This window comes from Pleurodeles waltl, chromosome 1_2 (genome assembly GCF_031143425.1).
Source record: "Pleurodeles waltl isolate 20211129_DDA chromosome 1_2, aPleWal1.hap1.20221129, whole genome shotgun sequence".
In the NCBI taxonomy this organism is placed as follows: Eukaryota; Metazoa; Chordata; class Amphibia; order Caudata; family Salamandridae; genus Pleurodeles; species Pleurodeles waltl.
The window spans coordinates 231,060,728-231,132,816 of NC_090437.1; positions in this window are offsets into that span (position 1 = coordinate 231,060,728).

Consider the following 72,089-nt stretch of genomic DNA (forward strand, 5'->3'; position numbering starts at 1 on the left):
CCTGATTTGTGCGCAAGGAGGTCAAGGAAGCCAGGGTGTAGGTAGAAGTGTGGCTTCAACGAGGCATCCCTGCGCCAGTAAAGAGTTGTCCTTCCCAGAGGTAGCCGCAGGACCCTTGGGGCCCATGGAAAAATCATCTTACCTTTTGGTGAATCCTGTAAATACTGAGGGTCAGGGTGCCTGTGCTGAAACTGCTCCGACTGCACCAACCTCTTCATTGAGGACAGAGAGGTCAGTCAATATGGTTAGCTGCAGTAGGCAGCCTGATACGGATTCTGTGGCAGCTGGAGGGGGTGGCCAACTGCTGTCTGGAAATGACAATCTGAACCAGCCAACGGCCAGGCCGTCCCCGGCCTGTTTGGATCTCCCCCCTGCGTGTGCCCCTTATGTGGTAGTGCTGACGAATGTGCCTGCTCTTGTTTATGGGGCAACTGAGTCTACAAACCAACTCATAAATAAGGTTGGACATTGGCTGAGCAAAAATTGTGATTTTTCATGTAAGGACTTCAAGGATATCCTGTTTGCCAGAAGAATTGGGTGGGTCGGTCCTAAAAATAAGATGGGGAAGGGCGACTGTATTATTATAAATGTCAGATATCCCGCCCTGACTAAAAGACTTCTCTCTAGCCATCACTCTCCTGTCCCTAGTGCTGGGTCTATGGGTATGGTCCCCTTGGGCTATTTTTATGATCACATGCGAGTGTGTACTGGGGTCTCTTCTGGATCTGGTAGGAATCTCCCCCTGGGTCAATTCAGCCTGCAGGCATATAGTAGAAGAAAAAATAGCAACCTATCCCTGGAAGGGGTGGATTGACAATGTGCCAAGGCACTGGCTATACAAGACGAGGTGCCCCCACAGTGTAATTTTATTTCATGGAATATTGCGGGCTATGACGCTAAGCTATCTGATCAAGCATGGGTTGGGTGTGTGGCTAACTATGATGTTATCATGCTTCAGGAAACTTGGCCGGCGGGACTGGCTGTGTGGGATGGGTATGACAGATATGCAATTCCAGCTGTACAGTCTCTTGGTGGTCGCTCGAAAGGTGGCCTGGTCACTCTAATTCGCCTCTCTAAGATAGTGGGTGCTTTCCAAATTAACTGTAACCATCAAGGTATATTGCTGGTATGGGTACTCTTCTCCAATCATTTTAATGTATTATTGGCCAACTTTTATAATGCTGTGTGGGGTATGGGGTGCCAAATTGGGGCCCTGTTCTCCATTCTTAAGATTATGAAATATAGAATGGAGAAGGTGGGATTGGAATTTCGTGCCATCATCTCAGGGTAATTTAATTCCAAGAGGGGCCGGTCCAGTACTGTGGTTAATCCCTTCATCCGTGACTGTGAGGTCTATTCAGCGCAGGGTCCGCAGGACTCGAGAGGCAGAGATCTATTAAAGGAACTCGGGGAGATGGGCCTCTTGAATTTCTATGATATTGAAGCAGTAGGCACTCACCAACTTCCAACCTATGTAGGAAGAGGGTCTGGATCCACCATCGACTATATTTTTGTGTCCCCTCCTATGAGAGACTTGGTGATTGGGGGTAAAGTGTTAGGCGAGTGCTTTAGCGATCATAATCCCCTTATATTGTCCTTTAAACTCCCTGGGGCCCTATGCTCACTAGGACGAGGCATGCCTGTAACGGTGGTGACAAAGGACCAGGGTAGGCGGCTTGGGTGGAAGCAAGTAGACCCCCAAAAAGTTGTGGGAAGGGTTGTGGGGGATAACCTACATGTATTTAAGAAATACTCCTGACAGAAGCGCCAAATCCCACGACTGTTATAGATGCGATAACAGTAGTATATGCAGCAGTCAGAGACTGTCTCTTTTTAGTAGGCAACCACCCTAATAAACGTAAATGTGGCTGGTACGACAAAGCCTGCTATGATGCAAGGGCAAATTTAAAGATGGCTACCAAGACTCACCCTAGAGATTGGGTTCTCGTAAAAGAAGCCAGAATAAGGTATAAAAGGACCTTGAGGGATAGTAAGCTAAAATATAAAGATAAAGCCTGGGAAGAGCTAGAGCGTGCTACAGCTTTGAAAGACCCCGGCCTGTTTTGGAAGGTGGTGAATAGAGGTTCCTTTGAAACAGAAACCTCTGAGGGCCTTGGATGTAATATAGCCCAGGAGGCCTGGGTAACTCATTTCTGTAGTATATTTGAGGGTACCCCCCTAAGAAATATGCAGGAGAATGTGTATGATGTGGCTCCTAACCTAGCAATCAGATTCTCACTACAGGAGGTTATTGATGCAAAACAGAGTTGTGCGCATAATAAAGCACCGGGCCCGGACTCAATCCCGATGGACCTGTATAAAGCTAACCCTCAGTTATGGGCACCCATTCTCCTAAATGTTCTCAATGCAGCCGTTACTGTGGGCATTCCTGCCTCTTGGAGATTGGCATGCATAGTCCCAGTGTTTAAAAAGGGTGATCGAAATGATCCTAAGTCTTATCGCCCTATTTCACTGCTGGATTCCTCTGTGAAGATTCTGGGACGGATTATCTTAGGCCATCTGGAGGTCTGGATGATAGGAAATTATATTTTAAGTCGGGAACAGTATGGCTTCAGGGAAGGCCTCGGCACGCAAGAACAGTGTCTCAATTTACTGATGATAATCAACAAATACACGCAGGCCAGGAAAGGTACCCTTTATCTTGCTTTTATGGACCTTAGCTGTGCTTTTGATAAAGTGAACCGGTCTTTATTATGGGAGAGGCTAATTCAGTCAGGGTTGGACCCTATTATTGTAGAGCTTCTCCGATATCTCCACACAGGGACAGTTGCAAACGTGAGGATGGGCCCAAATGGGGAATGCTCGGAGGCTTTCAAGCTTTCAAGGGGTGTGCGCCAGGGGTGTGTCTTGGCCCCTACCTTGTTCCTTCTATACACAAATTGACTGTCAGATTTTCTGATCGAACACTGCAGGGATGTCCCGAAGGTGAAGGGTATTGATATCCCTGTGCTGACGTATGCGGATGACGCGGTCCTTATGGCCCGCACAATGAATGGTCTCCGAGAATTAGTTAGAGCTTATGTCATCTTTATGTCAGCTTTGGGACTGGAGGTCAATTTTAAGAAGTCACACTTTATGGTTTGTGGTAAACCTATGAGTAGGGTGGAGCTAAGGGTGGAGGATCAAATTATTAGCAGAGTCCATAAGTTCCCATACTTAGGGGTCATTTTTGATGAGAAAGGATCTTGGAAACCCTGTATTGCTAGAAGGATTGTGCTTTTTCATGCAACAGTTGGTGCAACCTTTGACTTTGCGGCTAGGGTAGGTAGCAAACCTATCAAACCCCTGCTTGAAATCTATAGGCGGAAATGCCTACCTGTCCATCTGTATGGTTCAGCACTTTGGGGGTTTAGGGATACCCGAGCCCATATGGTGGAAGAAAATCGTTTCTGTAGAAGGCTTCTGGGTGTTGGACAAAATATTCCTGGATTTTGCCTTCACCTGGAACTGGACCTTGAGTATGTACAGGACACTACCCAGCTGGCTCCCCTTTTGTTATGGATTTCAGTTTGGAGTAACGAACATGCCTCTCTTAATAGGGATATCCTAAGGGATTGTTTGGCCTGCGACAATGTAAAGCATATTCCCTGGCTGTCGCACATAAGGAAGATGGCACATGACCTGGGGCGGCCTGAATTGTTTGATTATCCCGAGGACCTGACTAGCTATGATAAGAAATGGGTTAAGGATAACTTTCAGAGAATCCAGGAGACCAAGAGGGAGGGGGAGGCTCTAAGGAAAAAATCGATCAGGGAATTTACTATGCTAAAAATGTGGGTGGGTCCTGAGCGATATCTCTCAGAAATCAAGGATGTGAGGGAAAGATCTCTCATAACTCGATTTCGCTTGGGGATCATCAGAAGTAATTTGTGCTTCCCCCTAGGTCAGTATGGGGTGAAATGTATTAGACCCTGCCCCTGTGATGGGGTGTCCCATCAGACCTTGATCCATTTTACACTGTTCTGTGTCTTTTATGCACCATTTAGAACCCGATTTCTACTACCGCTCCTGAGGCCCAAGGGTTTTGTGCAATACCGTCCTGCTTTCATGTGGCTGCAAATGGCCTCAGATGTACTGGTATGGAAGGGCCTGGGATCATTCCTGAAGGGAGCTACTACTTGGCGCAAAAATGTAGAATTTTTAGAATGATTTTACTTAATTTTTTCCAGTTTTTATGAATGAGGTTTTATCTTCTTCTGTTTTTTATTTTTATATATATATATATATATATATATATATATATATATATATATATATATATATATATATATATATATATATATATATATATATATATATGATTATATGTACTTGTTTTTATGATGGTTGCTTTTATTATACATGGTTTTTATTGGTATTTTTACAATGTTTTGGTGATTATGTGTTGTAATGGATGAATTTTTTCATACCGAATAAAGCTTCTTCTTCTACAGTTTCAATAACCCAATGGGACAGGCGGGGGCACGCCCTTGTAGTCAAACTTACTCCAAGGGTGCCATGCCAATAGCGGTACCTAAACCATCCCTGCCTTATTACATAACACAAGCAAGTAGGCCTAGTGTGTGTGTTCAATGTTAGGTGTTGTTTGTGTTTTACCATAACCTTGATTAAATAGGACTTGACTTGTATAGACAATTAATATAGGACATCTACACATAAGTCCTGACGAAAGCCCCTGACCCATTGTGGTCTAACCACATAGGGCTGAAACATGTTGTCTAGTGAGTAGGGTGTGACAATAGGTTACTATTTGCTTCAACATCCCCACCTTGTGTGTTTTTATATAAAATTATGCACTAAAATAAAAGCTTACCTTGGTGCCCTACAGGAATTGCTAGCTGTATCATAGTAGACCAAGGTAGGTTAAATATCAAAAGTGCTCACTGGAAAATGTTAGAGCCCATCCTGACTAAAAGGGAACCTAGATGAGACCTGATGGTGAAGCATGAAACTAGCAGGTGTGTGATGGCCAAAATAAACAATATATAGGGTCTCTGGTAAAGGAATCATAAAGTATTCAGAAAATTTATGAAAAAGCTGTTGGCAAAATACCTTGATGCTGGCAGTTCCAAATCAGCTCCTTTCCATATCTTTAAATTATCTGGGTGTTCCTTCTCATACAATAATTCAATAATTTGATCCATCACTTTTTTTAATGGTCCATTACCCATTTGGAAGGCATTTAAATAGGAAAAACTGTATTTAGAAAACATTTGGATCAGTTGTCATTTTAGCCATAATTTTTAAGATCAATATCCACACAGGAATGTTTCATTAACTCTCAGTGTTCATCTCGTCCCCAGTAAAATATAGTGCATTTTAGCTAGGAATGTATTTGACACATGAAATAACCCAGTGTTCATTGATCTCTGCGCATAAAAGCAATCTTCAGAAAAAAGTCAAGGTAATGGCCCCTGGGAAGGGCACTGTGAGTGTGCTCTTATCTCTGGCAACTATTCTTCCCACGGCAAAGTTGCCCTGGGTGCTGAATCATAATTGAGGCGCATGCAGAAAAAAATGACATTCTTAGAAGAACGTATACAGTTCTTCACATTAATCGGGAGAGGGTGGTTTATGTAAAAAAGGCAAGGATCTTAGATCTCCACAGCGTGGAGAGAGTGCCTTCGTAATAAGACATCAGTGGAAATGACGCCATGTTCTGAACCTGTGACTCCCCTCTGCCCATTCTTGAACATGCTTCTTGCGAGGGGATTTAGGGATAGGAGCTACTTTATATTGGTGAATATTCTACGACAGCAACTTATAAAATGTCGCTATAAATTCTGTCTTACTGTGCAGGAGTTTATTTTATACAGCATCTGTGAAGCACACCATCATACCCATTACTTTTTAATCAGCCTCGGGACAGTGTTTCAGAGTGGATGGCTGGAAGGGTGTTGGGTGCAGTATGTCCCAGCAGGAAATTGGGGGAGGCAAGTGGGCGAGGTTCGGATTAATTCTTACAGCATCACGGACATATGCTCCAGCGCATAAACATGGAATGTTCCGGAGAGAGTGAGAATAACGGCATTTGCGCAGTAAGCGTTACCAATCTGTATAGAACAAGTGTTTTTTGTGATCATATAGAGGCTTTTAAACATATTTTTAATGATGTTTAATGTTATCTGCAAAAGGAGGTGATGAAACATAAATAAGCAGTTGTATCAAAGGCAATGTAAACATGCATATTCTGATGGACAAAATGATTGGCCCTTAAAAACATAGAGAATGCCTCAGGATACATAACTACAGGATAATTAACAAACATCTAAAAAAATTAATTGCTGCTTCTAAGAATATATTTCATTTACACTTTGTAAGTGATATCGACAGCTATGCTCGGCGGGATCTAATCACATTAATGTTATCCTAACAAATCGAAGATTGCTTTTAAACATTCATATTTTCCCACATTAAGTGATAGTGATAATTAGTTTTTGTACGTGATTTATGTTGCATTAACTTACAGTTGTGACTAGCTGAGATAAAAAACTTAAATGAGATTCGAAGCCCAACACAGGAAGTACTTACTGAAGCGTGGCCTGATAAAAAAATGTACCATTTAATACATTTTCAGATACATGTTTGTGGGTGCTTTCCAATCTTACTTATTATTTGAAATTATTCTTCTCGGTGAATTGGGTTAAAGCTGTCTTGATGCAGAGGTGTAACTTGTTTAGAAAACTGATAATTTGCCAGTAAATTGAAAACCTCATTAAAGAATCCCTGAAGATATTCAAGGTCAATACGCAAGCAACGCATAAAGTGATATTTCAGATTTCCGAAATAACCGCTGGAACAAATATGGCTGCGTTTTTCTAAAACACAGAGTAGCAATAAAGAATGTCAATGATCCAAACAGGAAGTTGCGCCCTCAAGTAGACAGGTTACACACCTAAATCTGGAGATTCTCTCGCTACTGGTAATGCAATCCCGTGTAAAAGCTGTCCTTCCTCTGCCGCAAAAGTTTCAAAAAATTACTGGACTAATGACTTTGAAGAGGAGTTTCACAGGACACCTCTGAACATTTTTGCGTGTACTCTAGACACCCGAATTCTAGAGTCCTTAATTATCCGTCTGTCAAAGTTAGGGACTACAGCCTCGTTTAAGAAAGCTCCGGCACCAACGTCATCCAGTGGCTGGCATTGTTTAGGCCCGGAATAAATTTAAATCACCCACGCGTAAGTTTCAGGATTATTACATTCCATTTAGTACAAGAAATTCCGGAAATTAAGCAATTATAGTGTAGGTGCTCCGGAAAACCGCAAACATGTAGAACACGTGGGCTTATGTTTTTTTTGTTTTTTTTGTGCTATTTGTTAGGCGTGAAATGCTCCCTCGCCTCAAAAGTTGATGTATTTTTTACTAAAATATAGTGTTAAATGACACATTTGTTTTTCACGTAATTATTCATAGGTTCACGTATTTTCCCAAACTTTTGCATAATTACACATAAGCAAATTACACACATTCTACACACACTCTCACTTATTTCCAAAAATCCACCCATCACCTTTTTTGTTTTTTTCACAGCAACTGCACCCATACTAAACGCTGATCACTGACAACAAGCCACAAGGCGTATTGTTTGAAAACTCAAGCAGTTACTTAATATTACAAAAAATATATACCAACTTGATAACGATACACCTTAACACAATCTGAATGAACTCAGTTGGGATCAAGAAAACATGTCTAATGCAGTTGCAAAACTATTTATATGGCCTGATTTAGAATATGGTGGATGGGTACTCTGTCACAAGTGTGACGGATACCCCATTCACCTTACTACAAGAGACACATATCATAATGTCATTGTAATTCCGAGGATGGGCTATCTGTCAGTTTTGTGAATGAGTCTCTGTCTGCTAAACTCTATGACAGGCCTATCATGTGTAAAGCTATAAACATAGTTGTAGACCTAAAATTATTATGGTCATAGATATAAGCATTAAAATACTTGTGAGGCACCGTGGGTGTCTGAGATAAATGCACCTCCTCTTACACTTCTCAACAGTTTTCTGGGTCTCATGCACATCTTGTTTTTTGAGAGATAATACTGCATATGATAGAGACAAGGGGCCAGATGTAGCAAGGTTCCAAATTGCGAGTTGCAATTTGCGAGTCCCAGCGACTCGCAAATTGCAACTCGCAATTTGGAATGCAGAAAGTTGTCTCAGACACCTTCTGCGAGTCGCTATGGGTTCGCAAAGACCCACCTCATTAATATTAATGAGGTGGGTCGCAATTTGCGACCGCATAGCGATTTAGGGCACTCACGGGGATGGTGGCCTGCTGGGGACAGCAGACCACCATGTCGGTGACTGCTTTTAAATAAAGCAGTCTTTTTTTTTCAAAGTGCAACCCGTTTTCCTTAAAGGAAAACGAGCTGCACTTTGAAAAAAACCCGAAACCTTTTGTTTCGGTATTTTTCAGGGCAGGTAGTGGTCCATTGGACCACTGCCTGCCCTGAAAAATTATAATTTTAGCCAGACACAAAGGAGAAGGGGTCCCATGGGGACCCCTTCCCGTTTGCGACTGGGTTACCATCCACTTCAAGTGGATGGTAACTGCGCTTTCATTTGCGACCGCAATTGCGGTCGCAAATGAAAATGCATAGCATTGCGACTCACAAATAGGAAGGGAACACCCCTTCCTATTTGCGAGTCGGAAATGCATTTTGCGAGTCGGTTCCGACTCGCAAAATGCATTTCAACATAGCAAAGACACATTTGCGACTCGCAAACGGCGATTTTCGCCGTTTGCGAGTCGCGAAGTCTTTGCTACATCTGGCCCTAAATGAGAATACAGCAGAGTCTGGTATTTAACAACTATGTTAATACCTCCCCACTCAGAAATCATAATTTCAAAATGTGGAATATTATGTTAAATAAATCATGTTTTTTTATCTTTCCAAGCTACAGGACTCAGGATGTGAGTGTTTTCAGCAAGGAAAAACTACGCTATCAACAGACCACTTGTAATCTCCATTTGGACACATACGCCAGTTTGCACACAAATCTAAATCCTGATACACATTAATCTTCAATGAAGAGCAGAGCCCTGCACTTTGCTGGCATATTGAGGAATTGCATATCAAAACATGCATATTGATCATCAAAGGTGTGTCCATCGGCAATTAAGGGAGGTAAAGTATTTACAAAGTTTGGGGTTATTCAGAGATGAGTTTGGCCATCTGTATAAAGGGTATTAGCAGGTAAACTTATAACACAGATATCCCATCCTCCTTATTACAATTGAATTATATCCTATGGTAAGGTAGGTGGGGTATTCGTCACATTAGTGACAGAGGAATCCACCCACCAAGCTTTAAATCAGGCCCTTAGAGCCTTATGTAGAGTTTGGTGTAGTGGATGCCATGCCAGTTTGGCAAGTTTATTTTATTTCATGAATTGGAACTCCTAAGAGGTCCACATGTTGAACCAATTCCTAACATGGCAAGAAACACCCTAAGAATATTCATTTAAAAATTCCACAGAAGAATCAAAGAATATCAAAGTTATACAAATACAATGCTCACATAATATATTGCAGAAGCGAATCTAAAATGTATCAATTTATTCAAATTATTCAAATTAGCCTCTTGGGGGTAAAACATTAATATTCAGGGGAATAAAGAGCCATAAAGTGTCTCAAACAGTGAAACATGGAACCCTAGGGAGACTTCTCATAGAGAACCCTCGCATACCATAACATTTGCTACAATAAAAAAGTTATGTAACATGAACTTCCAAACCAAAATAATAAAAAAGCAGTCAGTACAGTCCAGGACAATCGACCCTAATCAGTAAAAAAGCAAGTTAAGAGACACCAAGAAATCTTACCATAATTCTCCAACTGCCTTAAGGAATACATTTTAGACTTCATATTTATCACCAATACAAAGCACTCAAAAGAGATTTAGAAAAGACTGAAATAATTTAAAAATCCTAAAGCAATAAAATCCATTTGGAGGATTAAATAGAGCTTCCAGAGCTTCTCCTGCTGAGCGAATATTAAAATGCAGGTAAAGGGGTTTGAGCCATTTTTTCCTGGCTGGGGCTACAGCCGGACAAATGAATAATACATGCTTACAATTCTGCACATCCAGTTGACAGAGATCACAGTTATTATCAGATCCATCCCATTTAGAGGTAATAGCTCTAAGAGGCAATCTATCTAATCTCAGCAAAAGGTAGTTATTTTAACTAGTGGGGCTCCCATCCTTTCAAACTTTTAGCTCACCCACCCCACGTAAAGGTGGGTGAAGCACCAGATTTCCATTAGCAGAGCCTCAGCAGACTGTGTTGTCAGACACTTTTAAACAACAGTCCGTCTGCCACAGGGCCCTCAGTCAATGTATGTCAGAAGGACTTCTCTGATTAGAATGGTCCTTCCTGTGTATATTTTTCTTTTCTGGCTGCCAAGAAAATTCTGGTGATCTTAAACAGGAAAAAACAAAAATGCCCCCCCCCCCCATGCAGTGAGAGAAAGCCCACAGCAACTCATTTTTGTTTTTCAGAAACCTCGCCCTCCTTTTGTTTGTGGAACAGGGAGAAAAATGTATATTACTCTTTCAGCAAACTTTGGGGCATATTTATACTTGCTTTGCACCATTTTCCTGTCATATATTTTGATGCTAAAATGGTGCAAAGTTAACTCCATATTTATATTTGGATGCTAGACCAGTCTAGCGTCAAAATATAGGGCTTAGAGCCATATTGTGGGTGCGGCAAACTACCTCACGCTAATTAGATGCAAGGTAGGCGTTCCCGTCCACAATGTCAAGCTAACCCCATAACGCCTTATTTATACTCCAGTGCAAAAATGACACGCACGGAATAGGCGGACCCAAATAATGGTGCTAAGCCTGCTTAGCACCATTATTTAATGCTTGGGTCAGACCAGTGTTAGGGGACCTGTGGACCCATTTTCATGGCTAAACAGCATGGTTGGGCCCACAGGGGCCTACCCCAAGCCCCAGGAACACCCACACTAGAGGGATGCGATAGGATGGGGGACCCCATCTTGGGTAAGTAGAGGAAAGTACATTTTACATTTTCTTTCAGTGCTATTGAGGACCCCTTACATGGGGCCCCCTGCCTAGCACTGGGTATTATGGTCTTGCCAAGAGGACACTGGTCCCCTGGGCTGGCCATTGTCTTGGTGAGTACGACTCCTGTTGTTACTAAGACAGGGGTCATGTTTGGGTGGTAGTTCGTCAGGAAATAAAGGTAGGCTGGTTAGCTGCATATTTATTGCCGCTAACCTGCCTAGCGTCATTCCTGGCACACTAATGCCTTTTCCCCTCCCCCTATCCCCACACTGGCTAGCGTCTTTTCTGTAGATGCAAGCCTGTCCTATGTGCCACTGTGCACCAATCCATTAATATGGCACATAGCTGGTGCTCTGGAATGGCGCTACCAGGCGCTATGGTTTTTGACACAAGACTGTGCTAATGCAGTCTTGCGTCAAAATCCATAATTATGGGCCTATGTTACCTTCTGTGCAATTGCCACACCTGCAGGTGCACAGAGGACAATGAGATCCATAACGTCCTGGCAGTGGGGAGGGGATCTCATGATATGGTGAGAAGCCCTCTGTCAGGTGAGCCGAGTCGATTCCCACCACTAACCTGGCATGCTGTGGGCCACCTGACTATGTATAAAATACCCTAATTTGTACCAATTGTGTATTTGTAAGCATATTTGACCAATAACCTTGGTCAACAGTTGGATGGATTTTAAGTCCACAATAAAGAACTGCGACTGGTCATTCCTACAAGGACCTATCTATTCTATTTAGTAGCAAATGTTGATTTCTTAGTATATTTGACCAGAAACATTAGTCAAAACATGGTATCATTTAAAAAGTGCTCTACAATAGGACATGTTTCTATCAGTTCCAAATGGTTAATTTTGAAGAAAAAATATTCTAATAGTCTAAGACTTCATAGATATGGTTAGAGTTCCCTCCAATGGCTTATTGTTGATCAAAGAGATAAAGGACGCCCTTTAATGTAACATATTTGGCCAGGAAAACTGGTCAAATCATAATAAAATTCAGAGACTATTTTGCATAGAGTTGAAAGTTCTCTCCATAAGTAGTTTGCATTAGTATTACCAAGTATGCGATTCTAAACATATTAAATATGTTACGTCATCACTTCATTCAGATTTTTCAACACAATCACTAGCAGTGAAAAAGACACTCACTTTGCAAAAGCACTTAATATAAAAATAAACAAAAATGGAGTGGGGCCTGTACGTAAAGGTAAACTTAGATGTTTGGCCTAAATTTAGACCAAACGTCTAAGTTTACGACTGTGGGAATTCCCAAAGGGAATTTACGAGGTACTATCCTTAGGCCCGCACCCCGGGCAGGGAACCGTCCCAAGTGTGGGCCGAAAGATAGTATTCCTAAATGCCATTTTGTGAATTCACAAATTCATAATCTTAGTCATTTGGTCTAAGTTCAGACCAAACGTCTAAGTTTACCTTTGTGAACCGGGCTCAGTTTTTGTAATCTCTTATTTTTTAGTCTGACTTAGGTTAAAGATGGGTCTTTGGAGGAATCAATGACACAATTTTTCCAGAAGTTACAATATATTTTACCGTAATCTGAGACCCTAAAATGGGCAACAGAGGGTGGCTAAAAGGCTTTCACTCAGAAAATACTCTGGCCAGTCTGGCATGGTAGACAACATTGCTTGTTGAGGTTTTCTTAGGGCAATGTACAGCTAAAGGTGGTCCCCAGTTGCTAGTAGTATTTTTGTCATGAATACATAATTGACCTTTCCAAAAAAAGTGAAAAACAGATAATGTGTCTAGAAGACTAAAGAGCTTGTAAATGTTCCACTTACAAGGGGCAGGTTTGAGGGAAAAGGAAATGTTTCCTAGACTTTTATATAATGTATTAGTGAGCAACCTAAAAGGTTTCTCACATAAACCATTGAATTTCTATAAGGCTGCATCAGTGAAATAGAAGAGAAAAGATTGCTGAGCGGAAGAAGGTGCGTTGGGGTAGTCAAACAAGGCAACAAAGAATGTACATTATGGCCACTGCAAGGGCTGTACCAGTACATCTTTTTATATGGCAGGCTATCCCTGGTACATGAATTGTATCATGCAGGAAGATCAATGTAGGGGAGAAGAGCTAAATTACATAGTTCAATGGATTAATGGTATAAGCTGCTCATCCCAGTGTGGATTCACAGATCCTGATATAATGTATCATATTTCCATCAAGGACTACCTACCTCCTGTAGAAGGCTGGCTCTCTACATAGAAAATGAAAAAGATGTGCACTGTGAGGGTCTAAGCAACTGCATTTTGGTAACCAGAGGTAAAAAGCAAACCCCATAATGCTCTGTTTTTGATGTAGAGAAATTAGGCTGATCTTGGAGATATGCTAAGCATTTGTTGTACTCACAGTATCAATAAGCGTGGATACACACTCAAAATAATAACTTGTGACTAATTTAAGAAACATTCTTCATATTTTTATAAAATTTTAAAACAAAATCAGAAAAGTTATTTTTAAGTTATAATTTTTCAAAGTTTAGCAAAAAAAGTATTTTTGTACACAATTAAGCACCATGGGAATCAATAGGAGAAAACCTTAAAAATGCATAGAAAATCAGGCAAGGTACTCACAAGTGTCACCTTATGTTTTTTGGTCCAGGTCATTAAGATGTCCTGTGGGCCAGCTGGAGAAGTTTGGGTGGTTCCTGGTTCAAGCGGCAGCAGCGGCTGAAAGTCTTGGAGCTGGTGCAGGGCAAAGAAGGGAACCACTTGGAAACACACTGAACAGGTGGACTTGAAGATAAGTCCGGTGGATCCCCTTAGAGTGTAGAGGTCGCAAGGGGTTACGAACCTCTAGAGCAAGCTGGTTTTCAGATACAGGGGCCAGGGAGGCCGGGTGCAGTACAGATAGGTCAACCAAGGGTTGTGTGTAAAGGAGCATTTGGAGCCAGGTGCAGTTTACTGTGAGGGTGGTTTGCAGGTTGGCAGGACTACTGTGGGGATGGTTGTTGGGTGCACGGAAGTCCCGCGGCTGGCACTTGCTTCTGGTTCTCAGAGGGTCCAGAATAGACTATTCTTCTGGGTGTCCGACATTGGGGGTCCAGCATCCCAGGCTATGACACATCTCAGCCACTGGAGGTTGCAGTGCCACCAAACCTGGCACACTGGCAGGGTTTGTCCTCTGGGTATGTCAGGTGAAATTTGGTCAGGCTACTGTGTCCAGTGTTTTGGTTAGTGGCCGGTCAGTGAACTGGACTTCACTGGTTCATGCCTGCTGGGTGCAGGAAGTGATGCCTTCACTCTGGAAGGAGGTTCTTGGCAATTTTTCTAGAAGGTTGGAGGGCCTCTGGGGTTTCTTAGAGTCCATTCAATGTCTAGTCGACCCCTTGGCTCTGATTGTCGAGTCCTGGGTGCAGCAGGCAGGGTTTGGTGCCTTTTTCTTCTTGCAGCAGGGCTTCTGTTTTTCAACCTAGGGTCTTCTTTGTCGCTGGTCTTCTTGTGTCCATTGACTGTGATCTAAAGGTCTAGGGGTGCCCACTAAATACTGCATTCAGTGGGTTTTTAGGGGAGTACCTGGTAGTGACTAATGGGCCACCTACCTTAGGGTGGCTGCACCCACTATTTGACCACTTCCTGTGGGAAGAGGTCACATTCCTAACCCTGGTTGTCCATTTTACTGCCATCTAAGATTAAGGAAAATGAAATGGAGGGGACACCTCACCTGCCACACCTGGGGGGTGGTTCAGGCTGAGCGGGACCACTCCTCCTACTCTGACTAAGGTTTCCCACTGGTTTTCCCACTCAAAGTGGGGGAGAACTGTTGGGTGGCAGAGTCAGAGGTCAGATTTCAAAGGTGGTTAAGCCTTTAAAGCTGACATCTCGTCCTGGGTGCCCGCCTGGGGGAGGAGGTGTAACACCTCTACCCAGAAAAGTTTTGTGCTCTGGCTCCTGAGAGCATAAGCTGTCACCCCAGGAATCCAGATCTGTGTCTAGTGGGACAGGCTGGTAAAAAACAGTCAGTAACCATGCCAAGGTTGGTAGGTTCTGCACGGGGCACCTCTTATAATAAATCGGACACTGGCATCAGTGTGGGTTTAATATTCTGAGTTGTTTGATACCAATCAAAACAGCATTCAAACAGTCCATCATGTAGCTGGGGAACTCGTAATGACCAGTTTCCAGCACCTATATTTGCTACGGCTCCCCTGTACATTTACTATGTCTTAAGGTTTTGTAGAGACACAGTAGGGGCATATTTGCTCATGCAAACATATGCCCTCACATGCATTATAGTGCCCCTGCCTTAGGGCTGTACGCCTGCCAGATGGATGACTTACCCATAGTGCATGCAGTGTTAGTGGACAGGGCACGCTAGATGAGTGTCATATCTAGTTTGCAACTTTTAAATACACCTTGTCATGCACTTGCAATGGCAATCTTCACGAGACTGGTGTGGGGCATCTCCTAGTGGCACCATTGGTGCTTCAGCTCATGGGGACCTCCTTCAGCACCCATGCCCTCGATACCAGGGGTACCATTTACTAGAGATTTACAAGGGTCACTGAAGTTCCAATATATAGTACAGTTTTTGTGAAAGAATTCCAGCCCTCGAACCTGTCTAGCAGAGGGCCCAGGGCACTTAGAGTTTGAAGCCACATCATATTCCTGGTAAAAAGTGGGGGGTTACCATGTCAAAAGAGGCCCTTTATCAAGTCTCCAGGAATCAAAGGCTTGAGCTAAACTGATGAGTCATAGTCTCAAGGGGGGCCATGCCAATTACAAAGTAGTTTAAAACAATTTAAGTTAATGTGTGCCTCACTCAGTCCATGGTCTTCAAGAAATGCAAGTCCATTCTTCCCTTGTGTTTCTAGTTTCTAGAAATATTTGACTTTGGGTGATTTCTCGGAGTGGTGACGGAGCTGGACCCATATACTCCTGCTATCCACATAGCCAGAATGAGCCAATATGCAAGGCAAAAAGGTTGATGCGTTCTTAATGTGTTTTGGGACCTTTCTTGTTGCAAGCAACATGTCCAGCCATACAAGTAGGGTATATGTTTTATCAGAAGAAGTTTGGGAACAGACACTAGTAGAACACTAGTCATTATCAACTGAATTTCATTCCATTTCCGGCTCCCAAATGTAAGCCAGTAAACGAGGAAGCACACATTTAGTTTTGAATCACAATAGTATGGGTAACCCCAAATCAAGAGTTGAAAAAATAACCACTGCATATCAACTTATTATCTTGGACACATTTAGAAAGTTCTTAGGAATGCTTGAAATCCATTTTTAATCATTAGATTTGACTAGTTTCCTCAATTGCTGGCTCTTGATATTGTGTGTTTTAGCACACCCAAAAGTTCAACCCTATGCCCAAAACATTCTCATTGATGTAACAGTATATTACTTGTATTATTCATCCATTACAGAAAAAAAAAGAATACATGTAAGAGTTGCTATGTGTTCTATTTTGTTCCAGCATCTTTTCATACTTTTTGATTTCAACAATTAGTTTCTTTGAGAAAACCATGAACACTGTACACAAATGACCCCCTTGGGAATCTGAAATTTGTCTTCCTTTTAGAAATGTATAACTTTCTGGGCTCATCCATGGGTTTCACATCTCTTCCCACCACACACTACAAGTATATAGAGGCCACAAATTGGTAAAAATGACTAATACTTGGAGAAATGTAAAAATTAAAAAAGTGTTTTTTTCACAAATGTGCCTCTTCCTGAAAGCTGAGCAGATGATTAACTTAACACACCAAACCTTTGGTATATACCATTTTAAGGATAAAGGCATAAGAGATTTTGAACAGCACTTGTTTCCCATTTTTTCCCAAAAATCCAACTTGGTGATATTTTGGCTATTTTCTCAGTTTCACCCAGCATAATCCCCACACATTGGGCACATTTAGAATCACCAGCCTCTGAGAAAATAATGATCAAACTTTGACCTGGATGTCTTTTGTGGAAAAAGAGTTATGAATACTTCACCACGAAGTGCCTCAAAAATCAAAAAGGGCACAGCACTGGCAGGAAAATGCCTCATTAGTTGTGAGGTGAACTGGGAGGCCAGGGTTTGAGTATTATGGACATTTTGTGACCCAGGCTCCAGGTAACAAAAGGTTAATTGTGCCATGATCCAAGGGGATAGAATCAATTCTAAAAGGGCAGACATCAGTTTGAATAATGGGGACAATCGAGGTACATGCCCACAAGGATACTCAGTAGGACCACACAGGTTCTCTAAGCTTTTTGTATTCAGCAATTATGCAGAGCAATCAGGCAGAAGATCACTGCAATGCAAGTCATGGGCAGGGACCTCAAGTGTGGTTTCCAGACACCTCTTACAACATCCAGGCCACTTAGACTGTTGATGAACCAGTGCCTACACTACATATAGTGCAGTTGAATAAGTGTTAGTAAGGTGTGCAGTGGGAGGATGGTCAAACAAGTTGAAAATAAAGGCACAAGCACACATTTGCAAAAAGAGGTGAAGTGCTTTCCACCTGAACTTGAATGATGGTTCCTGAGATGCCCTGACCAAGCCTCTGATGAGAGCTCAAGGGGTTGTGTAGATTCCTCTGAGCTCCTTGTACTAGATGGTGTTTGGAGTCTTACAAATATGCTGTCTGTTGTATGGTCTGGTTTTCTTTTTTAATGTCAATTAAACAATTCTCAAGCTCCCACATCAATTGTTTCAGTTGTACTAAATCATTTGCCCTGGTAAGTGTAATACTTAATAACCATTCTTATTCTTAATTGGGAACCTACCAGGAGGAAAGAGTTTTATAATGTTTGAATTTTTTACAGTATTGCATAGAATGTTGCTGTAGTAAACTCTGTGAACACCAACAAACGTGAGCTTTTATTGACATTGATCAACTCCTGCCCAAGTCTTTACCTTCAGGTGTATAGTGAGTTTTACTCCATCAAAGGGCTGTAATAACTTTTATTCCTGAGTGGAATCACAATGAATCAAAAATCACATGACTCACTCAGTAGTAATTCTGGAAAGCCTAGCATGGAGCATATTTCTATTCCTACTATTGCTTAGTTTTATGCATACTAGACCATGAGAAATAGCACTTCCAACAGTGTAGATTAAGGCTGATATTGCAGAGATGCTCCATTGGGTTTCTCACCAATACGTCTCTAGGGATGCTCTTTTCACAAGTTTGGCTGAAGGGAGCTTTATCATGAGGTGTGCAGTAGTCGCACTTTAATTAATGGGAACATTTGCAACTTGTGGGCATGATTTAGATGGAGGTAATGGCCCCGCCGCCAACTTCTTGGCAGGAAAACCGCCCTCCAATGTGATGGCTTGCCCGCGCTATTCAGATGCCAGCGGGAGCAAAGGCAAAAGACCACCAATGCTCTGCATTAACACCAAGAATCTTTTCCTGTGTTGATGGTGCTATAGGCAAAAGCATCTGGTAGCAGTACGACAGACCCCTTTTACCGCCAAGCTAATCATGATATTCAGTCTCACCAACGCAGCTGTGTAGCAGAGGACACTGGGCTGGCTGAGTAGAGTAACAGTAACATTGTCTCCTTGCCTTAGCAGTCATGCCAATCCCTGTACTAGAGCTAGCAGATTGGCAGCTATATAGGCCTGAAACTCACCTTTTGAACGATTTCCACATATACTGTTGCCATGAACCCGCTGCTACCAGTCCTCCCATTGCTCCTGGGACAATCCAAGATGGAAATCAATCCGGTCACCACCGGAACCGAAAGTAACTCTCAGGTATTCCTGTTACCCTCAGACTTGCAGCTACATAGCAACACTGGACTTGTACATGCCTCAATGATTTGTATTCACATCATTATACTGTCACGCTACGCTGAAGTGTGTCATGTTGAAGCATGAAGATGTATCAGAACAGACTCCGATATATAAGTAGCAGTCACCAATTAGTGACGGACTGTCTACATGGCAATGAACACCTACAAAAAAGTCTCAGCAGTCACAAATAGAAATGTGTCCACAAAGGTGTATGCCAGAATGTACCAAAACATCAAAAGTAACAACTAAAAACTGTATCCCCAATTTTAACCCAACAAACCCATTCCAATGCAGCAATATCACTACAACCTACTCAGATTGCAACCCAATACTTACTTGTGAACAGCTAACATGTCCGAGATGTATGAATTTCACATGTCCTCTTGTTGTGTGCAACATTTTTACTAACATATCATCATAATCAATGTCAGGTCATCTGTGTAATGTATATGGTGTGGGGTGTCGTGTCCGTGGGGAGTGTGTGTGTGTGATTGTATAGTGGTGGGTTTACTGAATTAGGTCTGTGACTGTGGTGGTGGTAGTGGTGATGTGTGTGGCGTCCCATTGTTGAGAGTTTTCCACATGCTACAGACTATATTGTATTGTCCTTAGTCCTGCCCAGAGGGGAGGTGGATGATGGAGAGCAATGTGATCTTGAAATGGACATTTGCATGTGGAAGGTAACATCACATAGCTGTTGTGGTGCCCAATTTTGGGTAGACAATTTCCATTCTAAAATCTTACCCTTTTGGAGAAGGGAACAAAATTGAGCTCTGTACTGTAGTGGTTCAGAGATGTAGTCAGGCCTATGTGTTTACTCAAGCTGTTGGAGCCCTTTTCTATGGAGCAAACTACAAATCAATGAATGACATACATGATGTGGGAGCAGCGATGGAGGATAAGTTGTGGCTAATGTTGTGTGATGTACAGGGCAACAGAAGAGTGTGGCTATGTGTCAAAGAGAGCAAGGAGTTGTGAGTTGTTTGTACAAGTGTGAATTCTAATGGCACAGACTGGGATGGATGATGGTGAGCCACTGTCATCTGAAGTTGCTTCACCTAAAATAAGTCTACCTATATGTGATTCATGACAGGTTGAAATTATACAGAGCGAAATGATGCACAATATGTGCTGGACTCTGACGTGACAGTACAGCAGGCGACAACTCCAGACCCTCTACATTTTTAAAACAGCATCACTGTCGTGACAAGATTGGCTGTATGTTGTTGTTCATAAAACTGGTACACTGTCTACTGGCCAGTGTCAGTCAGTGGCCGGCAGTTTATGTGAGGAAATGGGATTTGTGTTTGACATAGGCACACATCACAGCTTCTACTGCCAGGTGATTTAGCATTGCCATTCAGACATTGGTCATAAAAATCTGTCCCAGATACATCATTGTTGGAAATGGGGTCTTTGGTTGGCAGTCCGGTTACCCCCTGTCCAAGAAAGGACCCTCACTCTAGTCAGGGTAAGTCACACACAATCCAAAATATCCTGTGCCCACCCTCTGGTAGCTTGGCAATGTGAAGTCAGGCTTAATTTAGAAGGCAATGTGTAAAGTATTTGTGCAATAAATCATGCAATAACACAGTAGAACACCACAAAAATACACCACACAGTGTTTAGAAAAATATATAATATTTATCTGGTAAGATGCAGGTCAAAATGATCAAGATTCAATAAGTATATGTTGAAATATCACTGTAAAAATATTATAAAGTGTCTTTAGTCTTTTTAAAAGCAACAAGTGTATCTTGCATGCTCAAAGTACCTGGTTTGCGTTCAAATTCTCCGCAAGGGACCGCAGAGGAGGAGATGCTTGGAAAACGGGGAGGTGTGCGTTGATTTTTTCCATCACACACAGACGATGCATTTTAGTTTTCACGCAGGGCATACTTTGCGTTGATTTCTGGTGCGGAGACTGGGATCCTCTTCGGGTTGCAGGGTTTTTGGATGCCCTGGGGACGATGCGTCGAAATCCTGGGTGTGCAGGACGAAGTCACAGGGGCTGCATCGATCCAATGGGCGATGCGTGGAAATTTCTGCTGCACGCAGGCGCTGCGTCGATTCCTCTCAGGAAGTCAGGCTGCGTCATTCTGGCTCGGCTTTGCATCGATCCAGTGGGCCATGTGTTGAATTTCCAGTCATAACACTGGCACTGCGTTGATCTTCTTGCAAATTCAGGCTGCATCGTTTCAGTTCAGCGTGCAGTGATTTTCTCACCGCGATGCAGGGCATGCGTTGCTTCCTGCAGGCTGTGCGGCAATTTCCGCCGCACAAGGAGTTCTTTTGCAGGAATTAAGCCTTTTTGGTCCTGAGACTTCAGGAAACAGGAGGCAAGCTCTATCCACTTCTCAGCACAGCCAGAGAGCAACAAGGCAGCAGGGCAACAGCAAGACAGCAGTCTTTCTCAGAAAAGCAGTCCATGTGAGTCTTTTGGGCAGCCAGGGGGTTCATCTTGGCAGGGTGCAGGTTCTGGTTCTGGGTGTCTTCTCCAGGAAGTGTCTGAGGTGGTAGGGTCAGAGACCCTGTTTGAATACCCAAATGTGCCTTTGAATTGGGGGAGACTTCAAAGAGTGGCTTAGAAGTGCACAAGGTCCCCTTTAAGTTCCATCCTTTCTGTCAGCGTCCCAGTAGGGTGTGTGGCAGCCCTTTGTGTGACGGCAGGCTACTGTCCTTTGACGTGTAAGTGTCAGGCCCTCCACCTTCCCAGCCCAGGAAGACACGTTCAATATGCAGATGTGTGCAAGTGTGACTGAGCATCCTGTGTTTGGGGTTGTCTGAGTGAATGCACAAGGGAGCTGTCAACTAAACCTAGCCAAACATGGATTGTAAGGCAGAGAAATGCTCACTTTCTAAAAGTGGCATTTCTAAAATGGTAATATTAAATCCAACTTCACCAGTCATCAGGATTTTGTATTACCATTCTGGCCATTCTAAATATGACCTTGTTACTCCTTTTAGATCAGAATCTACCACTCAAACGGTATATGAGGGTAGCCCTTATTATAATCTATGAAAGGAGCAGACCTCACCATAGTGTAAAAATGAATTTAGGAGTTTTACACTACCAGGACATATAAACTGCACAGCTACATGTCCTGCGTTTTAGCTACATAACACCCTGCCCAATGGGTTACCTCAGGCCTACAATATACGTCACTTATATGTAGAAAAAGGGGAGTTTAAGGCTTGAAAAGTACTTTTAAATTCCAATTCGAAGTGGCAGTGAAACTGCACACAAAGGCCTTGCAATAGCAGGCCCGAGGCTTGGTTAAGAGGCTACTTATGTGGGTGGCACAATCAGTGCTGCAGGTCCACTAGTAGCATTTAATCTACCGGCCCTGGGCACATGTAGTGCACTTTACTGGGGTCTCACAAGTAGATTAAATCAGCCAATTGCGTATGAACCTATGTCACCATGTTTTAAGGGAGAGAACTTATGCACTTAGCACTGGTTAGCAGTGAAAAAGGGAGCAGAGTCCTAAAACCAGCAGAACAGTGTCCGGAAAAGTGGAGGGAGACAGGAAAAAAGTTAGGGGTGACCACCCTAACGCTGTCAGGTCTAACAATCATTCTATCAACTCAAAGCACAGCAACTTTCACATTGCCAAAAAGGAAACAAATATTCTGTAAACCATTAAGAAAGAGGTTACTCAGTCAGATAATCCCCAATCAGACATGTACTTGTTTCTCTGGGGTTGTGTAGAGTTGGCTGTACAGGGACAGAACCTCCCTGGCAAGGACATCCATGTCCTCAGGGGGGAAGGCAGGAGTCCTTTCAACTGTGTTGCCTTGCATTCTGGCTCTCAGAGGTCTGTAATAGCAGCAAAAAGTGAGGAGGTCTTGATGGCTGAATAGTTAGGAGGCAGGTGATTTTATTTTACAAAATGAGGTATACAACTGCACAGCAGACATAGGGGGTCATTCTGACCCTGACGGTCCATGACCGCCATGGCGGAGGGCGGCGGAAGCACCGCCAACAGGCTGGCGGTGCTTCCTGGGCGATTCTGACCGCAGTGGTAAAGCCGCGGTCAGAAAAGGGGAGCCGGCTGTTTCCCGCCAGTTTCCCGCTGGCCCAGGGAATCCGCCATGGCGGCGCTGCTTGCAGCACCGCCATGGGGATTCCGACCGCCTTCCCGCCAGCCTGTTTCTGGCAGTGTCCACCGCCAGAACCAGGATGGCGGGAACGGGTGCCGTGGGGCCCCTGGGGGCCCCTGCACTGCCCATGCCACTTGCATGGGCAGTGCAGGGGCCCCCTAACAGGGCCCCACAAAGATTTTCACTGTCTGCTTTGCAGACAGTGAAAATCGCGACGGGTGCCACTGCACCCGTCGCACCCCTGCAACTCCGCCGGCTCCATTCCGAGCCGGCTTCATTGTTGAAGGGGCTTTCCCGCTGGGCCGGCCGGCGGTCTTCTGGCGGTCGCCGCCGGCCCAGCGGGAAAGCCGGAATGGCCGCCGCGGTCTTTTGACCGCGGAGCGGTCTTTCGGCGGGAACTGCTTGGCGGGCGGCGACCGCCGACCGCCGCGGTCAGAATGACCGCCATAATCTGTGACAAAGACGGACACAGCCTTTGTATTTCCTGAGTAGCAGTCACATACATTAGCCTATGGCAGTGCCCATTGTGGATGTTACCACCTACTAAGCGGTCAACTTCCACTGTCAGCAATTGACTTGATGGCAAGATCAGGCGGCTGCCAATTTAGAGTGTGCAGCTGCACATTTTCCAATTGTTTTTGCGTCACCAGTACTCAGAATGGAGGCAGTGAATTTCTAACAGTCAGATATGAATAACAATTTTCTGGGTAAAAAATGACATGAAAAACTGAGAACTATAACTGTTTGTCCACGATAGTGGGGTTGAGGAAGTGCTACCCCCGTTGACAGTATTTGAAAAAATAGGTGCAAACGTTACAGGTCAAATATATTATTAGCACATAATGATGAAAAAAAAAAAAATATGTGTCAGTTTACATCTTAGTGGGCCAAATATTTAATGTCACTGTGTGTACATGTATTACCCAATAAGATTACTACTGATACCCAAGAGTCAGATGTACTTTGACATTAGAAGTATGGTGTGACTATTTTATCTGACATTTTCGTTTCCATACTAACAGATGTCTGAACCCAGACATGGGCATGAGGCAACAGCCCAGGTGTTATGGCCCTTTCTAGACCCTGCCACCATGAAGGAAAGGGACATCATCAAGCAGTATTGCCTAAATAGACAAACTATCCTGGATTTGTGTCATCAATTGGAGCCTGATCTCCTGTCTCACAATCTGAATCCAACAGCTATAACACCAATAGTGAAACTCATGGCAGTACTGCATTTTGAAGCCACTGACACATTTTAGTACACTGTGGTAGTATCTAGGGGCATGTCCCAGACAACTTTCAATGGTGTGCGGCAAGAAGTCCCTGCTTCCCTAATTAGGAACATCAGCAGCTACATCCAATTCCCACGTCCACAGGATTTAGTCACCATGAAGGGGGAATTTTATGCTTTGTGTGCAATACCACATGTGATTGGTGCTCTAGAAGGCACTCATATTGCCTTGGTGCCACCACACAACAAAGAACAGGTCTACCTCAATCGGAAGAACTTCCATCCCATTAATGTGCAAGTTGTCTGCTTACCAGACTTATATATCTCAAATGTGTGTGCCCTCTTCCTTGGGTCACTCCTCCCTGGGTCCTCTTCCTTGGGTCACTCTTCCATGGGCCACTCTTCCCTAGGTATCCCTTCCTTGGGTCAACAATTCATTCATACTATGGAACAGCAATATACCCATGCAGATGTCACAACTTGAGAAGGCCTGGCTTGACTGTAAGTGCCATAGGACTTGTACATTTTTTACCTGAACCCTAGTTTAGGAAGGGACAATGGTTTGGTAATCTGTTGATATGTTGCTTCTGTGTAGGAGACACAGTGTATCTAACCGACCGTGGTTATTGGCACCACTGAGGAACCCAACAACTCCAGTGGAAGTCTGCTTCAATGAGGCCAGTGGAAGAACACAGAGGCCAGTGGAGTGGACTTTCAGGCTCCTGAGGACTAGAATTCGATGCATAGATAGGACCAGTGGAGCCTTTCTCTACTCACCCAATGAGGTTTGCCAATCATGGTTACCTGTTGCATTCTCCATAACATAGCCCTAAGAAGAGACATCCCTATAATTGCAGAGGAAGAAGACCATGATGTTGAAATGCCCGTTGAAGATGACAGTGGTGGAGAAGATGGGGTTGACTTACTTCAAGATGTGATTGCCTACTTCTTCATCTGAGTGTAAGTTTACAGTTACAAATGTAATGCTGACAATGTCAGCACAGCTTGTGCCATAAGGTACATATCTGTCTGCTATAGTATATTTTTTAGGAATGCTCAGTGCAGGAAAGTTCAAAGCAAAGATGGTAGTCGATCAAGATTTCTCTACACTGGGTCATGTGGACATCAAAATAGATGAAAGGTGCTTATGCTAAGTATGTGTGTCCTCATGACTTATCAACTGACTTACTTTTTTCTATGTGATAAAAATTATTTTTCCTTGTTATTCTTTTTCAGAGTCCTTCAACATGTCATCTTCATATTGACATTTGAACGTTGTGACATTTGCTGTGATATTTTGCTATTTGGAAGTACAAAGTGAACATGTATTGATCCGGGCTGAGACGCCCACTTGGGATGGACAAACCTTTTGCATTGACAACGTGTACTCTGATGACATGGAATTTCTGAAGATTGTATCTGACCTGTTTCCTGTGTGATGTTGCCATCAAGACAATATGATCCACTTGAGTTGCTCAAATCACATATGTATGAGAAGCCCTAGCATACTGTAATCCCTTCACATTAGCTACATCTTCAATTTTGTGGATAGTGGAGGTAGCTGTCGATGTGTTTTATCATTGGTGATATAACTTTTTGTTACCACACCACTGAATAATAAATGTGTCATTACACCATGTATTGCCATAGTGTTCTGCACTGGTTATCTGTCCTCAACGGTTGTCACTGCTATGATGTAGATTCTTGATGTTATTGGTATAGGATTCCTGTTGTGAGGGCATGATATATGGCTTCAACTGTGGTCATGCATCAGTGATAGCTTGCCTATTTAATCTGTTCTCATGTCATATTCCCTTCTCTCCATGATATTAAGTTAGTGGAGCGTATAGCCCTTAATGGCACAGATATTGTGGTTTGGACTGGGTTTTGTTGCCCAGGCTCTATTTCTACATGGACTTGTTTTCAAAATTGGTATGTTACACATACATTCTCAGAATAGTTTGCTAGCTTTGAATACATTTGTTGACGCTTCTCCTCTTTGTTCTTGTAACTTTCTTTTCTGACATGATTGTTCTACTGTATAATGTTCGCAACATGATTTTGGAAGCTGGACATGACAAAAGAAATGCCACAAATAATCAAACAAGTCTTGTACTCAATGTCCATTACATTTATTGTGAAACAAAACAAGTGAGGGGAATATTATGAATTGAATAAAAAAAGAGTTTATCATTGTGGATGGAAACATAGTAGTAGACCCCGATATAGTTTGAATTCCAATGTGCAAAATACTATAGTCCTCAGAACGAGTGCATGTGTCCATGTAACAGTCCACAGGGTGAATGGTGCATACACAAGGAAGAGATTAGGTTGGTGTCTCTTGGAGGTGGTGGTGTTGGTCTTGCCATCCTCTGCTGCTGGTCCAGATAACCATCCCCTTCGGGGAGAAGGGAGACACAGGTGCAGGGACTGGGGTGGTAGAAGCAGGCTCCTCCTGTGGCAGGGCCTCCCTATCTGTGGCTGGCAGAGTTGAGGTTTGCCCAGATGCTGAGGGGACACAGACAGGGACAGATGGATCAGGAAAAGCCTTGCACATGATCTGATAGATGTCGTACATCACTCCAGTCATGGAGCCCAAAATAGAATTTATGTTTTTCATCTCCTCATTGTTCTGACACGGGTACCTGCTTAATGTCCCGAGCTTGGTTAGGACCTGGCCCATCATGTCTTGGGACTGTTGGACTGATCCCAAGACTTGGTTGAGGGTGGTCCGGCTTACAAAAACCCAGTTGCCTCTTTCGGCTGGGGCACAGATTTCCTCCCATGGCCCCTGCCCCCAGTAGCCTGTGTCCTTGAAGTGTGCCCAAAATTACTGGATCCTGGCAGAAATGTTGGCTGAGTTGCTGGTGCCTCAACATGAGCCAGGACTGGCGGGCATTCGATAGGTGTGGTGACTTTCGGTACACAGGAAGTGGAGGATTCCTTGTGCTGAGGTCTTCTTGCAGCTGTGGTGGGAGGTGCAGCTGTGGGCTGGGTTTAACTTACTGGAGCCGTGTGGCCAGGCAGACCAGATGGGCCAGCTTGCTTCTCAACAACCGGTTTTGCAGCATTGAGACCCTCACTGAAGGCTTGCTCCTGGCATGGAACAGAGATCTCTTGGCTGTCAGATGGTAGTGCACTGGTCAGGGTGGTTGGACCTGTGAAGAATGCACAGGACATGTGATTAAAATATAGTTTGTGAATTTCATGTTTCTTTGTTTACATGAGGGACAACCTAGAACCGAGAAAGGGAGAGATTGACTGATTAGGCTTTTGTGTGATTTTCATTGTTTAACCCCTGTAGTCAGATTTGTACAGATGGAAATTCCAGTCCTGACCTTCTTTGAGATGTCCTGAATGCAAACGTGCAAATTCAGATTTGTAGGGTACATGTGACAGACATTGAGGCCAACATAGTGGTGGGTATACCGGAGTCCTGAACCTTCTCAAGGCCTAGCAGGCTGCAAGACATTGGATACACAATGGTTCATAATGCACATAATACTGTAATTGATGATCATATGACAGTGAAATTTCACTTGTGTGTAGCTACTAATTCTGTTCCAATGCAAAAAGAACAGATGATGGACAGAATGTTGAACAATGCAAACATTCAGTCCCAGTCATTAAAAATCTGGGTTTGATCCATTCTTTTTTTGCCCACCATGCCACCCCAGTTTGGCCCCAGCCATATGCAAATCAGTCTTGATCCTGCTCCCCGTGAGAACAGTCCAGCCCGAACTGCTGGACCAGGTCCTTCCTGGACCGGAAACAAGCATCCTCGGACCGGTTTCAGGCTATCACCCCTCTTCAGCCATACTAGCTTGAATCCAGTAGTGCAGTGAGCACAGGACTCACATCTTGGCATACGCTTGGCGCTTCAGGCAACAAAAGCAGAAAGAACAGATGTTGGATGGAATGTTGAACAATGCAAACATTCACCTCCAATCACAGAGATCTGTGTTTAATCTATATTTTTTAGGGCCCATCACCCCACCCCAGAAAGGACATGGCTTGGCCGTTCGGGCTGGACTGATCAAGACTAATTTGTATATAGCTGGGTCCAAACTGAGCCCCATGATCGTGGAACAGGAATAAATCCATAAGGCCACCAGGGAGATTATTTTTTGTGTTTGTTGGGGAGCAACCTCTAAGGCAATGGTCGTTCCCAAGGGGAGCAATGTTTCTTCATGTTTTGGACCCCTCTGGGGGTAGATCTGCTATTTCTTTTGCCAATCTGCCTCCCCCTGGGGCGTTGAAACCAAGGGCCCACCAGGGATATTTTAGTTAGGATAAAGTAAGGGAGTGACTCCTTAGGCAAGGGTCTCTCCCTGGGGGTCAATGTTTCTTCCATGTTCCGACCCTCCCCCCCAGGGGTAGATCAGCCATTTTTTCAGCCTATTTGTCCCCTCGGGGGTTGAATGTGTTTTTTGTGAATGGTGTAATAATAGCAGCATATTTTGCTTTATTGGGTGTGAAATTCTCCTTGGATTTGTGCATGATGTGTATTATGTTGTCTTGTGTGTAATTTTCTTTTGTTTTTTTCTTTCTTGTGGGACATCATTGATGCTTGTTGCGTGTAGGTGCTGGTGAGTCTAGCTGTCTCTGTCAAGTGAGTGGTATCGTTTCTGAGTATATAAGTCATTGTGATAAAGGCACACTTTGTTTATTACTTATTTTACATGGTGTTGGTTATTGTTGACTTATTTGTCAAGATACTTTTATTGGAAGCAGGTAGTTGGTATGTGTTTCCAATCTTCCTCTTACCATGAATATCACACTCACTCTGCATCTGAGACAGAGGAGGCAGTGCAAGATTCCAGCAATTAATTTTATATCCGAGGGGAATCATCTGATGAGGAAGCCACTCTATGTGAAGGGGAAGTGCCTGTTTTAGAGGAGGACACTGATGTGCCGATGGTGCAGCAAGAAGCATCTGGTTTGTAGTCTGGGGATGAAGGGCTTCCCATTGGAAGTACTGAAATCTGGGTAGCTCCAAACATGTTGCAGCCGGCGTTGCCTGCCTTTACTTGTTTTGCGGGTATAAAGTGAATACTAAAAATGTTTTGCCTATGAATTTCTTTCAGATTGTTCATGGACAATGTATTTTTGGATGAGATTTTTGACTAGACTAATTAGTATGCTGAACAGTATTTGAGTGACAACAGTGCCGGAATTAAGCCCCACTCTAGAGCTTGCTGGTGGACTCCTATAAATCTGAATGTGTTGAAGAAGTTCTTGGTTTTAACTTTTTTGACGGGCTTGACAAGGAAACCACTGTTGTCTTCATATTGGTTTACTAGCCCCTTGATGTCAATGGCTATATTTCCTGCAACCACGAGCAGTGATTAGTATTTGCTCTCCTTTGATGCTGCATTTTGTTGATGCTGCAGCTTTGCCATGAAATAACCCTGACTGTGAGCATTGTTTTAATATTCTTCCTGCCCTTGATGACTTTGTAGATCAGTTTTCAGAGATCTATGTTCCAGGGAAAGAAATAGCTGTGGATAAGTCTTTTATCTTGTTCAACGGCTGTTTGGTGTTTAGGCAGTACAATCCCAGCAAGAGAGCACATTATGGAATTAAGATGTATATGGTGTCTGAGAGTTGGACTGGATATGTCTATAATTTTAGGGTGTACACTGGTGGAGATTCCTGTACTGACCCACCTGGTTGTCCACCCACTTTCGAAGTTAGTGAGAAAATCATGTGGGAACTTGGTAGAGGATCTTTTAACAAAGGTAGCCAGTTATACGTAGATAACTTCTGAAATGGTATGCAATTGTTAAGGAAATTGGTCAAAGTGAACACTGTTGCTTGTGGCTCAATCCCTTCTAACCATAAAGGTTTCCCAAAAGAGCTTGTTTGTAAAAAAGAAATTGAGAGAGGACAGTGCAGTGCCTTGCATAGTGATGAACGTCTACCTGTGAAATTTGCATACAAGAAAGATGCATATATGCTGAATAACATCCATGATAACAGTACTTCACCTGTGACTATTTGGGTCAGGTTGCTGAAGTATGCAAATATGCTTGCATTTTACACTACATAAGCACATGGGTGGTGTAGATAGAGTAGTTCAGAGGTTAGAACCTTACACTGCTGTTCCTAAGGCTTAAATTTTTTATAAAAAGTTGACTATCCATTTATTCCACTTAGCAACCTTTGATGCTTTTGTTGTATTCAAGGATTGTTCTCCAGAGTCAAAGATAACATTTCTTCAGTTTCAGCAGTCAGTGATGGGAAGCCTTGTTGTTGTAGAACAGGCAAGTGTTCCTGGAGTTAGAGTGATGGAGTATGTGGCTAGATTGAAAGATTAACACTTTCATGTTCATATTCCTCCAATGCCCAAAAACACCTTTCCGTGTGTAGGAGGCTGGCCTGGCTTGTAGTGGGTACCAAGGGGTACTTACACCTTGCACCAGGTCCAGGTATCCCTTATTAGTGTAGAGGGGTGTCTAGCAGCTTAGGCTGATAGAAAAGGTAGGTTAGCAGAGCAGCTTAGGCTGAACTAGGAGACGTGTGAAGCTCCTACTATACCACTGGTGTCATATGCACAATATCATAGGAAAACACAATACACAGATATACTAAAAATAGAGGTACTTTATTTTTATGACAATATGCCAAAAGTATCTCAGTGAGTATCCTCAGTATGAGGATTGCAAATATACACAAGATATATGTACACAATACCAATAATATGCAGTAATAGCAATAGAAAACAGTGCAAGCAATGTATAGTCACAATAGGTTGCATTGAGAGCACATAGGTACAGGGGCAACACAAACCATATACTCTAGAAGTGGAATGCAAACCACGAATGGACCCCAAACCTATGTGACCTTGTAGAGGGTCGCTGGGACTGTGAGGAAACAGTGAGGGTTAGAAAGATAGCCCACCCCAAGACCCTGAAAAGTGGGTGCAAAGTGCACCTAAGTTCCCCAGAGAGCACAGAAGTCGTGATAGGGGAATTCTGCAAGGAAGACTAACACTAGCAATGCAACAACGATGGATTTCCTGACGAGAGTACCTGTGGAACAAGGGGACCAAGTCCAAGAGTCACGATCAAGTCTGGAGTGGGCAGATGCCCAGGAAATGCCAGCTGTGGGTGCAAAGAAGCTGCCACTGGATGGTAGAAGCTGTGGAATCTGCAAGTACGACAAGGGCTAGAAACTTCCCCTTTGGAGGATGGATGTCTCACGTCGTGAAGAAGCTTGCAGAGGTGTTTCCGTGCAGAAAGACCGCAAACAAGCCGTGCTAGCTGCAAGGGTTGCAGTTAGGGTTTTTGGATGCTGCTGTGGCCCAGGAGGGACCAGGATGTCGCCAATTGCCTGAGGAGACAGAGGGGGCATCCAGCAAGACAAAAAGCCCACTCAGAAGCAAGCAGCACCCACAGAAGTGCCGGAACAGGCACTACAAAGTGGAGTGAACCGGAGCTCACCCGAAGTCACAAAAGAAGGTCCCACGACGCCGGAGGACAACTCAGGAGGTCGTGCACTGCAGGTTAGAGTGTTGGGACCCAGGCTTGGCTGTGCACAAAGGAAATCCTGGAAGAGTACACAGGAGCCGGAGCAGCTGCAAATCACGCGGTACCCAGCAATGCAGTCTAGCGTGGGGAGGCAAGGACTTACCTCCACCAAACTTGGACTGAAGAGTCACTGGACTGTGGGAGTCACTTGGACAGAGTTGCTGAGTTCAAGGGACCTCGCTCGTCGTGCTGAGAGGAGACCCAAAGGACCGGTGATGCAGTCTTTTGGTGCCTGCAGTTGCAGGGGCAAGATTCCGTCGACCCACAGGAGATTTCTTCGGAGCTTCTAGTGCAGAGAGGAGGCAGACTACCCCCACAGCATGCACCACCAGGAAAACAGCCGAGAAGGCGGCCGGATCAGCGTTACAAGGTCGCAGTAGTCGTCTTTGCTACTTTGTTGCAGTTTTGCAGGCTTCCAGACCAGTCAGCGGTCGATTCCTTGGCAGAAGGTGAAGAGAGAGATGCAGAGGAACTCTGATGAGCTCTTGCATTCGTTATCTTAAGAATTCCCCAAAGCAGAGACCCTAAATAGCCAGAAAAGGAGGTTTGGCTACTTAGGAGAGATGATAGGCTAGCAACACCTGGAGGAGCCTATCAGAAGGAGTCTCTGATGTCACCTGCTGGCACTGGCCACTCAGAGCAGTCCAGTGTGCCAGCAGCACCTCTGTTTCCAAGATGGCAGCGGTCTGGAGCACACTGGAGGAGCTCTGGGCACCTCCCAGGGGAGGTGCAGGTCAGGGGAGTGGTCACTCCCCTTTCCTTTGTCCAGTTTCGCGCCAGAGCAGGGCTGGGGGATCCCTGAACCGGTGTGGACTGGCTTATGCAGAAATGGGAACCATCTGTGCCCATGAAAGCATTTCCAGAGGCTGGGGGAGGCTACTCCTCCCCAGCCCTAACACCTTTTTCCAAAGGGAGAGAGTGTAACACCCCCTCTCTGAGGAAGTCCTTTGTTCTGCCTTCCTGGGCCAAGCCTGGCTGGACCCCAGGAGGGCAGAAACCTGTCTGAGGGGTTGGCAGCAGCTGCAGTGAAACCCCGGGAAAGGTAGTTTGGCAGTACCCGGGTCTGTGCTAGAGACTCGGGGGATCATGGAATTGTCTCCCCAATGCCAGAATGGCATTGGGGTGACAATTCCATGTTCTTAGACATGTTACATGGCCATGTTCGGAGTTACCATTGTGACGCTATACATATGTCGTGACATATGTATAGTGCACGCGTGTAATGGTGTCCCCGCACTCACAAAGTCTGGGGAATTTGCCCTGAACAATGTGGGAACACCTTGGCTAGTGCCAGGGTTCCCACACACTAAGTAACTTAGCACCCAACCTTTACCAGGTAAAGGTTAGACATATAGGTGACTTATAAGTTACTTAAGTGCAGTGGTAAATGGCTGCGAAATAACTTGGACGTTATTTCACTCAGGCTGCAATGGCAGGCCTGTGTAAGAATTGTCAGAGCTCCCTATGGGTGGCAAAAGAAATGCTGCAGCCCATAGGGATCTCCTGGAACCCCAATACCCTGGGTACCTCAGTACCATATACTAGGGAATTATAAGGGTGTTCCAGTATGCCAATGTAAAGTAGTAAAATTGGTCACTAGCCTGTTAGTGACAATTTGGAAAGAAATGAGAGAGCATAACCACTGAGGTTCTGGTTAGCAGAGCCTCAGTGAGACAGTTAGTCATAACACAGGTAACACATTCAGGCACACTTATGAGCACTGGGGCCCTGGCTAGCAGGGTCCCAGTGACACATACAACTAAAACAACATATATACAGTGAAACATGGGGGTAACATGCCAGGCAAGATGGTACTTTCCTACAGTAGAGAGGACATATGGGCATCTGAAGTCAAAGTTCAGGTGCCTGTCCCTGACAGGAGGAAGCCTCTTTTATGCACCACCACTGGTATGCAAGATGATGTGTGTACATGCAATCTTGCATAACATATGTATACGGACCAATGTTCCTTGGGATGAACTGGTAGATATCTCCAATGAGGAGAAGGATGACAATAGTGCAGTACATGTGGAGGGGCAACAACAAAACACTGCTGCTGGAGTTCGCGGGAGACAAATTGTATAGAGCTTCTACACCTAGACACTGTACAAGTAATATCACTTTGTAATTATCACCAATAAATCATTTTGCACCAGAATGTTCATGGTCTACTCATTCTCCACTACATATACCATTGAAATGTTGCTTAAACCTCAGAGAGCAGGAAAGAAACACAGCAGTAACAAAGATGGTTGGAACATAGGATGTGGTGTAAGAGGGTATAGCACCTCTATGCCACATATCAGTGTCACATAACTCACGGCCATATGGCTCTCAAAGACCTAGATCCATGCACCACAAAAAATATGTTGCGTTAAGTGGCCATTGTGCAAATCCCTACCCCTTTCACAACATCATCCACATCATTCGCTGCCTGGAAAGATGTATGCAAGGGGGACGTACATATGGTAGGGCCTATTTCCAAATGGTGCATTAGAAACATAGGTACTGAACTGTGTCACATCTCAGGTGGATAGCTGCTATGCCAGCATTGAGCACATTGACAAACGGGGAGACCATTGGTATCAAGGGACCTTCATTGACTGTTCAGGGTTAGGAACTGAAGTTTGAGCCTAAGCCTGTACTGTATATCAGTGGTGTTACATTCAGGAAACTTCATTGGGCCCAGCTCTACCACATGGTGTGCTGTACCTCATATATAACATACATGTTGGCTGCGGAGTGCGCTAAGGGATACTAGACAAGTGAAGCAGCAATGGGTGCTGATCCATGTGTGCAGCTATTCTGGATATACATGTTAAGACTATTGCATAGGTGCATAGCCTAGGTAGGAAAGGGTTTGCAATTACCTACACTGTTTGATATGTGTCAGCAAGGTTACCCAGTGTAGTCTGTATGATACCATACCACACCACATATGTAAACACACCTCTCACTGACAATCCCATGCCTGACTAAGAGAAAGTTAACAACAGTGACAACATTCCCTGACATATCTAGGTCTCCAACATGCCACTCAGGTGTGGGATGTGCAAGTATGTCTAGCAATGTCCAAACATGTCACAGATCCATCCTAAAATGTATGTCAGAAACAGGAGACAGATATGTTGTATGTGGCCAAAACATAATACAGCACTGTAGGAAGCTGGCCTGGTGTGTGGTGGGTACCTAAGGTACTTAAACCTTTTACTGGGTCCAGTTATCCCCTAATAGTGTAGCTGTAGATGAGCAGCCAATGCTTATCTAGGAGACATGCAAAGCTCATACACTGTATGTCACAGCACTTAAACACATGAAAGAAAACACTCAGTGTTAGAAAAATAAAGGTACTTTATTTTAGTAACACAATTACAAAAAAGTACTAGAGAGGCAACCCTTCAATGGGAGATAAGTAACACACTAGATATCTACACTATTAATTCTCAATAGGCATAAAAAGTGATTTAAAAAAACAGTGGAATAGCAAAAAGGCAATAGTGACCCTAGGGGGAGCCCAAACAATATACTAAAAAAATTGAATCTAAATGCAGGACCCCCACCTAGGTAAGTGGAATGTGTAGAGGGGAGTTGAGGGTACTAGGAAACCCCAAACGTAAGTACCACAGTGCTCCCTAGTGACCAGGAAGAAAGGAGTAAGTTGCTGGATTTTCCCCAAGCCACCCACAAGGAAGAAAAAGATGAAAATGCAATACCCAAACAAGACTGCAAGAAATCAGCAGTGGATTCCTGAAGAGGAAGTCCCGTGGAAGAAGGGGATCAAGTCCAGAAGTCACAGAAGAGTCCAGGGGGAGCAGGAGCTACTACCCACCCAGTTGTGGTTGCAAGAGCTGGTTGATAGTAGGATGAAGACGGTCAGGAATGCAGCCCGGGAAGAGGTGAAGAGTTCCTGGGTGATGCAGTCAATGTCCCATGCAGTCAGTCAGTGGTGTGGAAAAGCCACCAACAGGCCTTGGCAAATGCAGAAGTCACGGTGAAGCAAAAGTAGAGCTGCCGGGGACCAGCAAGGTACAGGAGGACTCAACCCATAGGGGGAGTCCTAGGAGGACCCTCAGCAAGGCAGAGAGTTCTCAGAAGAAGAGGCAGCCCCCACAGGAGACCCACTGGAAGAGGGACCAGGATTCGCAGAGGAGCCCATGCAGAACAACTGAAGAAGGGTCCCACACTGCAGGAGAAGCATGCAGAGAGCTTGGAGTCACAGGAAGGATTCGTAGGATTTGGGCTACACAGAGCCTGAAGATCCAGTGGAGGAGTTGTCAACAAGCCTTAGTAGCTGCAGAAGACGGGGTTCATGGCGGTACTGTTCTGCATGAGAAGGCAAGGGATTACTTCCACCAAAGTTGGACAGCTGGCAGAGAGGACCAAGAGGAATACTCAGGACCACCACCCGTGATGCAGGTGCCAAGCAGCTCAGGATGAGAGGAGATCAATGCAACTGGTCGTCGTTGTAGTTGGTACCTCTCTATGGGAGATTCCATCTTCCTTCTCATGCAGACTGAAGACTTGTCGCACTCAGAGGATGCACAGCTGAGGAAATGTTGCAGAAGCTGGAAGGAGCTATGGAAACAATGTTGCAAGCAGGGTCTTCATCATGAATGCAGATTGTCAGACACTGGAGGGTTCAGTGGTGGTTCCAATGGCTAGAAGGCAGAGGAGTCCTTCTGGAATCTTGCAAACCGAATCTGAGGATCCGACCACAAGAGAGACCCTAAATAGCCCTGAAAGTGGGATTGGTCACCTAGCCAGGTGACCACCTATCAGGAGGGGGCTCTGTCATCACCTGCCTGACCTGGCCACTCAGATGCTCCCAGATGTCCCTGCAAACCTTGGATTCAAGATGGCAGAACCCAGGGATCCTCTGGAGGAGCTAGGGGAGTGGTCACTCTGGTTTATGCATGGAATGCAGCAAACGCATCCTTCAAAGCATGCCAGTGGCTTAGAGAAGCTACCCCTCCCAAGGCATGTAACACCTATTTTTTTGTTCTGCCCACCTTGGTTTGAGCTGGTCAAGCAGCAGGAGTGTAGAAGCCTGTCTGAAGGGTGACAGCAGCTTGTGCAGCCCGGAAAACCCCAGAAGGCTGATAGGAGCAATGCTGGGTGTCTTCTAAGGAGCCCCAGAGTGCATGGAATCATACTTTCAATATTAGCACCAGTATTGGGGTATGATTCTGACATGTTTGATACCAAACATGCCTACGTTCAGAGTTACCATTATGTAGCTCGACCTTAGTAGTGACCTATGTCCAGTACACGCATAAAATGGTGTCCCTGCACTAACAAAATCCAGGGAAATGGACTGGAGTTTGTGGGGGCACCTCTGCTAGTGCAGGGGTACCTTCACACACAGCTACGAGCACCAAGCCCTCTGGGCTTGGGGGGCCTACCTTAGGGGTGACTTACAATGACCTGGTGCAGTGACCTGTAGTAAAAAAGGGTGCATGTACCCTTTCACGCTGGCTGCAATGGCAGGCCTGCAGATACACTTTGCATGGGCTTCCCATAGGAGGCATAATACATGCTGCAGCCCATGGGGATCCCCTGGTACCCCCATGCCCTGGGTACCATGTACTAGGGAATTATATGGGAACATCAGTATGCCAAATGTGGGGTGTAAGTGGTTCAAGTAACCAACTTTGAAAGGAGAGAGCATAATCACTGGGTTCCTGGTTAGCAGGATCCCAGTGAACACAGTCAAACACACTTACAACAGTCAGAAAATGGGATAACCATGGAAGCAAGAGGGTATTTTCCTACAAGAGATGAGATGATTTTACTCATTAACAAGATACAATCATGGTCACAGGGACATAGGTTGTGGAATGCTGAATTTAGTGCAAACCCATGTACACCAAAGGATGTGAAAGGACTGCTGGGAAAATCCCATAGATACTTGAAGATACGACATGGGGAGGTTAATCAGAGATTACACAAGTGCTCTGGCAGGTGTACTGTCATGTGTGAGTGTAAGTCATTTAATATTGCAAAGCCCGGAATTGGGAGGGCAACTATAATGTAGCCAAAGGTAGAAGATGTGTACTTCTCCAACTAACACAAGTCACATCCAGTAATCTGTCCATGTATGACCAGACAATGTTGCAGTAGAAGATGTATAAAAAGTATAAGCAGCCTAAAGAATGCCAGCAATGTAGGACCTAATCTATACCAAACAAGATATGCCATAAATGATGGAGAGGGTATACACATACACCAAAACTGACTGTGCAACACAGCAATGTCACCATTTTGATCACCCAACATATGTTCAGAGAGGAGGCTAGGTCAGTAAAAAACCCACTCATGTTTTCTACAACAACAACTTTGAAGTTGCCCATTGCATAATATTCTGAGAGAAGGCAGTAACAGATGACATCATCTATTCCCCGGGTTGTACAATAATTACAAGTTACACTAGAGCTACTGGCTCTCACCAAGCTGAAAATGGAAATTACTAGTAATGTACTACCATGTCTGTCAGACCATGCCAAATGATGAGACATGTCCTACATGTACAAATAGCCAGTTCTCTATACATGATAAGGCGTGGCTGGCATCAAGTACCCCAAAGGAAAGGGAAAATCCCAGGTCATTTGATCACAAATATACTTCTCAGTCTGCTGGGTCTGCACATTGCTGTGCTGAAGGGCTACCATGAGGAAGCTAGATCCCCACCCTACACCCCCTAATCCCAATGCTGAGGCTACATGGACTCTTGACAGAGTCAGGGGCATGTGCACAGTGGACTGAGCAGAGTGTAGCACTGTAAAGCTGGTCCAAAACATGCAACCATGTGTCTTTGTGGGAATAAATAGTCACACAGTACAAAGGATCACTAGGCTGCCATCAATTCCTGACCTCAACACTGCTACACAGTTGTGTGCAATTGTATGTGACAGTCATAACAAACATGTTGTGGTAGATTGTTAGTAACTAGTTTGTGTCAAGCACACATATGTCTGACATCTCAGCACACATGTACTACTTAAATGGCACAGTTCTGGTATTGTGTGTTGGAGCCTGCTCAAAAGTCAACTTTCCACTAATAAAAATGCATTTGTATCACGTCATCAGTAACATACTTAAATAGGCGGGACTGAAATGACAATGTAGCTATTTAAGAAAGTTCAACATGCCTCCATGCAGGAAGGTAGATACATTAGTTTTCATATCCCATGAACACACCGCTGTGGTAGATTTTGCACACATGACACTACACATAGGACACTACACATGTATTCCAAGCCACACCGCACATACCAACCTTCATTGACACATGTGAGTACACCATATCCTGCATCAAAGCTGCATGGGGAACTATATGTCACACATGTAGCAGAGCATCAAGAAACCTGAACCTAACAATAAACCTCAGTGTGGACGCACATGCACTCACATTGCCAGGTGTAATGTGAAATCAATCCAGCCATTGTCCACTGCATCCTCAGAGTACGATTTGTCATGAGTGTCACATTCTTTACCATGTATTGGACATAGCCCATCATATCTACTGTGTTGTAGTTATGTGTGCATTTATAAATCAGGCATTACAGTGTGGTAGACCCACATTAAGGCCCTCATTAGGACCCTGGCGGTTGGTGATAAAGTGGTGGTAATACCACCAATAGGCTGGCAGTAGCTTCTGCCAAATTATGACCATGTCGGTGATATCTCCGAAAGACAGCCAATGTACCACACTGACCATCAGGGTGGAAACAATAGCCACCATGGCAGTAACAGCCTACAGCCAGGTGGAAGACAAAGTTCTGCCCACCATGCAATGACATAGCAAACCACCACCTTTTCCGGGGCGGTACCAACACCATCAAAAGCCTGGCGGAAACAGAGGATAGAATTCAAAGGAATCTCCATTGGAGACACAGGGAAGAACCACGCTGCCATGGAACCCGAACTGCAAGTCTTTCCGTTGATCTTCTATGTCATGCTCCACCACGAACACCAACTGCCGGCGAAGACAACGACGGTGAGTACAGCACCCTATCACACAAGGGAGAGGGGGAGGAAAACGACAGTGCCACACACACGCACAACACACACCCCACACACATGCCATACTATGACACAACCAGCTGCACAAGAAAACAATTTGTCCCCGATAATTGGTTGAATGATGCAAAAACAACAGGAATTGACTAAAGTGATTGTAATAAGATCAACATCAAAAATAATAAGTTGATGTGGCAATGCAACACTTATTCACAAATGTAAAAAAAAGAGACACTGCCCCATCCACAGTTCCCAGGGGCCACATGGCCACAGGGCAAAGTCCAAGGCCCCACTCGATCCCTGCACCAATACGGAGAGAACACTGCAGGGGCATCAATTGGCAAAAGCCAGGCACCTCAGTGAGAGTGTAGGGCACCTCTGCCGGATGCAGAAACAAGGCCACTGGTTCTGGATGGGGCAACATGCCCATTCCTTTGTCCTGGGGAGTGTGAGGCCACAGTCTCTCAAGTGGGTTTTCTTCCCACTGGTTCCGGAGGGGGCAACATGCCCTGTGCTTGGTCCTGGGGAGTGCAAGGCCACAGTCTCTTAAGTGGGTGAATACCTCACTGGTTCTGGAGGGGGCAACATGCCCTGTTCTTGGTCCTGGGGAGTGCAAATCCACAGTCTCTCAAGTAGGTGTCTTTCTCACTGGATCTGGCAGGGACAACATACCCTGTGCTTAGTCCGGGGGAGTGCAAGGCCATAGTCTCTCGAGTGGGTGACTGTAGGAGGCTGGCATGGTTTGTAGTGGGTACCTTGGGTACTTACACCTTATAACAGGTCCAGATATCCGTTATTAGTGAAGTAGTAGTGTTATAGCAGCTTAGGTTGATAGAGGTTTCTATAGCAGAGCAGCTTAGGCTGAACTAGGAGGCATGCAAAGTTCATGCAATACCACTTATAGTTACACAGTAATTATACACGATTAAAGACAATACTCAGTTTTACCAAAAATAAAGGTATTTAATCGGGTGACACAGTACCAAAAATATCTTAGAGACAATACTCCTTCTGGAGGTAAGTATTATACACAATATATACACTAGACACCAAAATTAGACAAGTAATTAGTCATAGAACAGTGCAAACAATAGGAAATGCTGTAGAGTGCAATGGGAGAAAATAGGTCTAGGGGCAACACAAACCACATACTAAGAAAGTGGAATGCGAATCATAAATTCTCCCCTAGACAAGTGTAGTGTGTGTGTGCAGAATCGCTGGGAGAGTAAGAATACAGTAAAGGTAAGTAAATTACCCTACCCCAGAACCCAGAAAAGCAGGAGTAAAGTACTGCGAGTTTCCTTAGGACACACTACACCTCGTGATATAGATTATTGCAGTAACCAACCAAGTCTGCAAACAACAACTGCTGGATTCCTGGTCCTGAAGACCTACAAAAGAAGGCGACCAAGTCCAGAAGTCGAAAGGAGTTCCAGGAAGGACAGAAGCCCACGCCAACCCAGAAGAGGGTGCAAAAGAAGAGTCCCCAGTTAGTCAAAGACTGCAGGAATGCACCGTAGGAAGGTGTCAGTGGGTTCTTGCATGATGCAAAAGATGTCCCATGACATGAAGATGGATGCAGATGTGATTTTGTGTTGGAAGTCACCAACAAGTTATGACAAGTATGTGTTTTGTGTCAAAATGTAGCGGGCTGGACCCAGGAGGGACCTGGGGGCCTCAATTCTGTGTGAGGAGGAATAGGGTGCTCTCAGAACTTTAGAGAACCTTCAGGATGCCAGACAGCACCCAAGGGAGTCCCAGGATATGGGGACAAATGAGGTGCAAAATGCAGTTGGTGCAGCACAACAAAGGAAGGTCCCATGCCTTCAGCGAACAACTCAGCGAGTTGAGAATCACAGGATGGAGTGCTGGGGACCTGGGCCATGCTGTGCATGAAGGAATTTTGTAAATAGTGTACCATCATTCTCAGGGAAGGCAAGGTCTTACCTCCTCCAAATTGCGTCTGCTGGACCTCAGGATAGTCTATGTCGATGGGGTCCACCCTCTGTGTCCGTAGGAGCACGCCCTTTGCTGTGAGAGGAGTCCAAGGGTACAGGTCGTTGTCTAGGATGGTGCCTGCATGAGCAGGGGAGTGACTCCATCACCCCATGGGAAATTTCTTTGGTCCTTCTGGTGCAGGATGAAGACAGGGAGTCCTCAGAGTGTGCACATCATGGAAACTGTTGCAGTTGCTGGTTGGAGCTGAAGTTGCAGAAGAAAAGTATCCCTTGTGGATACTTTGTTGCTGTTACAGCAGTTCCTGGAGCAGGCTGTGGTTGATCTGAGGTCAGAGGATGAAGTAGTAGTTGCATAGGATTCCTGAAGGAAACTTGCATGCAGAATCTGAAGAGAACCCAAAGGAGAGACCCTAAATAGCCGTGAGAGGGGGATAGGCTACCTTATCAGGTATGGACGTATCAGGAGGGGTCACTGACGTCACCTGCTGGCACTGGCCACTCAGAGCCCTGCAGAGTGCCCCCAAATCTTGCAAAGCAAGATGGCTGAAGTCTGGGACACACTGGAGGAGCTCTGGGCACCACCCCTGGGGTGGTGATGGACAGGGGAGTGGTCACTCCCCTTTCCTTTGTCCAGTTTTGCTCCAGAGCAGGGGATAAGGGGTCCCTGAACCGGTGTAGACTGGCTTATGCAAGGAGGGCACAATCTCAGAGAGCACATCCTGGAGAGTTGGTTCAATGGTCCTGTTCTCCCCCTAGCGCACTGCAGTCCTCCCAGTGTCCCTGTTGGCCTGTGCCTCTGTCCCCTGAACCATGTGCCCATTGACCCCAGGTCCCTGATTATCTTCGGGGTGAGGTGTGGCCTGGGGTCCCTGTACATGTGGGCACACTGCTGATTGACATATCCTGGGGACAGAAGTTTGGGTACAGTTGGTGGGTGCTGTGGTGTTGTTTCCTAATGGGGGAGGCTCTGTGGTGGTCTGTGACTGGTCCTGGGTAACCGGCTGTCCAGTGGTCCCTGATGGTCCAGGTAGATCATCCAGATCCTGAAGACCAGAGTTACTGTCATCACTGTGGGCCTCTTCATTTGGGGGACTGGATAGTGCTGGCACCTCCTTTCTGGTGACATTGGCTGGGGTACCTGTGGGGATGTAAATGATGTATTATGCTTCATGTGTATGACATATTAGACATCCCTGGCTTCCCCTCTATGGTTAGTGTTGCCCTGCCATCTTTACTTGTTTATGTTAGTGTATGGTGGGATTGTTAGTTCTCTATACTGTGCATGTTTTAGTGATGAGTCTCCATGCAGGGCTGTGAGGGGTGTCCATGCATTGGTACAGAATGCAGGGCTTGGCATTGGGATTAGAGAGATGTGCTGGTGGAATGTGTGGGATGTAGTGGAGTAATGAGAGTGAGGGTAAGGGTATGTGTATGGCATGCAGGTAGGGGGGTGATAATTGTTGAAAGTTGAACTACCAAAGTCCAGTCCTCCTCCGACTCTGGCCAGGCCCTCAGGATGCAGTATTGCCAAGACTTGCTCCTCCCATGATGTGAGTTGTAGGGGGGAGGTGGGGGTCCACCACCAGTCCTCTGGATAGCGAGCTGGTGTCTTGCTTCTATGGAATGTACCTTCCCCTGTAGGTCGTTCCACCTCTTCCTGATGTGGTCACTTGTTCTGGGGTGCTGTCCCACGGCGTTGACCCTGTCCACGATTCCCCACCATAGCTCCATCTTCCTGGGTATTGATATCTGCTGCACCTGTGCTCCAAATAGCTGTGGCTCTACCCTGACAATTTCCTCCACCATGACCCTTAACTCCTCCTCAGTGAAACAGGGGTGCCTTTGTGGTACCATGGGTGTTCTGTGATGTGTGTTGGTTAGGATGTGTTTGGTAATGTGTTGTGGTGTGTGAAGTGGGGTGCGTGAGGGATGCATGGGTGTATGTGGTGTGTATATGTAGTTGTGGCAGTGGCTATGGTGTCAGTCTTGTGCCAATGATTTGTAATCGTAAAGGGTTGTGGGTAATGTGGGTGTGTGTTTTATGGTGGTGTGGGTGAGGTGTGTGCATGGGTGTCAGGTGTGTGTTATTTGTATTGTCCAATGTGGTGTTGTTTTGTCTGTGGGTGTCCATTGTGAGCACGGTGGTATGTACCGCCAATGGTTTAGCGCCGTTGAATATCCGCCATGGTGATTCGTGGGTCATAATGTGATGGGTGTTGTTTTGTTGGCATAACGGTGTGGGTGTTGGGACCACCACTTTTCCACTGTCCTTTGGGCTGGCAGGTTTGGGTCTGTGGCTGTATTCTGTCGGATTGGTGTGTGTGTGTGTGTGATGGGTCACTCCGATCCGACCCACACTCTCCTCGGACTTGTGCTGACACTGCCCCTTCCACACCGGAAGTAACCCAGGAAGGCGGCGCTAGCATTGGTTACCTGCCACCACCGCGGGATTTGAAGAAGGTCAAAAGGAGGCTTCCTCTCCTTTCCAAAGAGAGCGCCGGGAATAGGAGCTGGAAGGCACTGGAGTATTCGACTGCAAAAGAACGGACACCTCAAGAGGACGCCGACACCAAAGACGAAGAAGCCGCTCTCCGGAGGAGCGGAACAACGCCGGAGTCGGAGCCAAAGGAAATCCTTGGTGAAGACCGCTGACCCCGGGGAGTTGTGCGAAAGAGCCGCCACGCTTCAGGAGAAGCGTGGCCACTCCAGGTACGGGGTGCGGAACGAGGGGAAGCGGGTGGGAGGTAAAGAAAAGGCGGGGAGGTGGAGGAAATTGGCACTACACGGGGAGCACTGGGGAAAAAGGGGGAGAGAATGTGGTGAGAGATCCAAGACATAAGAAGATGCAGAAAAGAAGAGAGAGAGAGAGAAAGACAAGGACAGAGGAGAGACCCATATACGCATATCAATACATAAACCAAGCCAAAAGAGACGAAAGGAGAAAATAGGCGAGGAAGGAAGACTCTAGTACACGAACAACAGGAGAAGAGGGGATGATAAGAAAGAAAAGACAGCGAGGAAAGAAATAGAACAAACCCGAGAGAGAACCAGGGAAGAATAAGAGAGTGAAGAAAAAAAGACAGGAGAAAGGAAAACAGAGAGGAAAGGAAAAGAGAGAGAATAAAGAAAGCCAAACCACACTCCCACACTTACCAGATCTATTTTCTTCTCTTTCCACACGCTTCCCGCGAGGTCCTGGGAGGAAGAAAAGAAGAAGAAGACGAGAGTTAGGATCCAGAAGGAGAAGACGTCACAACCTACCATATCATAACAACTATCTCATGTCTGTTCCCTATATACTGTCTAAAAGATCAATAAATCCAACCTACTTAAACAAAAACCCGCGCAGTCTGGTGTCCTAGAACAGCCATCCTCGTACAGTGTGTCATAACATGGTGAGCGGATATCCGCCCACGCAGCGGTAAGTTGGTTGGCCATCAGCATGGCAGTAAGCGGGATTTACTGCCAGGGTCATTATTAGGACCTAAGTGTTAGATCACATATGTACACTCCTGGCACACATGTGGTAACAAGTATGTGTACAAAGTCTAGCAACACATGCACTTGTGCAAATGATATCAGTCATCGCATACATCATACACATACAAACACAATGGTAACATTTACCAATGTTACCGTTAAGATCTGTACGAACATGTACACACAGGTAGCCATACCATACTTACTGCATACATGCATAGCCCCTGTGACATGTTATGTGAATCTGGTTGCACTGTAAACCTTTCCAACAAAATACACAAATTCCCATTGTGCATCAGTCTCAAGTCCACAGGCCTTGTCAGGATTCATGGGAAGGAATACCACACATGACTGTCATGCGTCAAAAACGTTGATGCAAACGCCAAAATTTCTAACTTTACTAGTGAAAAAATTATGCCTGGCCCTTATGCGTCATTAGCAAGTCTTGAGGCCTTGTCAACCTCAATAGGGAAAAATCGATGCATGACCATCATGCGTAAAAAAAAACCACCCATATCAGAAAACATGATGCACAGGCCCAGGAAGTGATGAAACAGGACTTCCTGGCTGAATACATGGTACACTGCACTCACTTTCACTTCACAGTCTTTTTGTATGTGACTGTGTGAGGGTGTGTGGAGCTGGTGCTGGTGGAGGATTGGTGTTGTTGGAGAGTTTTGTGCTGTGACATGTTGCTGCTGTGTGCTTTATGTCTTTTTCCTCAGTCTTCTGTAGTGTTTTAGTCCTGTATTTGTGATTGAATTGTGGGGTGTTTGTCCATGGGTAGCATAATTTGTTGGGGTAATTGAGGTTAGATGGGCTGTTTGTTAAGTTTGTTTTTTGGGGTTGGTACATTTGCAGTTTTGTACATACTGCATAATATCTGGGAAAGGGAGGGCAACCCAGATGGTAGCTGATGAACTGGGAGGGTTCATTTGGTTGGTGCAGCATTACCTTCCGATGATGCTAGTTTTGGGTGGCTGTGTAATCCAGCGCTACTCCACAGAAGCACTGAATCTGCAGTGGGGCAAGGTGATCCACCACCAGTGCAGAATATTTGGACCACCAATTGAAGCACTTTTGGGCTGACCTGATAGCTTGGGAGCAGCATGGGAACAGGATGGGATCACCTGGGGATACAGATTGGTGGATCAGTTGGTAAATGCCCTATTTGCCTTGCTACATCCTTATTTGATTGTGGATAGCAAGCGGACAAAGGTTGAGTGCAGTATGTTTTATCAAGGTGCAGGACAGATTGTTATGGGCCAAATTTAATAGCCCCTAGTTCCACCTTCGGGCTACCATTGTGAAATTCACAAATTACGCTAAGCCAAGGAAAGTTGAGAGCCACCATGTGCAGCACCACTTTTCTTAAGTCAGCCCTTGGTGTCTTTGGCCTATGGCATTTAAAGGAGCTTAGCTAGACAACGAGTCCAGACTACTTGCACGTTTCTCTTTGTATACATTGTGCATCACATAAACCCCAAAATGTTTCCATTATCCGACACACATGTGCTGAATTTGTACCACAGGCCTACCCCATTTTACAGACAGTATGGGGCAGGCCTGCATCTGCAGCAGCATTAACACATTACTCAGTAGCCAGCACCAACCCAGGCATACTTGGACCACAGTGCAAGTATGTCTGTGTTGAAGGGAGTGTATATCCTCAGGTTGGTATCTCTTCTCCTACATAGATGGTCTACTATGGTGACGATGGCTAAACACACAGTATAGGCAAGACATCCGTAATGCCATTCAGTTAATGTGCAGGGAGGGACAACTACGTGAACATAAGAAAACTGCCATGACATTTTGGCTCTAGTGTGTGTGCCTTGACATGGCTCACACATATTAATGACAAGAACCAAGGATCAATCAATGCATTCCTCAACACTATGCTCAAACCAACCGTGGGCAGTTGTTACCCTTTTAGCGCTGATAATGAGTAAGATGTCTTCAACATCTGGGGCAGGGTTAAAAACAATGGGTGTTGCAATGGGGCAGCCACTGCAACAACCATTGCATGCCCGTCTGATGCAGAATACTGTACCATACTGCCCCATGTGGGCATGGAGGTGTAACGTTAATAAACAGCTGCATGACAAGTCCATGTACATATGGTGCAGTGAAATGCACCACAGGAGCATCAGGGAAAGTGATGCTTTGGTGGCGCCAGGATCTCCATTATCTGGCCCTTCATCTTACAGACAGATTATGAATGTTTCGCATTTGTTCTGACCTGCCACTAAGTTGACTTGCTTACTCAGCTTAACAAGTTGAATATGAAACTATTGTCCATGCAAAGAAATGTCCAAAAATCAATAAGCTGTGTTTTTCTGACATGCATTGCAGATAGGCCTCCACCATACACCACTGGAGAAGTGTCCCGATTTGAAGGCCCCAATGCAGCTAGTAAGTGTCATCTTGTGAGTCATGTGTGTTATTCCTGGTTTTGTGTCAGCGGGACTGGTGTGTGCAATGCAATGATGAAATGTAATGTGTGACCAATGAGATGAAGTAATCTGAGTTAGGATATGGACATCATGTCTGATGCTATGTTAAGGATGGAGTGTGAGTTGATTGATGCATAAGTGCCAATGTGTGCTGCTATGGAATAGGGGTTGTTAGGAATAGGAAAGCCTGCCCACATATACATTGATGTCAATCATGATATGCGCCTGAGCTGCTGTTTATCTGATTAGCATGCTTGTAGCCAACATATATGTCACAGCACTTTTGACAGCACTGTGTGCCAGACATAGCTTTCAGGTACTCATGAAATGGTACAGATGATGTACATGTTTAGCGGTCTCAAGGGGGCTTATGTAGGAGACACTTGCACCATCTGTGCCTCACTACCATTCAGATTTTGAGTGAGGCAGTGGTTGAGAAAGGAGCTTATTGTGCTGGCCAACAGTCAGTTAACAAAACAATGAGAAAACGACTCTGCTCAAGTAGGACATGTCTACGGTTTGTAGCAGGCTAGATGTGTCCAGATTGACCTACATTGTCTAACCATCATCACATTTTTGAGTGATCTTGGTCACATCACGTGTGAATAGAAAGTGAATGCTGTGTGTGTACCTGGTACTTAGGAGATGTCTGACATGCATGCACACATGTTGTTCAATAAATAGGAATACTGTAGCTGCACCTAGTGCACTGCCAGTCTTACTGTGCCCCTTAGGGCACCCATACAGCTGACATGCATGTGCCGCATTACCCAATTTGCACAGTATAGCACAGGGTACCGGTCAATGGGTACCAGTTCTGTAGACAACATAGATGTAATGTTCATGCTTTCACCAAACTATATGGGCACTAAGCCTGAACTGAACATGTGGGCCCATTGCGAGCAATGGTGTGCCCCCTTGTAACACTTGCTCTGAGCAGTGAATGATGCTTTGCCAAACCTTAGAATTGCCAGGGGGAAGTTTTCTGTCTCTATATCAGATGACCCCCACCTTGCATTCATTATGCCAGGCTTGATGTAACATCAGGGGAGTCAAAGTGGTGGATTGAATACATTGTGCAACATATTGACAATGGCACAGGGATTCTGGAATTGTAAGGCCACTTGATCCTCACTAGTCTGATGACACAAATTTTAAGCAAGGACTCAGTATTCCACTTACCTCTGGGTCCTGATGGTAAACAATGGATAGCCGTGACTACATGATACCATAGATGACTAGCATGAAGTTTGTATCTATTTGGAGTTTGTCAGTCCTGTTGAATGTATGGTGGACAGCATGTGTCATTTGAGGATGCTGTGTGCATTGCATGTCTGTTCTACTTCTACCCAATGCTATATTTAATGCCATGTTCTCCTCATGTTTCAGCTGCCAATATGACCCCAGCTGAAAAACACACCTTTGAGAAGAGGGCTGGCAGGCACAGGCACATAATGGCAGTACAGGCAGGGTTCCAAAGGATGGAGAGGACATATATGAGGGAGAAATTGACTGAGGCTTGGTGTACATTTCCAAATGGGGGACTACCTCTACAGCCCACAACTGGTCAGGCCACATCGAGGAAGACATCTGTGTCCAGGGGGGGGCTCTGTTGGTCCTACCCCCTCCACTTCTACAGTATCAATCCACATCCAGGCACCCCAACAGCCACCTGCTCCAGCCACAAGCTCTACCTTTGAATCCAACAGGAGACGGGACGTGGCAGCCACGATGGCACGGCTGGATACGTTGGAAAGAGACAATGCCTATAATTATAAACTACTAAAGTACTGCAAGAAAAAAATGAAGAAGTTATAAAACATTTGTGCCGCAACCTCCCAGTTCCTCTCCCTTTTACTAATGCTACATTTTTCAGTAGGTTTTAGGTGGGTAGTGTTAGAATAATAAAATAGTGTAGTTTTGGTGTAGGTTAATGTAAGTATAGTTGGGAGGTGGGTTATAGTACATTTTTTATTTTGGGGGTTGGGTGGGGGTTATGTTGGGGTTTCTATGTTAATTAAAAAAATACAAAATAAATACAAAAAATACAAAAAATATATATTTGTTTAGGTAATAGTTTAGGTTACTACATGTGTAGCCTTAGTTTATGTTGTCCTACTCATGTCTTGTCTCTTAAGAGGGTTGGGGGGACAATGTTTAGAGTGTGGCATAAAATGTGTAATATTAGCTTAGAATAGGATAGATAGGTGTAGGTGTAAGCTAAGTTTAGTTTGATTAGGTGAGTTTAGTGTAGGGTAGTGTATACGATAGGTTTTGATATGATGTTTTTAATGTTTTAGTAAATCCTGTTAGTATTAGACAATTATCTCTCCATGTTCATTGAGGGTCTGGGTGTTGTCATGTGTGCACTGGCCAAGTAGGAGGAATTGTTTAGGGTGTGGTTTCTGTCTTTATTTCCATGGATGAACATGTGCATCCCCTACGGAGCTGTCAAATTGGCTGCTAAATGACATTTGCTACTCAAAACATTTGTCATCCACAGTTCCAGCCTTTCACATTGTGTATATATGAGGTATCTTGGACAGGTATTAATGGAACTTCAACTGTCATTGCTTGGGTCTGGCAGTATTATTGGTGGAAAGTGTGGCACATATGACATTAGTCACATTTGGGTCTGTATCCTGCCACACTTACAGCTGCCTGTCACTGATTAGATTTGCCTCTTCTGAACCACAAATATTAGTTCTACTGGTGCTCTCATTTGGATAAATTACCATATACTTAGTTCAGACCCATACATGCCATATGTCAACTTCCATGGATATCTATTCAATACATCTATTTAAGACTCTGTAAGTTGCTTGTAGCCCACAACACCATCATTCATCTTTTTCATGTCAGGATCCTAGTGTGTGGCTTTGTGTCTGACAGTAATGCACACATGTAATTATGTTCTGTTCCACTTGATATAGCTTCACACAATGCATACATTCAGCTGAGTTGATGGATCACAGTGAACGCTGAAATGTTACATCTGATCAAGGTGATTTATTTACAGGTGCAAGTCTATTTTCTAATGCTATACAGTGTTCTGTTCATAGACCCCATGAGAGATCCTGAGCAATTTGTTGTACAATCAGAGTCCAGGGGTGAGGCACATGTCATGAGTGATGGCTAAGAGAAGTGTACATTAGTGAGGAGGTGTCCAAATTGCCATTAGGTAATATTTGAGACAATGACTATAGCAGACAAGCGAACAATGGATGAGTGAAGAGGGCACATTGTCTGCTGTCACAGCACTGGCATGATCTTAAGCATAGAACGAAGGAGATACTGTAAATGTTGCACAGACTGGTACTACCGGGTGGTTTTCCTTGTGCATGTTGTTCATTCCACATCTTTATCCTCTCCTGTGCCATGGGTGGTGCTGTTGTTGTGGTTGAGGGGGCCACATACACATCAGGGGATAGAGATGTAGAGTTAAAGGTCCCCGCAGCTGCCATTTGTGGGTACATAAGGCATCACTGCAGCAAGGAGGAACTGCTGATTTCTCAACACCACAGCAACAAGTGAGAGGCCACTTCCCACTGTGTGAACTCCAGTGTATTCTGTATAGCTCCCAGCATGTTGTCTATCATGCTGCTGCCAGTTTGAGAGGGCAATTGTTGAAGCCTCTGTCTCATGACAGCAGCTTTAATGGCAACAGACTGCAGGAGTCCATGTAGCGGGGAATGGGTGCCTCTGATGGCAGCTGGGTTATCCTTAATTGAACTGAGGCACCTCTGCATTCCCTCTAGGCTGCCTGCCATGGTCTCCATCCCCACCCACACCTGCTTGGTCAGCTCCTGCTGGGCTCCTATCGATGTCCTCTGGAAGGTGATGTCTGGGTCCTCAGAGTACAGGTGCTATGTCAGGACTGACTGATGATGTGTGTTGGTAGCGGGCTGTGTCAGGACTGGCTGGTGCTGTTTGTTGGTAGCTGGGTGGTTCATGTGGAGACACTGTAATGCTGGGTGTCCTTCCTTCGACTGGTGGTGGTTTCTGGAGGGAACCTCGGACATACTGAAGAGTCTTTTCATTAATGGTCAGCAGCTGGTCATCCATGTCCTCCGTAAAATTCAAGACAGGCAGGTAAGGCATCATCCTCTACAACAAGACAGTGATATGTCAGTCTTTAATTGTGGTGGCTGTTGACATAGAACATCATTTACTTTCTAATGGAGCCTCAGTGACATGTTACAGACCCTAGGTTGTAGTTGTATATTATGTGTAGCATTGTGCATCACACATGGGGCAACCATACAAGGTATTTTGTGCTTTGATCCCACACCACCTACTTCCTTGCAGACTCCTTGTCCCTGCTACTGACACCATGGTGGCATATACTTTGCCTTCCTATTCAACAAGGTGGACATTCCCACAGTAGTGTAATGTGTGCTGTCACTTTTTTTATTCTAAAATGCATTGGCACCATGAATGATTACACTAGTGCAGTGTAGCACAGGTAGGTCCATTCAGTACAATGCTTGTGTTACATTCTCATCTGCCTGTAGCAGGTCCCACACATGTGCTAATTCGAAGAGACAGTGCAACCATTATGGGTTGCCTACATCATTAGTTTCTACCTGTTAGACCTGGCATCCTTGGCGTAGTCTCCCCAGTGTTTTGTGCCTCTGCTTCCAATGCTTTGACTGTGTCCTGGACTTTGTTTTGATGGTTTTGGTACTCTTAGCATTTTACTGCTGCTGATCAGTGCTAAAGTGCAAGTGTTCACTGTGTAAATTGTGTGTGTAATTGAATTTTCCATGATTGGCATATTTGATTTACTAGTAAGTCCCTAGTAAAGTGCCTAAGGCCTGTCAATCAATTGTTACTAGTGGGCCTGCTACACTGATTGAGCCACCCATATGAGTAGCCCTGTAACATGGCTCAGACCTGCCACTGCAGTGTCTGTGTGTGCAGTTATAAACTGCCAATTTGACCTGGTGTCAGGAATCCCCAAGGTGCCTCCTGCGTTATTTGTCAGCATCCCCAGGGATTAGGGTTAAATCATATCTCTGTTCTTGGTTAAATCTTCCTGTTTCTAAGTAAACATAATGTGCTGTGTTACACAATTGGTTTTATCAATGCTTGTTTACCAATGCTTGTTTGCCAATGTGATCAGGTGTAGACATGTGCTTCTAATTGGGTGTGGTGTAGACATGTGCTTCTAATTGGGTGTGGTGACTCATCCACATGTGGAAACTCAACTGCTTTCCTGATTGGCTATAAATAGCAGAGTGAAGCATACCTCCCTGTTTGGCTTTGTTTTGCTTCCTGATCTCAGCATCTGATTTAGCAATCTAGTCCCTGCTGTCATCCTTGTATTCAGGACTTTTGAGGCAATTATGTCCTTTGTTCCTGTACCAGCTGACACCAGGCATTCCTCCAGCACTCCGGAAGAGACTGCAGCTAAGTGACTAGTATTCTCCAGGGAGTTTGTTCTTTGAGCGCCGTGCTTTGTTTGAACAGCTGGTGTATTTCAGACCTCGTATTTTGGCAGGGTGCTTATCTTGAGGAGAAAAATGCATTTCTGAACATTCTACATTATTATTGTAGTTACTTGCCTAAACTTTAGGAAATCTGCTTGAGCTCAAGTACTACAAAAAGTGACAGTGCAATTTTAAAAGAGCATTTACATGTCTTTTCTTTCTCTAATAGCATAACTCTTGGATTTAAATTGTGTCATTCATACCTGTGTTTCAGGTTTGAGGAATTTGCTTTTCAAGGGATTTTCACACACACAGTGAAACCAAACCAATCTGTGCCACCCTAACTGTTTAAACCCAGAGTGGACTTTTGTACTTCTTGAATTGTTTTTGTTCTTTTTAGTTTAACCCTATGCATGCAGGAAAGTTATATGTGATATAATTAATGTCCTTGTTTGTCTTTCTTGTGCATGATAAGTGCAACCACAGTCCTAATTGTAGTGTGCAACAGTGAATCTATGTGAAGCCAGCCCTAGTGTCGCAGTACCTATTGTTATGGTATTCAGTTTGGGGTTTTGGTCATGCATTGTTAGTAATTGTGCCAACAGTTATTATTATCCAATAAAAGTGCTGGAGCATCCCGGTGTTCTTCTACCACTCCCGTACCCATATCAGAAAGAGAGATTCAGTTTCAAGGAAGTTGAGTGCACTAACTCTACTATCACTCTGTCAACAACGTCCTGCCCCCCAAAGATACAGGGTGCCTGGTTGGACCGGCAAGTTGTGGCAGCATTTTATTTCTTTCTCTTCCACTCTCCCTTTCCTTTTGGGACAGCTGCTGGGGTTTCTGTGTCCACCAGGGAGTGCCTAGAGGTGTTCCAGGAGGTCGGGGCATACCATCGCCCCTGCAGACATCCTGCTTTTCAGGTGAGTGGCCCGTCTCAACACTTGGCAAGTGTACCCACTTTCTAGGCCCAAGCGTTCCCTTTTTATACGTGGAAGGCACCCCTAAGGTAGGCCCTAGCTAGCCCCATGGGCATGGCATAGTGTATGCCAGTTGTGGGACATGTACTGATGTGTTTTTCATGTTCTAAAAGTGAAATACTGCCACATTTGTTTTTCACTGTTGCAAGACCTATCCCTCTCATTGATTAACATTGGGCTGCCTTTAAATAACTTTTAAGTGCAGTTTCCATTTGGGAACAGATAGAGTTTGGAGTTCGGTGTCTCTGAGTTCACAATTTAAAAATACAACTTTTGGTAAAGTTGTTTTTTAAACTCTCAGTTTGAAAATGCTACTTTTAGAAAGTGTAAATTTCTTGCTTAAACCATTCTGTGACTTTGCCTGCTTGTGTATTCCCTGTCTGGGTCAGTTTGACAGTTGAGCTGTATGTGAAGCTCACTAGACAGTGACACAAAGGGGGCTAGGGCATAGCCTCAAGGGCCATCTGGGCTAGAGTGGAGGGAGGAGTAGTCACTTACACCTGAAAGGGCTGTGCCTGACCTCACACAATGCACTCTCCAACCCCTGGGTGTGAGTCTCGAGCCAAGCCTGGGAATGGCAGGATGTTGTTAACAACAGAGACTTTCCTATGAAGTTTACCTACTTCAAGGGTAGAAAGGGGTATAAGTAGAGGACTCAAAACCCCAGATTTTTAGATTACTTCTGGAACCAAGGGGAACCTCTGCCAAGGAGAAGAGCCAAAGAGCTGGAGAAGGAGTACTGCCACTTTGCCTGTGACTGTGCTTTGCAGAGTTGCCCAGCAGTTGCTGCTTCTGCCTGAACAAGGACAAAGATTGGACTTTGTGGTACATTCCTACTTGTGAAGTGTCTCAAATGGCTTGGACTGACCTTGCCTCCTATTTTAAAATCTCAGGACCATCAAATACCTCTTCTTCCAGCAAATGGACTCTCTGCTGAGATTCCTGCCCTGCCAAGTGGTGCCCTATCCAGTCCCTGAGCCCTTGAAAGGTAAAGCTGGTAGAACAAGTACTGAAATCTATGCATGGGAAGCTGTGCCGGGAACATTTTCAACTGGAGCCTGCAACGGGTCTGTAAAAACATTGCACCACCTGGTTCACAGATGAAATCGATGCACCACCTGCATCGCGGCTGGGAAAGTGACACTTCACGTGGCTGGAGAACTCATGCAACACCCGCTTACGGCTGCTGAAAATTATGCAAACCCCATGCTGTGGGTTTTTTCCATCAGAGTGCTGTGGGATTTCGCACACACCATTGCTGGGCATCAAAATCAACATGAACCTGCGTGGATCCGAGGTGCCCCATCCAGATATCGATGCATCACTCTCTTGCGAGGAAGAAAACAACGCATTGCCTACCCAACTGGTGAAGAAACAATGCACAGCCACAGTTGCTGGTAAGAATTTGACACAAACTCACCCGTGCAGCTTTATTTTTGATGCAAACCATGTACTTTGTGTAACAACAACTTTTCCATTCTTTTCTATGGAGTAAGAATCTATTATTTAAAAAAAAAAAAAAACATAACTTTACTTGTGTATGTTGGATTGTTGTTGCTTTGGTCTTGTTTGATTTAGATAAATGTTGCCTATTTTTTCTAAACTAGTGTGGTGTCCAGTTTGTCGTGATCAGAGTGAGGGTCCCCGGTTTGACAGAGTGCAAACTGACTGTCAACCAGAGACCCCATTTCTAACAGTACCTCCCTACATTTGGGACATTTCCTTGCAAACAACATATTTGCCATAGGCATATGTTGGTGGAAGGATGTAGAATGTGGATCAATGCATGCATTTTGAGACTTTGTTGATGTGGCACAAGGGGAATATGCAGCTGGGATCCACATGAGCAAATATTTGAATGATTGTACAGTTGCATTACGGGCTAGTGACCATTAAGCAGTACACCAACCATTCCCACAACCCACTCAATCTTGTTAGATGGTGATATTGCAGCTACCTGTACAGCTACACAAATGATGTCCACAGACATTCCCCATGTGTTATATGAATTAACTTTTGTGGCCATTCCCAAATGGCACATGGAGATATGTGAGAGTAGTTATTGGTCAACCCTGTGCTATTTGCATTCCACAGGTTGCACACTTAAGGCCTGATTTTTTCTCAAGTGGCACAGCTCAGTGCAGCAGTATTATGTGTTGCACGGGGCTGCGCCAGTTTTGAAATGCATGGATGCCCTATGTCTACTGGAACATAGCACAACCCTGAGATTCCTCCTGTGACTGTGCAGATTTGTTCTCCCTGCACCAACGCAGATATCGTTGCACCATGATGAAGAGGTGCCAGGATTGAGGTGATAGATTGTTTATGTGCAGGGATGTGTCACTTCCTGCACATGTACAAGCTATTATGGCAAGGTGGCATTTCAATGTGTGCTGCAGGATGCACCATACATGAGAAAGGCAATGATACAGGCGGAAGGAAAGCATTTTGCCTTGTTACGCCATCTGACACCACTCCTGGGGTGGTATTGACTTCAGTCCCAGACTCTGATGAACATGTGTATGATCTTGGGCAATGACCATATACTATAGGTGTTGTAGTGACACAGCCACACTAATTGCAAGTCCCTTCCAGGCAATGTGCTGCATATTTACATGGTGGTGTGAAGCCATAGTAAGTGGCTTATCTCAGCGTTGTGTATATGTTGGAGTGCATTGCGCAAGCAGAGTGTCACTACAAGTGTGGCTTGGGCGGCGATGAGGCATTTTGATTCAGGGCCTCTGTGTCCCGATGCAACCCTTTAGCATGCATTGAGTGTGTCCTATGTGCCTACCCCTTTTGCCATTTGTGAGATTCCAGATAGTCCTCTCCTGCAACTTATCCTGCATTTGTGGTAGTACTTGGTAGTCTGCGCTGTCCTGTCCTGCGATTCCAGTGACCAGCTCCTCCTGGATGACAGCTGCGACCATCTCCTCCGGCTCCTCCAGGTCCTCCTGTGGTGAAGGACTTCCACCTCCAGTCTGCAATGATGCCTTTCGGTTCATGACCAGTTTCTCCTTAGTCCTGCTCTTGCAATTGTGCCAGCACTTCTTGCAATTGGTAACAGTCCTCCTCACCTCTCCCACGCTGTTGATTTTGTCTACTATTGCCTGCCCCATGGCCTCTTCCTACCTATTGGCAATTTGGAGGTGATGAAGAGCTGGTGTTGGTGCTACGTCACCTCTCTGACCAAGATTTCATGCTCCTCCTCACTAAAGTGACACTTCTGCTTCCTCTTCTCCTTCTCCTGGGACTTTGCTGGACCCTCCTGGCTTGTACTTGGTGATTGGGGTCTCCCTGGGGTCTCTCCTGGCTTGCATTCTCCATCTTGTCTAACCAAATGTTTATTTTTAGCTTGCACATTTTTTCATGCTAATGTGGTTAAATATGGCTCCAACCTGTTTTGCATTTAAAAAATCTGCAAAACAGTCTAGCGCCACCTTTGCAGCATTAGTGTAATTTTTTCTTATGGCATGTCATAATGGTTAGCATCATTTTTTTTTCATTTTACCATTCCTTAGCTCTATCATGCGTCATTTTTTAAATATGGCGCACTGATGATGCTAGCGAATGGTGGTAGCTTGTGTTAAAATTGTTGACGCACAACTGTTCTAGGGCTGTTGTGCGCCATTTATCATAAATCTGGGGCCAACTGTTTGAGTGGAACACCCTGATAAGACTCAAGAGATGGTGCAGAACCCCCAACAGGAAAAGCTTCCTCCACAGCCTTTGCGATCAACTCTATCAAACACTGTAGAGAAATCAAGAAACGCTGTATATAGTGGCATTATAGTTGAACGCCAGGGGACAAAAAAATGTTTCCACTATTGTCTGGAGGACCGCAATATTATTCAGAGTGCTGTGATTCGTCCTGAAACCAGCTTGTTCCGGATAAATAATATTGTGATTCTGCACCCACTGCTTTAGATGGCACAGTACGCTCTTAGCAAATAATTTGCCAGAGACCCCCAGCAATTCTGTCTGACTGTAACTTGCTGAAGAGAATTTAGGACCCTTTTTATGTAGCAGAACAATAATGCTACCATTCCAATATTGGGGGATTTTTGTAGAACAATAGCAATAACTAAATAGCAAGCCAAAAATGATCCCCAAGCTACGAATTCCTTTTTTATGGCCGCCAAATGCACCTCACCAGGTCCCAGGGCACCAGAGGATCTAGCGTTCTTTATAAAACCCACTATCGCCACTGCTGTGGGGGGCCCATACACAGAAATAGAAACTTCGTTCACACAGAGAATCAAAGGGGAATCCACCTCAGAGTCACTTGCATACAGACGAGAGATATAGACCACCCAGAATCGGGATTGTCAGTGCCTTCACCCTAGAGTAATAGAATTAAGTGACCAAACACCAGTCCCTCCTAGAGTGTTTATCTCTTGCTGCCTTTCTTGAGTTGATCCATTTTAAATTTTGTGATGAGTTCTTAGTAGTTTAATATGGTCGATTTCATATTGTGACCCAATGAAAACATCAAATACTACTTTCTAATCATTGAGGTTATTTCCAGGTTTAATACCTTTGATGGGCTTCACGTTTTCTTGGCACCTAGGAACTAATGGGAGTAAAGCCTAATCTTTGAAATACTACCATCTGTGACTCAAACAAATGAATGGGATCATCACGGACCAGTCCCACTGTATCATCACAAACATCCTTAATCCTTGCACTTAATGCAGCCATATTTTAAGCGTTCCAATAAAGGTAACCATTAGACCTATTACAACCCATAAACTACCATTTATGAAAAGTGGTGTTTCACCTAGTGCAGCTCCACTTTTCTTGCACCTCTTAGCCCCCCCCAGTGCCAACATGTGTGTGCCATATTTATAATACAACGTACCATGGAGGTAGTTAGGGGACTAGCGTCATACGTTTTGATGCTAGTCTGGCGTTGGCAGGATATGCGTCAAAAATGTTGACACTAATACTATAAAACAATCAGAGGCCCATTGAAACCAATGGAAGCCTCCTTTTAATGCCTGCTCTCAGCAGGCACCTCAGGAAAAGAAGCAATAAATCTCCAATGCACCATGCACTTTAATTTTAACTGGGAGAATGGGATGATGACTTTTTGAATGATTTTAAGTTATTCGCTTGTCCATTATTTTACGTCTGTATGGCATCTTAGGAAAGAAGTAATGAGTCTCCCATGCATTTTAACATTAACTGGGTCAAAGAAAGAGACTTTTGAATGATTTTAAGTGACCCTTTGAATCTTCAATAGCTATGCTTTTTGGTTTTGTTCAAATGCCCTAATATGCTGCTATCTCATGGAATATTTAATTTTTCAATGTTTTATTCTATTGAATTGATCCTTTTTTGCCATCTTGTATATTTATGTGTTTATGTGTACGTTAATGTTTTTTTATAACTGAAATAAAGTTAAATGATGATAATGGCGATGATAAAATCACTGTCAAGGTGGCTTATGACTAATCACCTCTGCTATGCATGACTTTTTTTCTTGGTTCTGGTCTGCACCTCATTATCCCAAGACATTGTGACTGGCCTTGATGTAGTTTGTCATAGTTTTTCCTAGGTAGCAGGGCTCAAGTTATTTCAACATTTAAAGCTGATAAAAACACATTGAGGGTGACATTTTTGAACAGGTAGTCTGGGGTAGAGGATGGTAATGATTCCACTCACTTGGGGGGAAGTGCCCACCAGATGTAATCAACACAAATTCCTGCATTGAACCATAATTCAGACATGCTGAATGAGGAGCTGTTTAGACTAGGACATTGCCACCTAGTGGCTGATTTTGTTTTGAATCAAAGACCTCTTCCTAGAGGTGAGAACAGAGTTAACATGTGAGGTAAAGTGGAGAGAGGGAAGGGATCAGGCAGAAAAAAATACAATGAATATTCTCTTGCAGAGACATAAATAAAAGTTGTTCTTTGCAGGTCTCGCAGGTCAGAGCAGGGCTTTCCTAAGATTGAGCAAAATATGAACTGTGAAATAGGTCATGTTGCTTTCCTAGCCAAAGAAAGAGTAAGTTTCCATGTGCCATAATGACTTTTTTACCATGAAACATCATTCAGTGCAAAAGATAATGGTGGAAGCTGTCTGGGAAGAAAACTAAACCTAGAAAAAGCAAAAGCCTATGGAATCAAAGAGAAGCACTGAGGTTGCATCAAGTGCTAGGGTGGCACTGGGCAGGTCAATTTACTCTTGTGCTGTCTGAGCAGCATCCAACCAGACACTTTGGCCCTCGTTATGACATTGGCGGTAAATCCGACTTACCGCCACGCTGACTGCCGCCAAATTAACGCCGCTGCAGCGGATATCCATTCACCATATTATGACACACACACACACCAATCCGTCAGTATTCAGCCACATACACCAATCCGCCAGCCCAAAGGTCAGTGATATACTGGTGGTATCAAAACCCACACCGTTACGCCAACAGAACATCATGTTATGAGCCACAAATCACCACAGCGGACATTCAATGGTGGTAAACCATTGGCGGTACATACCGCTGCACTCAAAACGTACACACACAAACAAAACACCACATTGGACAATTCAAACAACACACACTTGACACCCATATACACACCACACCCACACACCCACACCACTATAAAACACACACTCACATTACCCACATACCTTTACAAACAACAATTACTGCTAGGAGATTGACACCAAAATCACTGACAGAACCAGAGTCACACACTAGACAAACCTATACACCACTCACGCACCCCACATCACACACCCCATCACATTACCCAACATTACCCAACACACCCTCATCTACACACCTCACACAACACCCATGGCACCACAAAGATACCACCGCTTCACAGAGGAGGAGCTATGGGTCATGGTGGAGGAAATCATCAGGGTAGAGCCACAGCTATTTGGAGCACAGGTGCAACAGATATCAATAGCTAGGAATATGGAGCTATGGCGGAGAATCGTGGACAGGGTCAACGCCGTGGGACAGCACCGAAGAACTAGGGATGACATCAGGAAGAGGTGGAACGACCTACAGGGGAAGGTACGTTCCATTGCAGCAAGACACCAGCACGCCATCCAGAGGACTGGCAGTGGACCCCCACATCCTCCCCCACAACTCACAGCATGGGAGGAGCAAGTCTTGACAATCCTGCATCCTGAGGGCCTGGCCGGAGTAGGAGGAGGACTGGACTCTGGTAAGTCAACTCTCTACTACTACTACCCCCCTACCTGCATTCCATCACATACCCCCACCCTCACCCTTACTCCCATCACTCCACCACCTCCCATACACCCCACCATCACATCTCACTTATCCTAATGCCAAGCCCTGCATGCTCTACCAATGCATGGACACCCCTCACAGCCCTGCATGGACACTCATCACTAAAGTATGCACACCATAGAGAACTAACAATCCCATCATACACCAACATACACAAGTGAAAGCTGCCGGGGCAAATACAACCGTAGAGGGCAAGCCACAGATGCACAATATGTCAGACACAGAAACCATAACACATCATTTACATCCCCACAGGTACCCCAGCCAATGTCAGTGGAGAGGAGGTGTCAGCACTATCCAGTCCCCAAATGAAGAGGCCCACAGTGATGGCAGCAAATCTGGTCTTCAGGGTCTGGATGAGCAACCTGGCCTATCAGGGACTTCTGGACAGCTGGTTACCCAGGCCCAGTCACACACCACCACAGAGCCTCCCCCATCAGGAAACACCACCACAGCACCCACCCAGCATACCGACACCTCTGTCCCCAGGACTCGTCAATCAGCAGTGTGTCCACCTCTACAGGGACCCCAGGCCAGACCTCATACCCAAGACAATCAGGGACCTGGGGTCAGTGGCAGTGGTCACAATGTTCAGGAGACAGAGGCACAGGCCACCAGGGACACTGGGAGGACTACTGCTCGACAGGGGGAGGACAGGCCCAGGGAACCGACTCTCCAGGAGGCACTTGCAGAGATCCTGGGAGCCTATCAACATTCCAAGGACACGATGGGCCAGATCCTGGACAATGTGCAGGAGAACAGGCGGCTGCAGGAGGGACAGTACCAGGGGATCAGGGAGGACTTGCAGACCATCAACCACACCCTGATCTCCATAGCAGGGGTGCTGGCAGACATGGGCAACATTATGAGGGAGGCAGTCACACAACAGCGGGCCCCTGCCACTAGACAGACATCTGGACAGCCTTCCCCTTTCGCTGCCGCTAGTGGCCAGGATGCCCCGCCACAGGACTCACAGGCCACCAGCATCCCTCACCCTGCAGAAGGAGAACCTCCCTGTAAATGTTACCTGTGATCCAGACAGAAACCAGAGACACTTGCCAAGACCCCCGTCAGGAAATGAGACTCTCCTGATTGTCACCCTTGTGTCAAACTGTCCTCCTCGAACTGCCATTTCTCCCCTTCCTATGTCCCCTTGGACAATGCACCTGTGCTACAAACAGACTGGAACAATACCCTGGACTTTCCTCCATCATCACCCCATCCCCTTGCAGTTGCCCCTCAATATTTTAGCACTTCAAAATAAACACCCTTGGAAAAAAGAAGTTTGGAGTATGTCATGTTTTTCAATTATGTATTTATTGAAACAGGTACAAACAATGCAATTCAACTGTACAGAAAATTAGCATAGATTAATGATCTGTAGCTGCCTGCAGTGATCACACCAGGAGTATATGTGAGGTCACCAACATCTGCATAATGAATTGCCAGAGGGAACAGTAAGTGGGCATAGAGGTGGGAAATATCAGCACGCTAGGGCCACAGAAATTCAAACAAATGTCATTGAAATGTGAAGTAACACTGTCCAGCCTGTGTGTCATTTAAAGTATTGTCTGATCACTGATGTTCTGTTGTCCTCATCCTCATCCTCTGCCTCCTCCTCCTCACTGTCCACAGGGTCCACTGCTGGCACACAGGCATCTCCAGCCTCCTCCTCCTGCAAAAAAGGCACATGGCGTCTCAGTGCAAGTTTGTGCAACATGCAGCATGCCACTACTATCTGGCTGGCCTTCTTGGGTGAGTAACACAGGGATCCACATGTTAGATGGAGACCCCAGAACCTGGCCTTCAGGAGGCCAAATGTCCTTTATATTATCCTTCTGGTTTGCCCATGGGCCTCATTATAACGTTCTTCTGCCCTTGTCCTGACATTCCTCACAGGGGTCAGCAGGCATGATAGGTTGGGGTAACCAGAGTCACCTGCAAATATTGAGGGACAACATTTAACCACACACTATCCCATATGGCCCACACCACACCCATACACCAACATCTACTGGGTGGAAACCAGGGCTCACCTATCAGCCAAACCCTGTGCCCTGTATTTGGCCCATCACATTTGGGATGCTGCTATTCCTCAGGACAAAGGCATCATGTACCGAACCAGGATACTTAGCATCGAAGTGGGAGATGTACTGGTACGCCAAGCACACCATTTGTACATTCATAGAGTGGAAACTCTTACGATTCCTGAACACCTGTTCATTCTGACGGGGAGGGAACACATGTTCCATCAATCGCCCCAATTATGTTGGGGATATGTCCCATTGCATAGAAGTTGGCCTTCACTGTGGCCAAATCTTCAACCTGGGGAAATGCATTGTAGCTGCACATGTGTTTAATTAGGGCAGATAAAACTCTTGTCAGCATGTTTGACTGTGACATTCCTGCTGCCAAACCCACTGTCACTTGGAAAAAACCAGTTGCCAGGAAATGGAGCACTGAAAGAACTTGCACAAGATGGAGGATCCCAGTGGGGTGACAGGTCAGGCTCCAATTGGGCACATAGCTCTGTGATTGTGGCCCTATCCAGTTTATAGGTGATGATAATGTGCCTGTCCTCCATTGTTTCCAAGTCCACCAGGGGTCTGGTCACAATGGTATGTCTCCATCTCATATTCATCTATCGGGGTCGGAATCTATGGGGCAAAAGAGTGAGGAGCCGGTCACAAATTGAACAGTGGAGCTACAACTGAACTTTGCATGCTGTTAACTTGGAATGGGTAAGTGTGATCTGTCCAGTATGTCCTAATTTCACCAGTGACACAGCAATTTTCCAGGGTCTGCCCCACCCCTGAAATGGCGTCCACCTGTCCTGTGTGGAGGGACAGGTGGAAGTGAGGTAATTCCGCTGACATTGTGCGCCATTGCGGGAGGCGGTCAGGAACCGCTGTGCAATTGCTCAATTGTTAACATTGGGCCCTATGGGTTACAGTGGCCAATGGTGATCTACGCCGGTGGTGATGGTATGCACTGCCGTGGAAGTGACCGCCATTTTCTATCCGATTCCACTCTTGCTACCTGATCTTCCACAGGAGAGGACCTACATTGCATGTGCTGCTGTGACCTGTGTCTGCAACCTACAATGGCCCGTGTGACTGGGGAAAGGGCCCTAGCAGTCACTTCGGAGGAGTTGGAGAGACTGGTGGATGGGGTCCTACCCCAGTATGGTCTGCTGTATGGGCCTCCGGACCACCAGGTGAGAACAATGTGGGCACGATGCATGTGGCATGAATGCATGGAGTGGTGTGTCTGAAGGCCTCGTGTAAGTGGGGTGGATGGATGCCCTCTGGGCGACATAAAGGTTGTGTGCTGGGCCATGTGTATGTAAATGGTGATGTGAAAGGGTATGGTGGGCTGTTGGTGGGCTGTTAGACTTTTCACCCTTGCGTGGTCTCCCTTAACTTTTTGCCTCTGTTTCCCAGGTTGTTGATGTGTGCTGGACTTTGTTTTTGATGTTTTTGTTACTCTGGGCACTTTACCACTGCTATCTAGTGCTAAAGTGCTCCTAAACAAAATGTGTATGTCATTGGTTCATCCATGATTGGTATATTTTATTTACTGCTAAGTCCCTAGTACAGTGCACTAGAGGTGTCGAGGGCCTGTAAATCAAATGTTACTAGCGGGCCTGCAGCACTGGTTGTGCCACCCTCCTTAGTAGCTCTGTAAACATGGCTCAGACCTGCCACTGCAGTGTCTGTATGTGCAGTTTTAAACTGCCAATTTGACTTGGAAAATGTACCTACTTGCCAGGCCTAAACCTTCCTTTTTCTTACATGTAAGACACCCCTAAGGTAGGCCCTAGGTAGCCCCATGGGCATGGTGCAGTGTATGTTCAAGGTAGGACATATACTAATGTTTTGTATATGTCCTAACAGTGAACTCATGCTAAATTTGGTTTTCACTATTGCAACGCCTATCCCTCTCATAGGTTAACATGGTGGCAACCTTTAAATATGATTAAAGTGTAGATTTCCTTTGGGGGTGGATAGACATGTGGAGTTTGGGATCTCTGAGCTCACAATTTAAAAATACATATTTTAGTAAAGGAGATTTTAAGATTGTGTGTTTGAAGATGCCACTTTTAAAACTTGAGTATTTTCTCACTTAAACCATTATGTGACTCTGCCTGGGCCAGTTTGACAGTTGGGCTGGTTGCACTTCTCTCTAGACAGTGACACAAAAGGAGCTGGGTGTAGCCTACATATCCTGATGAGCCACCTATGCTAGTAGGGAGGGGAGGAGTAGTAAATCGCACCTGAAAGGGCTGTGCCTGTCCTCCCACAATGCAGTCTCCAAGCCCCTGGTGTGTGTCTGGCCTGGGCAAGGCAGGATTTCACAAACAAGAGAGACTTTTCTTTGAAGTAAGCCTACTTTAAAGAGCAAAATGGGTATAAGAAAGGTACCCAAAACCACAGACTTTAGAACACTTCTGGAAACCAAGAGGAACCTCTGCCTGGAGAAGAGCTGAAGAGCTGAGGTAGAAGAGCTGTGCTGCCTGTGACTGTGCTTTGTAGAGATATCCTGAAGTTGCTGCTTCTTCCTGTGCAAGAGGACAAAGACTGGACTTTGTGTGCCTTCCTGCTTGTGAGGAACTCTCCAAGGGTTTGAACTATAGCTTGCCTCCTGTTGTTGAAGTCTCAGGGTCAGCAAAGAGTTCTCTCTGCCAGCTCTTGGAGACTCTGCTGAGACTGCTACCCTGCCAAGTGGTGCCCATTCAATTCCTGGGACCCTGAAAGGAGAAGTTGCAGAACAAGAGTAAGAAATCCACGCACAGACCGCCGTGCTGGAAAAGATCAATGCAACTCCGAGACTGAAAAATCGACGAGCCGCCGGCTTCACGGCTGAAATCAACACTAGCCTGCAGGAGGCTGGTGAGATCGCAACCCGCGCTGTGTGGTTTTTAAATTAAAGTGCAGCAGGATTTTCAAGCAAACATCGCTGTGCATGTAAAAACGATGCAAGGCCTGCCCGGACCTGAGAGTGCTGTTCGGATTGAGGCATCGCTCTCCTGCGGAGAGAAGAAATGATGCACGCCGACACGACCAAAGGAGAAGCGACGTGTGGTCTCGCTCGTGAGAGATATCGATGCATCGCAAGCCCTTTTTGAAGCACACTCGCCCGTGCAGGGTTATTTTTGATGCACCCAGGTACATTTCCACGCTAACAGCATTAGCGTTGTGTTTAAAATCACATGAAGACTCTTTGGTTTTTAATTGATAACTTGACTTGTGTATGATGGATTTTTGTCGTTTTGGTCTTGTTTTGTTTAGATAAATATTTTGTATTTTTCTAAACCTGTGTTGTTTCATTTTCTAGTGTTTTCCTTGAGTTACTGTGTGTGTTTATACAAATACTTTACCCATAGCAGTCTGAAGTTAAACCTGTCTGCACGCGCCAAGCTACCAAGGGGGTGAGCGGGAGTTAGCTCAAGGTGATTCTCTTTTACCCTGACTAGAGTGAGGGTCCTTACTTGGACAAGGGGTAACCTGACTGCCAACCAAAGACCCCATTTCTAACATAGCCCATAAGTATAACAGGCAGGACTGTTTGTCTCATTCTATTTTCCTGTGTGTATTGCCTCTGCATCAACAAAGGGAGGGACTGGGAGATTAGTTGGTCCAGTGTACGGTCTCCCAATTAACTGAACATACAAAAAAGGTGTACACTGTTCCAAAATGAAAAATATAATCACTAGGGGAACATTAAAGTTCAGGAGCAAGCAGTGGCGTAGCGTGGGGGGTGCAGGGGGGGCCGGCCGCACCGGGCGCAACATCTGGGGGGGGGCGCGCTCGCACTCACGAGTGCTAAAATCCACGGGTTAGGGGGCGCAACTTACTTGCCTTGCCCCGGGTGCTGACAACCCACGCTACGCCACTGGGAGCAAGAGCCCTCACACATCCGAGAGGATGTCATGCTTCATCATCGGGTAGCTCCTCGTCAGACCGGCGCTGCAATGTCTGACGGGCTCCCCGTAAGGGGGCTCTTTGCCGGAGATCTTTTAGGTAGCAGCCGTGGTAGCGGACACTACAAGACCTGGTGTTGCGGTCAGGCGCTAATCCTGGTAGGAGAGTGAAAGCTAAAATTGGTTCCCAGTCTTAATAGGAGCGAGTCAATTTAATTAATCAATGGAATAAGACCGGGACCAAGATTAAAAACAGAAGGAAAGTGTAAAATGAGGAATAATGCTCAACCACTTTCTGCATGGTGCTGGAGCTTAAGGAGATTATCGTCGGGCTCCTAGGACATGGTCAACATGTTTTGCGTACAGTGGTCTAACAAGATCCTATGACGCTTCTTCAGGACCAACACATAATAAGACTTCTCCTGTCTATATTACAGAAAGTTTGCAAAAATGTCAAACAAATCATATAGGTGATCATTCCAACCTCGGCGGTAAAAGGCGCTTACCGCCGTTCAGAAGACCGGCATAACACCGCCGCGGTACACCGCCACGGTCATTCTGACCCACAACAGGCAAACCGCCAAAATACAGACATCCACAAAACTCCGCCACACCAAAGGCCAGCGAGAAACTGGCGATGACCAAACCTCCACTGTCACGCCAACAGAAAAACGCCCATGCCATTACGACCCACGAATCCACGCGGTGGTCTTTCAACCGCGGTATTCCATTGGCGGTACACACCGCCGCGCTCAAAATACACACACACTTACAAAACACAGCCACATTGGACAAATCAAAATACACACACCTGATCCACATACACACACCACTCCCACACACCCAATACAACATAAAACACACACCCACATCACCCACAAACCCCCACTCCTCGAGATTCGTGAACACGCACTGAGAAAAGAGAACCGAGCACCCAGATTCACTGTCAACCTGCAATATTACCACGCACTTCAAACAACACACCAATACACAGCACCACACTTAGCACCACACAATCCACCCCACACATCACCCACACCCCCCCATGGCTCCGCAAAGACACCCCAGGTTTACTGACGATGAACTCAGGGTCATGGTGGAGGAAATTGTACGGGTAGAGCCACAGCTCTTCGGGACACAGGTGCAGCAGACCACCATTGCCAGGAAGATGGAGCTATGGAGCAGAATATTCGACAGGGTCAACGTTGTGGGACAGCACCCAAGAAATAGGGACGACATCAGGAAGCGGTGGAACGACCTATGGGGGAAGGTGCGTTCCATGGTATCCAGGCACAACATCACGGTGCAGAAGACTGGCGGCGGACCCCCACCTCCTCCTCCGGAATTTACAACATGGGAGGAGCAGGTCTTGGCGATCCTGCATCCTGACGGCCTCGCAGGAGTGGGCGGAGGAATGGACTCTGGTAAGTCTAATTTTAACTACTTCATCCCCCCACCCCACCAGCATGCCAACTCATACCCCCACCCTCACCCTCACCCCCATCACACCTACTCCTTGCAAATGTCTCACCATCACAACCTACCCATCCCAACACCAAGCCCTGCATGCGACCACAAAGCAGGGACACTCATCACCTAAGCATGCCCACTGCAAACCCCCCCCAAACCACCGTCACAAAAGCCCCCACAAGGGAATGGCAGCACTGGGGTACACGGGCACCCACCCATTGCACGCTATGGCACACACAGAAGCAATAACCATACCTTTATACCCCTGCAGGACCCGAACGCCACGTCACTGCGCAGGAGGGTCCACAAATGTCCACTCCACCCCCAGAAGAGGCCCACAGTGATGACAGCAGCTCTGTCTCCCTGGATCTAGATGACAGTCGGTTCCCCTCAGACAGCCACAGCCCACAGCAGACCTTCCCCCCACTGGGAACACCAGCACAGCACCCACCCAGTGGGCCCATACCTCTGTCCCCAGGACACGTCAATCAGCGGTGTGTCCACCACTACAGGGAACCCAGGTTAACCGACCACCCCAACAACAACATGGACCTGGGGGCAGTGGTAGTGGGCACACGGTCCAGGGGACAGAGGCAGGGGGCAGGAGCAACAGTATATGGGGTTCAGGGAGGAACTAAGAAACATCTGTTCCGCCATGGGCACCATCGTAGTGGCACTGAATCAGGTAGTCACCACATTGCGGGACACTCTGGACCACAAAGGGCCCCTGTCACTAGCATGGACCAAGAACTGCCTACCACCTCCGCCGGCGCTAGTGGACAGGAGGCCCCGACACAAGACCAACAGGCCACCAGAACCCCACCTCCTGCAGAAGGAGAACCCCCCGCAAGCGGGCCCTGAGATCCAGGAAGAAGACAGAGTAAGATGCCAAGACCCCCGCCACGAAAGGATACCTCCCTGATTGTCATCCCACTGTCCCACATTGACACCCTGTCTAACCTTAAACTGCCCCTGCTCCACTTTCCACAGGCATTTGGACATTGCACCTGTGATACTGATAGTCTGGACTCTGCCATGGACAATCCTCCACCATCACCACTCACCGATTTGCAACCACTCACCAATTTAGAGCACTGTAATAAACACACTTATTGCACAAAACAATCAGGAGTCTGGCTGTTATTTGGAACAAATGTATTAGATATGACCGTGCCAAAATGCTTATTTTCATTGTGATGCCAACATACCAATGTCCCACAGCTGTAGTCCATGGGGAAACAAAGCAGATGTCACGCAGTGGGGCCCACAGCTCTGAAATCTGAAGGGAAAGTCACAACTCAGTTACCATACACTGGGGGAAAAGGACAGACAGTAGAGAGGTAGTAGGGGTTAAGTAAATGTTATATGCCGGGGGGGATTCTTACCTGTGTGTCATTGGAAATACTGCAGTATTACTGTGTTCCTGTTGTCTATGTCGTCCTCTTCGCCTTCCTCCTCTTCACTCTCAACAGGCTCCACAGCTGCTACAACACCACCATCTGGACCATCCTCCTGCAGAAAAGGCACCTGGCGTCGCAAAGCCAGGTTGTGAAGCATACAGCAGGCCACGATGATCTGGCACACCTTCTTTGGTGAGTACATTAGGGATCCACCTGTCATATGGAGGCACCTAAACCTGGCCTTTAGGAGGACGAAGGTCCGCTCTATCACCCTCCTAGTACGTCCATGGGCCTCATTGTACCGTTCCTCTGCCCTGGTCCGGGGATTCCTCACTGGAGTCAGTAGCCATGACAGGTTGGGGTAACCAGAGTCACCAATTATCCACACACGGTGCCTCTGGAGTTGATCCATCACGTAAGGGATGCTGCTATTCCGCATGATGTACGCATCATGCACTGAGCCAGGGAACTTGGCATTAACATGGGAGATGTACTGGTCAGCCAAATAGACCATCTGGACATTCATGGAATGATAACTCTTCCTGTTCCTGTACACCTGTTCACTCCTGCTGGGGGGGCCAAAGCAACATGGGTCCCATCAATGGCACCAATGATGTTGGGAATATGTCCAAGGGCATAGAAATCACCTTTCACTGTATCCAAATCCCCCACCTCAGGGAAGACGATGTAGCTCCGCATGTGTTTGAGCAGGGCAGACAACACTCTGGACAACACCTTGCAAAACATGGGCTGGGACATCCCTGATGCAATGGCCACAGTTGTTTGAAATGACCCACTTGCTAAGAAATGAAGTACTGACAGAACCTGCACTAGAGGGGGGATCCCTGTGGGTTGGCGGATAGGTGACATCAGGTCTGGCTCCAGCTGGGCACACAGTTCCTGTATAGTGGCTCGGTCAAGCCTGTATGTCAGTATGACATGTCTTTCCTCCATTGTCGACAGGTCCACCAGCGGTCTGTACACGGGAAGATTCCTCCATCTCCTTGCATGTCCCAGTGGACGGTGCCTATGAAGGACAACAGCGAGCACAGAGTCAATCAAACCACAGGTACGTTCCCACAGCTTGCACATAACACGAATCCCTATGCATTGTATGGCTTGTATGAGTGTCGATGCAAGGCCTAGGTATGTGTGTCGCAGTACAAATTCAGCCATGTGGGCCCTTGAAATGGCGGCTGCCTGACCTGTGAAGTGCGACAATGGGATGTGAGGTCAATGCGCTGGCGTGGGACACCGTGGCGGTAGGCGGTCGAAGACCGCGGCGCAAAGCAGCATTGGTTAACATTGAACCCTATGGGTTTCAGGAGCCAATGACGATGCACGCCGGCGGTACGCACCGCCGCGGTACGCACTGCCGCGGGCGTAACCGCCATTTTCTATCAGCTTAATCACTCGATACCTGATCTTCCACAGGAGAGGACCTACACTGCAAGTGCTGCTGTGACCTCGGTCTGGAAGAGACAATGGCTCATGCGACTAGGGAAAGGGCCCCTGCCTTCAATGTGGAGGAGTTGGAGAAACTTGTGGATGGGGTCCTCCCCCAGTATGCGCTACTCTACGGTCCTCCAGACTAACAGGTAAGTACACTGGGACCATGCTTTGTGGGCTATGCCTGTGTTGAGTGGGGTAGATGAAAGATGGTGGGGAGGGGAGCGACAGAGGCATGCATCAAACGACAGATGGGAGCATGTGCCACATGGCCAGGGTGGGGATGGGGGGCCACTCACATGGAGCATGCAGAAGGTGATGATTATACTTCTCTCCCTGTACATGTCACATAGGTCAGCGCCCACCAGAAAATCTACATTTGGCGTGCCATCGCCAAGGAAGTCCGGACCCTGGGGGTCCACAACAGACGAGGCACCCACTGACGGAAGAGATGGGAGGACATCTGCCACTGGAGCAGGAAGACGGCGGAGGCTCGGCTGGGGATGGCCTCCCAACGTGGAGGGGTGCCAGTC